This window comes from Chenopodium album, chromosome 16 (genome assembly GCF_948465745.1).
Source record: "Chenopodium album chromosome 16, dcCheAlbu1.1, whole genome shotgun sequence".
Taxonomy (NCBI): domain Eukaryota; kingdom Viridiplantae; phylum Streptophyta; class Magnoliopsida; order Caryophyllales; family Amaranthaceae; genus Chenopodium; species Chenopodium album.
Window position 1 is genome coordinate 29,697,123 of NC_137849.1, and position 72,089 is coordinate 29,769,211.

The 72,089-nt window shown below is 37.5% G+C and overlaps 1 protein-coding gene and 1 long non-coding RNA gene across 6 annotated transcripts; both read right to left on the reverse strand.

Moving 5' to 3' along the window:
* Positions 1-25,150: 25,150 nt before the first annotated feature.
* LOC145585089 (UMP-CMP kinase 3-like) lies at positions 25,151-32,714 on the reverse strand. Of its 4 annotated transcripts, none has more exons than XM_081641832.1 (10): positions 32,583-32,714; positions 31,737-31,773; positions 31,563-31,599; positions 27,338-27,455; positions 26,311-26,467; positions 26,135-26,215; positions 25,946-26,053; positions 25,769-25,840; positions 25,603-25,663; positions 25,151-25,450 (listed from the first exon to the last, which is right to left on the reverse strand). In XM_081641832.1, exons 2-9 carry the CDS (start codon positions 31,764-31,766, stop codon positions 25,616-25,618), a joined length of 651 nt encoding a protein of 216 aa, XP_081497958.1. In that variant the 5' UTR covers positions 31,767-31,773; positions 32,583-32,714; the 3' UTR covers positions 25,151-25,450; positions 25,603-25,615. The 4 variants fall into 4 exon arrangements, with proteins under 4 accessions (XP_081497958.1, XP_081497956.1, XP_081497957.1 ...); XM_081641830.1 differs by having other exon boundaries at positions 25,603-25,666; positions 32,583-32,712; XM_081641831.1 differs by lacking the exon at positions 25,151-25,450 and having other exon boundaries at positions 25,473-25,663.
* A 22,778-nt stretch (positions 32,715-55,492) lies between these two features.
* On the reverse strand, positions 55,493-57,087 carry LOC145585091 (uncharacterized). 2 transcript variants are annotated; one of them, XR_014100554.1, is made up of 4 exons: positions 56,949-57,087; positions 56,641-56,767; positions 56,462-56,524; positions 55,493-55,738 (listed from the first exon to the last, which is right to left on the reverse strand). It is a non-coding gene; the product is annotated as an uncharacterized LOC145585091 (long non-coding RNA). The 2 variants fall into 2 exon arrangements; XR_014100553.1 differs by lacking the exon at positions 56,949-57,087 and having other exon boundaries at positions 56,641-56,940.
* Between the last annotated feature and the right edge of the window lie 15,002 nt (positions 57,088-72,089).

The following is a 72,089-nucleotide window of genomic DNA, read 5'->3' on the forward strand; positions in this document are numbered from 1 at the left end:
TGACTAGTCCCTATGCTGGAGTGATAAGCTTTGAGGGGTCAAAGCTCTCACTTTGTAGTGCCATCTGAATGAGTGCGGAGTTATCTTTAACATATTTCGGCTTATTTTTCTCGTGCCCAAAAAGAAGTCCCATGACATTAAAGTCAAAGCATGGAGGTTCTTTCTCCTTATAGATAGGAGTTGGGATGTCATCTAAGAAGTGGCAATCTAGGAAGATCTCGAACCCAGGTTGTCTTATTCCATCTTTGACAAAGGGCTCGGGAAATTCATAGCATGGATAGTCTTCACCCTCTCTTACAAATTGTCCATTTAATGTGAGGGGATATTAATCCATTGGGATTTCTTTCTTGTGGGTACGAGCATTCCTCCGCGCATTAGCCTTTTCCCGGGCTTGCTTATAATCTTTCGGAGTTGATTTAAAATCAAGCCCAAAAGTCTCTAATTTGGGAAGGCCAAGCGATTTGGTTTGCATGGCTACTCCTTTTTTATTTCATAGTCATTCCGGAAAAGTGTCCTTGTTTTCGGAGTATGCCATTAACTATCATGTTTAAATTGAGATCATGACAAAGAGGTGTCCCTTCATCTTCCTCGATTAAGGAGACTTCTTCTGCGTTAAAGCCCCATAAGTCTTCATCGTTTTCATCATGCTCTACGTTTATGAGAAGTTTATCAATTGCTTTGGTTCTCAATTGGGAGGCATTGATTGTGATAGGGATTCCTCCAGCTATGGCCTTCACTTGTTGATGAAGTGATGAAGGGACGGCCTTAAGATCATGGAGCCAAGGGCGTCCCAACAATAAGTTGAAAGAGGCTTTGATGCCAACCACTTGGAAAGTTGTAGCATGCTCTATAACTCCCGCAGTGACGTTCATGGTAATGGTCCCAAGAGCTTGGCGACGAGTGTTGTCATAAGCTCTTAATCCTTGTGTTGATGGAGACAAATCTTCGTCCCTTATCCCCAACATCCTCGCAGTTCGTAGTGGACAGACATTAATTTCTGACCCATTATCTACAAGAGTCATTGGTATATTCATTCTCTTACAGACTACTGTGAGGTTCAAGGCTTTATTGTGTTTATCACCTTCTAGAGGTAAGTCTTTGTCAAAAAAGGTGATTAGATTGATGGGACTTGGAAGATCACTCGTGAGAAAATTAGCTAACCCCTCAGGAGTGGTTTCTGAATCTATCCCTACTTTAGCCAAAGCATCCATTACCGTGATTCTATGTTCGCGAGATGTGGCTAATAGCTTCCACACGTTCATTTCGACCTTAGTCTTTTTTAGTTCTTTGACAACGTCATTGTCTTCTATAATCGATGTAGGAACTTGTTGAGTGGTAGGGATAGGTTGTGCAGTGATGGGAGGTTGTACTCTCCTTGATCTTGTGAGGACATTTATGGGTGAATCTTCTTCATCCCAAATGTCACCTACTGGGTATATTATGGAAAGTGGGGTTTCCTCTACATCTTTGAGGTAAACATCCTCATCATCACTCTCCCATACTCCGTTGATGCTAACATCTTTTTCTAGTGGGATTTGGACCAATTTCTTATTGTCGATTAATTTCTAAATTAGACCCTTGAATTTGAAACAGTGCTCTATGGTATGTCCTCCTTATTGATGGTATGGACAATAGAATCTGTCTGTCCTCTAATGATTCAAATGGTCTTGGCTTGAGAGGTTTGATCTTCCCACTCTCGAAGAGCATTTGGAACATGTTAGCATAGGAGGTCCCAATTGGAGTGTAAGACTTGTCACTCCTTTTAGGTGTTTCAACTACTTGTAGAGAAAATGGTTTTCTCTTGACAGCCTTTGTAGGTGTCGCCTTTTGAACGTCGTGTTTATTTTGAGTCGTCTTTATGTAATCAAGGGCTTCGCTACAAACGACCATTACTTCCTTCATCAGTTAATTAAGGGCCCTTACTTCCTCCTTTTTGGCAAGTTGCTGAGTTGAGGAAGGATCACTCATGGCATCGAAAAAGGTTTCCTCCTCTTCTTCAAGGGCATGAGTTTCTTTAATTGGTTGGATGAGGGATGATGGATCAATATCATTTTCCACATCGGAAATAGCCAAGGAATCTGAAAGTGGAGCGTTGTTGATACTTGGCTTCTTGCTTGCAGGAGGCAATGGAATCTTGTTACTATCAATCAGATCTTGAATAGCTTCCTTTAGCTTCCAACAGTTTTCAGTAAGGTGATCCCTACCTTGATGGTACTTACAATGTGCATTTGGATTCCAACTAGCCGTCCTCCTTTCAACCGGTGGATCTCCAAATGGTCCAATAGGAGTTATAAGGCCTTTTGCATGAAGACGATCAAATGCAGTGTCATAACTCATGCCAATAGGAGTATAGTTCTTTCTCAATGCCTTCCTTTGTCCTTGATTATTCATAACAAGGACTTCATTCAGATTAAAGGTGCTAACATTGTTTGAGTGGGTGGTTTTGGAAGAAGAAGGATTGTCGTTCTTCTTTCCTTTCCAGCCACTGTTGGAGTTATTAGCAACTTTTTGTTTTGCAAGGTCATCTTCAATGTTGATTCCTACGTCGTAAACGCCCTTGAAAGTACTCAAATTGCTTTGGTACTTGAGATGCTTAGAATATTTTTCCTGGAGGTTCTTAATGAACATCCTCACAGATTCTTTCTCACTAGGCACCTCAACCATTTTGGCAGAAGTTTCTCTCCACTTATTGAAGAAGGAAGTGAAACCTTCGTTCTCTTTTTGCTTTAACATTTCAAGCTCTCTATGATCAGTCTCAACTTAAATGTTACACTTGTACCTATCAATGAAAGAGTTCACTATCCCATCCCAAGTAGAAATCTTTTCTTTGTCAAGAGAAAAGAACCATTGTTGGCAAACAGTTTCAAGAGATAGAGAGAACAAAGAATGAAAGACTTCCTATCTATCCCCTTAATATTCATTATAGTTTCAAAAGCTCTTAAGTGGAAGTAAGGATTGTCAGTAGGTTTGAACCTAGGGATGTCATTGGCATTGAACTTTTGCGGAAGAAGCTCCTTGTCCACCGAGACCCCTTGTGAGCTAATGCCCTGGAACTTGTAGTCGTTGGAGAGTTGGTTCAAACTTTCCTTCATTTGTTGCATTTATAGTTGTCTCGCAGGGTCATTGACTTGAAGAGCCATAGTCTTCATCATTTCAGTTACATTAGCCAAGTTTTTCCTAAGTTGATTGACTTCTTCTTGAGTCGCCATTATCCTCTTAGCCTTTCTCTTTTGACGAATCAGTTTATCAAAAAGGGAGATTTGAACAAAAGCGTTGTCTTTGATTAGCCGACCTTCTCTTCTTGACCAATTACTGTAAATTAAACCATTTGTTTTAATGACTTGACTAGATTGACTTTGATTTTATTGGTTTTTTAAAGAAAAGCAAAAAAAATAAAAGAGTAAAAAAAAGTACATATTTTTAAGAATTAAGTTTAAGGCTCGACGAGTATGGTTTAATTGGAGGATTAATATCCAACTTACCCCCCTAAAAAAATGATGGAAAACACGTGCACACAAGACTCTCTAGACATGGTCAATGTGACATATAAAGTGCATGCTCTTAATAGTGAGTGAAAGTGGCATGCTTTGACACTTGTGTAAGACCATGGGACTATGAGCTTAGACTCAATTAAGAACAAAATAAATATTCTGAAAATTGATTAATTAGACTCAGCGTGAGGACTCGAGCAAGAAACTGGACTGTCACCACACGCTAAGACCCAGCGCCATGCGACAGAGTTATCGCATAGCGCTGAACACTAGCGTGTTGCGCCACAGTCCAAACTCCTGCGCCATTATTGGAGCAGTCATCTGAGTCTGTTTCCAGTGCTTTACTATAAAAGGACGGCCTATAGTCGTATTAAGTCCGGTTTAATTAATTAATTTATACTCATATTAATTACTTATATTAATTAATTAATTAAGAAAAGTCCTTTAGTCATTAATTAGTTTATTTAAACTCATTCACAAGTCAAACAAACGGTTAGTGTGAGCACACATAGGCTATGCACAAGTAAGAATGAACAAGTAGTCAAGTAATCACAATATGATGCAATGAGTTTGCAACCTAACCCTGGCTCTAGTTCTCTAAAGTTCAGGATATGGGTTAGTCAAAGAGGGTCCATTGTTATGAGTCCGGATGCACCGCGCGAAAGCCTTACCTTTGGAAGGGTTGGCGCGAGTGGATTGGACCTCGCGAGTTAAACTCGCTTCCACGATTTGGTGAATTCAACAAACTCGGATGTACCCTTCGTTGCCATGAGCGTTCGATTAGGTAGATGGAGCGTGAATTCCCAGAGAGTTATGACCATATGTAGAACACATATGGGTTCAGAAAAGTGAGAAAAACTCAATCAGGAAGTAGAACCGAGTGAATAGTTCTAGAATCGGTCGAAACAAAGAAGGTAGATTTCTGGCTCGGTATTGGAAGAACATGGCGCGAGACAACGGAGCCTTGTGTCAAAAGATAGCTCTGTCGCCGAACGACATTGTTGTCGCGTAGTGACAGAGCCATCGCATGGCGCTGGCTCTATTTTCTCGGCGCCGGTTCCTACATGCCTCAGCAGCTTTCTGTTCTTTGAATTTTCTGATTTTTCGATCCTAGTTGTGAAAGACATTTCCCAAATTTCCTACGTGTAAAAATCCTATGTTTTTGACATATTACAAATGGTCTTTCCAATGCGGACCTTTTTTATGCATATGCCAATAATGTCAATCAAAATTACGCACATGAATACTTAGAACGTTTTGAGTCTCATCCACTCATTCTAAATTATTGCCAAAATAAATTTTAGAAATTAAAATAGAAATCCTCCTCAGCAAAGTCGCAAAAAACTGTATGGAATATTTCAAGCATCCCACACTTGAGCCCCACTGTTATCATACACTTAAGCATGGTTGCGTCCAAAGGGAAGGAAGCTAGAGCAAAAGAGTCGCCAACAAGTTTTAGGAACTTGTAAACCATTCACAGGGTGAAGGTTACACCCTTTCACGATCCATGAGATCGCTAACTCCATAGTGGTCTGGAACCATGACTGGATATTCGGGGATGAAGATACAAATCCAACCTAAAAGAGATTGAACCTGCCCTAATAATAGGCCTCTACTTTATTCTTCTCATATTCATGTGGGATTTCTGACTAACATACAATCAATAGATTAACCCTAAACCTGTTTAATCTATGTTGGTTGAATATTAATTCACAAACAAATCTATTATTGGCGATCACTTGAATTATAATCATATTAGCCTAAATAAGATTATTAATTATCTTATTAAGCGTGATTACAAGTACAAATTCCCTTTAAACCTGCAAGAAAGGGCGTGATCAAGCAATAACAATAATAATATATCAAGCAACACAATAATAACAATCATAATCTTCATAATATTCACATTCTCAATAAAGCATAATAATATTAGCAAGATCCTAGGTATGATACTAACAAGATTAATAACAAATCCTAGCATGTCACTAAGCAATAAAGATCAAATCTTTAATCCTAACATGGTACTAACATGATATTAGAAATGGAAGCAACCTAAATATGATACTAGGAACATATATGGTATTAGAAATCTTAGTTAATACCCTAAACATGATACTAGGAATCATAAAGACATCCTAACATGATACTAGGAATTAAAATAATTAAAGCATGATTTCTATATCAAAAGAACAATTAAAGCAATTATTTACTTGGATGCCTCGTATCTCTTTCTAATAACAAAATACACACGTTAGTAACTTCAAGGAAAATATTAAAACAAACAATTAAATCAAATAATTGAAATAGAGATTTGAGACCAAACCCTCAGAAATTATCAACCTTTCACGTCGAGGGTGAAGGCAACTTCGAACTTGGCTAGGTGTGTTTAGAGCTTGTGAATGCGGAATTTTGTAAAAGGGGAAGGTTTAGAAAAAGGGAGAAAGAAATAAGCTTCTATCTTTCAGAGAGAGAAAGAATAGAATTAGATGGTTGTTGATGATTGTGAATGAATAAAAACGGGGAAGTACAACCCCTATTTATAGAGAAAATAGTCTGGAATTGATAGAAACAAATCAGAATTTGAATTGGAATAAAATTGCTCCCTGTCGCGAGCGAAAGAGTTTGTCGCCATGCGACAGGAATCACGCATGGCAACAAGCTCTGTCGTTTGGCGACAAGGTTGTCGTTTTGCGACAATTAAAAGATAAAATGCGCTTTGTACGAAATCCTTTTCTTAATATAATTAAGTAATTAAAACTCCGTTTTAATCAATTTCAAATCAGATCTTATCAAAATAAAACACTTATTTTATTCAAACCAAATTCATCAATTATAAAGATATTAATTATCAATCCTAATGCTATTACAACTCAAAATAACCTTTTAGACTATTCTTAGAAGACTATAATTAATCCTAATAATTTTAGGAATAATAATCACTGGGCCCCCCACTAGATCATTGGGCCGTAAAACCATTTTAGACCCAAATTAGCATTTAGACCATAACTTCCTCATTATTCATTGAAATTGGGCTTATAATATATCGTTGGAAAGATCTTTACGAGCCCGACCCGACTACACTATTATCGGACCCTTATCACAGACCAAACTAAATTGGACTGGCTATTTTAATAAAATAGTGAAGTTTTTTCAAAAACAGAAAGAAAGATTTTTATTAAAAACTAACACATCACAAGGCTTTTCACACTTCACCTTTGCTCGATAATCAAATGACGTGAAAAGTATTCATCACTGGGTTTGGTTTTGGGGAGACACATTTGGGTGTCTACAACAGTATGCATGCTATATTTTTTCAAAAATTTTAGCATATTGTCAGTGATGATGTTTCGAGACGTGTTAGTAATATTTTACAGGGGAATGAACCCTTTGGCCCTGTTATTAATACTAACATTGTTCTTATTCCGAAAGTCAAATCTCCTACTCTGATGACTGAATTTAGGCCTATTGCTCTCTGTAATGTGTTGTACAAAATTGCATCAAAAGCCATTATGATGAGACTAAAATCAATTCTCCCTGGAATTGTTTCGGAAAACCAAAGTGCCTTTGTCCCGGGAAGATTAATAACAGATAATGCTCTCATCGCTTTAGAATTGTTTCATACGATGAAGAAGAGGTGCAATGGTAAGAAAGGTGCAATTTCGATGAAGTTGGACATGAGTAAGCCTACGACAAGGTTGAATGGAATTTCCTAGAAAAATTACTTCTAAAAATGGGGTTTGAAGGTAGATGGGTGAAGACGATAATGGAATATGTGACTTCGGTAAAATACTCTTTCATCGTCAATGGTGATGTATGTGGATCGGTTTCTCCCTCTAGAGGTCTTCGACAAGGGGATCCACTTTCCCGTATCTTTTTATCCTGGTAGCGGATGCTTTTTCAGGTTTATTGTGGAAAGTCGTAACTGATGGTACCATACAATGGGGTCAGAGTTAATCGCAGGGGAGCCGAAATTTCTCATCTCCTCTTTACCGATGATAGTCTCCTTTTTACAAGAGCCAACCGAAGGGAGTGTTTTAAATTGTTGAAATACTCAACATATATGAACAAGCTTCCGGGCAGAAAATTAACTATGACAAATTGGAGGTCTCTTTTAGCAAAGAAGTGGACAGATCTAAGCAGGAGGAATTGTTACAGATTTTAACAATGCGGAGGGTCGACAAGCATAAGAAGTATCTTGGGATCCCAACCATCATAGGAAAATCAAGAAAGATGGTCTTCTCGGCACTTAAGGATAGATTCTAGAAGAAGCTGTTAAGGTGGAAGGAAAAATTGCTATCAAGAGCAGGAAAGGAAATTCTCATCAAATTTGTCATTCAAGCAATTTCGACATACATCATGGGCGTATATAAAATTACGACAGGGTGATTGATGACATTCATTCCATGATTGCTCGTTTTTGGTGGCCTGGGGACATGAGAAGAATCACAAAAAGGTACATTGGAAAAGCTGGAAGGATCTTTGCACCCCTAAATGCCTTGGGGGCATGGGTTTCCGTGATTTAAAGGTCTTTAATGACACACTTCTTGGTCGTCAAGCTTGGCGTTTAATGAGCAACCCGAACTCTCTTTTTAATAAGGTTTTAAGTGCCAAGTACTATTCAGGGAAGAGTTTTCGTGAAGCTAATTTGGGGGTTGGTGGCAGCTTCTCTTGGCGTAGCATTTGGTCTTCGAAAGCTCTCTTCAAAGAAGGAATTATCTAGAGAATCGGGAATGGTACATCGGTCAATGTGTGGAGTGACCCTTGGGTTGACAATGGAAAGAACAGATTTATCACCACTCCTAAAAACGATGATGTGTCACTTGTAGGTGATTTGATTGATCAAGAGGCATGGGAGTGGGATGTGCAGAGAATTGAAAGCATATTCAACGAGGTTGATTTTCGTAGCATCCTTGCTATTGCCTTAAGTACTAAAATCGAGCCTGACTCTCTAGCGTGGGCTTTTTCAATGGATGGTTGCTATTCCGTCAAGACAGCATATATGCTTGGGAAGTCATGTAACCTCGACCTCTTTCATAAAGCACGGGTTGAAATCTGGAATTTAGAGGTTACGCCGAAGGATCGCCATTTCTTGTGGTGCATTTGTACAAGGACCTTACCTGTACCTCAAGTTCAGACACATGACTGACTGCTTAGATTGTCCTTGGTGCGTTAGAAGCCCGGAAACGCTGCAACATGCACTCTTTGACTTCCCTTTTGTCCGTGATTTATGGGTGGAATGCGACTGCACTGAAATGTCTCTTTGGCCTTCTGGTATGTCATTCTTGGACTTAATTGAATCTTGGTGTAAATTAGATAAAAATAAGCTCTGTAGGGGCGCTATTCTTTTGTGGAACTTGTGGAATAGGAGGAATGATATGGTATTGTAGGGAATATTTCAAGCCATCCCAAATTTGAACCCCACTGTGATCATACACTTAAGCTTGGTGGCGTCAAAAGGGAAGGAAGCTAGAGCAAAAGAGTAGCCAACAAGTTTTAGGAACTTGTAAACCGTTCAAGGGGTGAAGGTTACACCCCCTAACGATCCATGAGATCGTCAACACCAATAGGTCTGGAACCATGACTGGTGTTCGGGGATGAAGGTACAAAACCAACCTAAAAGAGATTGAACCTGCCTTAAAAATAGGCCTCTACTTTATTCTTCTCGTATTCATGTGCGCCTTCTGACTAACATGTAATCAACAGATTAACCCTAAACCTGTTTAATCTATGTTGGTTGAATTTAATGCACAAATAAAACTATTATTGGCGATCACTTGAATTATAACCATATTAGCCCTAAACAAGATTATTAATTATCTTATTAAGCGTGATTATAAGTACAAATTCCCTTTAAGCATACATAAAAGGTGTGATTAAGCAACAACAATAAATATAATATAAGATCAAGCAACATAATAACAATCATCATAATTATAAAAACAATAATTATAACAATAATAATCATGTTAAAGCATAATATTAGAAAGATCCTAGGCATGATACTAACAAACCCTAGCATTTCACTAAGCAATCAATAACAAAGCTTTATCCCTAACATGATACTAACATGATATTAGGAAAGAAAATAGAAAGCATCCTAGAAATCATAATTGATATAAGCAAATCACCCTAAATATCATACTAAGGAAAGCATCCTAACATGATACTAGGAACCAAAATAACAATCTTAACATGATTTCTATATCATAAGATCAATTAAACAATTAAAGTACTTACTTGGATGCCTCGTATCTCTTTCTAATAACAAAATACAAACGTCAGTAACTTCAAGGAAAATAATAAATCAAACAATTAAATTAAATAATTGAAATAGGGATTTGGGACCAAACCCTCAGAAATATCAAACCTTTCACGTCTAGGAAGGAAACTTCAAACTTGGCTAGGTGTGTCTAGAACTAATGTATGAGGAATTTTGTTTGAGGGAAGGTTTAGAAAAAAGAATAGAGAGAGAAAGAAAAGCTTCTAGCTTTGAGAGAGAAAGAGAGAGATGATGATTGTTGATTGTAGATTGTAGATCCTTGAAAACGGAGGTCCAAGGACCCTATTTATAATGAAAACAGTCCGGATATGATAAAAAGGAATCGGAGTTCGTAAAGGAATAAAACACGACGCTGTCGCCGCAATAGCCTCTGTCGCCGCACGACAGAGTGCAGCGCCGCGCGACAGAGTACAGCGCCGAACGACAAGCCTGTCGTCCGGCGCTGCAAGACAGTTTTTGCAGATTTTGTTTTTTATCATATCTTTTTCGTTATAGCTCGGAATTAATATTATAATATATCATTGGAAAGATAATTTCAAGATCTATCCAACCATATAAGATTTGGATAAAGATTATGAGGCACAAAAATAATATCTGACCGTCTTTGAACATCTTTAAATTCAAATAGAATTAGGACTTAAAAAAGGAAAGTTTTATTCAATTTCAAACTCTTTGATTTTATCTTTTCAAAAAGGATAATTAAGATCTTTTAGAAACTCATAAACGCTTCTAATTAAATCCTAATTAGTTTAGGAATGGGATTAAACCTTTGGACCCTCCACATGATTATTGGGTCGTAGGTAAAATCCGGTTTGGGCCCGGTTTAGTATTTTGGCCATAACTTCCTCATTATTCATCGGAATTGGGCTTATAATATATCCTTGGAAAGGTCTTTTTAAGCCCCATCCAACTATACTATTATTGGACCCATATCATGCACAAAAATAAACTGGAATGCACGTTTTCATAAAATAGGGTGAGAAAACAAATATTTTCAAAAACAGAAAGAAGAGATATTTTAATAAAAACATCCTCATCACTAGACTTTTCACACTTTCACCTCGTTCGATAATCAAATGACGTGAAAAGTATTCATCACTGGGTTTGGTTTTGGGGAGACACATTTGGGTGTCTATAGAAGCCCCCACTTTGACTGAGTTTGGAGAAACTTATGTTTCGAAAACAAAAGTCCAGCGATAGGGACGGAGAATGATTCAAAACTTTCTGCGATCCTAAATCACTCTTGTAATGCCGATACCTGCAAACTATTGTTAGTTAAACAGATAAAAGAGTTAAGAAACGCGTATCTTGCACCGTCGAGCACACGTCTCTGAAGGTAACCGATTTGTTGTGACAATCTTCCTCAAGCTAGGGGATACCGCCTGAAGACTGCTACGCTTGTAACTGCCTCCAATTTCTGCTGTGTTAGTATTCTGCAAGCTAGAGAACACTATCGAAGATTGCTTCGCTTGAAACGATCTTCTACCTCCTTGTGACTATCTTCCGCAAGCTAGGGAACATGATCGAAGATAACTTCGCTTGAAATCACCTCCAGTTGTTTGTGACAACCCTCCGCAAGTTAGGGAACGTCATCGACCAATGCTGCTACATCTCGAGCCTTTTCCTTGAATCATAGTGACGACCTTCCCAATCATAGCAAAATTCATCGAAGACCGCCTCATCACGAACCGCTCTTCTCAAATCTTGGTGACAACCTCCACAATTTTAGCGAATGTTGTCGAAGACCGCCCATCTCGTGCTATCTTCTCAAATCTTGGTGACAACTTCCACAATCTTAGCGAATGCTGTCGAAGACCGCCCATCTCGTGCTATCTTCTCAAATGTTAATGACAACCTCCACAATCTTAGCGAATGCTATCGAAGATAACTTCGCTTGAAGTCATCCTCAGTTGTCTGACAACCTTCCATATCCTAGGGAACGCTGTCGAAGATAACTTCGCTTGAAGTCATCCTCAGTTGTTACGATAATGTTCCAAAGAAAATTACCGAAGACCAACGCTTGTCGATCTTAAAGCTCGCTTGAACTTTGCTGTTGCAAATTTTTTTTGCTGTAATTTCCTCTATGCCAATACGTCGCGCATTTTTGCTGTTTGTGAACCATTATGTCGGTGCCTTTGCGATGAGCCAATGTTTAGGCGCTTTAAGCTAAGTGAGACGATCTTTCATCAGGTCGATCACTTATTGTGATTGTAATCGAGCCGATTACTTAATCATGTCAAATTGCTTATAGGGGCTAACTGGCGTACCAAGGAACCCGAAATTGTTGCATAAGGTCCACATAGTCACTTATGAGGGCCATGTATCCTGTCGCCACACCGGCGCACACTGGAGATTACTGTCGCTGTAATTCTGTTCTGTCGCCGGTCGATAGATGTTGTCGCCAGGCGACATCCTTGTCGTCTGGCGCTGGAGTCGAGTCTTCCTTATTTTGCTCTTGCTGCTGCTGTTCGTTGCTCGGTTTCGCTCCGAACTTTGAACTTGGTCGTTTCCTTTCAACCAAATCCGCTCAAATCTTTTGTAAATTAAAGCTCTTCATCTCTAATTTACTGATCTATGTAACTCCTCTCATCTTGGAAGAATCTCATGTGTCATATTCGCGGTTTTTTCGAAAAAATCCGGGAATGTTCTTGCTTGGTGGGATGCACCTGCATTTATATTTTGGACTATAGGACTTTGCTTATCTTTCTTTAGGGTTGACCTAAGACTTAGTGTTGCTTGACTTATTGACTTGACATGACTCAAGGTATAAACTTGGCTTAATGATGACTCACTTCGTGTGACTCGTGTGTGCATAGTGTTGACTCATGAAGCTCAATATGTACATGACTCGAAATGCAGAAAATAAAAATTTCCGTCATTTTTGTGGAGGGTACCGACTTTCTCCCGAAAATGAAAGACGCAAAAAGGAAGAAGTTTTTGATGGTGCATGTTGAATGAACTTAGTCAAACATTGTTTGATACTATCTCTCAAGGTGCAAGGATTAACTCATCCTAGGCTATCTCAATTGTTGACTCAATGATGAAAGTATTTGGGTAACTTAGGCATGGAGGCTAAGCACTTCATACTTTGTGATGCAATGATGAGTGATGAGTGATTTTGTTATGACAAAGTATGCTTCAATGTTGTGTTAAGATTTCATGACAAAGGATTCCTAAGGAAGGATTATTTGGTCATGTATCTGTGATGTGTGTGAAAGTGATACTACAGTTAGGCTGCAAAGGCTAAGTGTTTGGAAAAAGTATTTTGAGAAGAGTCAAATGATGGTGACTCTTAGGCTAGGTAAGCTAATAATGTAGGGATCAAGCCCCCAATTCTAGCTCTAAATGATTAGGGATGAGCATTGGAGATCCTTTGATATGATCATGGTGTGAGTGTGTGAATGTGAATATGAATGCATGTTTATTACGGCCGCACCCCTTTGTGAGGTTGCCTACGTATCCGTTAGGAATCAGGATGAACGTAGCTCTAGCCGAACCTCGCACAAGTATGTGTATTCCTCAAAGAGGTCTTTTGAGGGTTGTAACGTGGTTAGGCTAAAGGTTATAGAAGAAAGGGATAAAGGCTCAAGACCCTAGATAAGCCCCCAAGGTGTGCAACCTTGCATTTGGATCCTTGTATTTTTATGCTTGAGGTTTCCATACTTTTGAGCTACTTTCTTTTATATTTTTTGCTCTCTCTTTTTTTTCACTTCGTCATCTTTTTTATTTGGATAAGTGTGGGAAATCCCGATCATGCGGTCTATCACTCACTTGGCATTCATGTTTCTCAGGCACGGTACCGAGCACTCGATAAATGACGCAATTTGAGACGTGTTCATATCAAAGACATGTTCATGTCAATGACATTGGAACACTTGCCCTTTTGTACACTTTTATCATTTTTGCTTATTTTAATTTTTTGAAATTACTCCAGCTTTTATTCTTTGAAAAATTGCATAAGTTGCGCACTATCCTATCCCAAGGTTAGGTAGATGTGGGTTGAAGAAAGAAAGGCCTATCGTTAGACGAGGTTCAAAGTGGTTTGTCAAGAAAGGATTGTATATTTGAAGGGTGAAAGGTGATATGATGTGGCTACAAGGGGTGCCTTAAATCATTGGTATACCTTGTGCTCAGTTCGACGATTTTTTTTTTAATGCGATGTAATGCAATGATTATATGCAAGAAAATAAATGCTCATTTTATTAAAGGGAAAAAGAAAAAATCTACAAAATAAGATCTAAGGAAAATAAAAGGTGCCTATGCTAGACTTATTGGAGAAGGGAAGAATGAAAAAGAAATAGAAAAAGAGGTCATGAAATCTTGTGTTGAAGCTCGCCTTATATCTTTTGCTTTATCATCACCCAATCTTCTTGCTAGCTAGAGGCAATGGGATCTTGTTTGCTTCTATGAGATCTTGAATGAGATTCTGAAACCTATAGCATTCATCGGTGGTGTGACCATTTCCTTGATGGTACTTGCAATAAGAATTGGGATCCCATCTCGAAGATCGCTTTTTTGGTGTTGGATCCTCGGTAGGGCCAATAGGTTTAATTAATCCTCGATCATAGAGACGATCGAAAGCAACATCATAGGTCATTCCAATAGGTGTGAGTTCTCTTTTGGGTTTCTTTTTAGATCCTTGATTACCCATGGCTAAGACACCGTTATGGTCAAAGGTACTAACATTGTTACCAAAGTGGGCATTTTTGGAAGAAGAAGGATTGTCGTTCTTCTTTCCTTTCCAGCCACTGTTGTCATCATTACTAATCTTGGCCTTCTTGTTGCTTGGAGGAACATGGAGGAGACTTGAATCAATGAGGTCTTGAACGCGATCTTTGAGGATGAAACGTCCTTCGGTAGTGTGATCATGGCCTCTATGGTGTTGATACTGAGAACGATGTTCGATAACCATTATCCAATCTCTTAGTCCTTCTATTGCACCCATAAGCGTGACAACGCTATTTCTTAATTCCTGAACATCCTCTTCCAGGCTTGACGAGCTTTCACTAATATTACTTATGAAAATTTCTTTTTCGCGACCATTACTACAACCCTTTTGGTTTATAAAAAAGTGATGCTTTATCAAAAGTGTTGTCTTGGTTAAATGATCTTCTCTCCTTGACCAAGTGCTGAGGAAAAGGAAGTTAGGAGTAAGTTTTCTCTTTTTTTTTATTATTTATTTTAAGCTCTATTCAACATGGAAGATAATGTGGAAGAGAATGGGAATAGATTGCCCCCCCCCCCCACTCGAATGACGGAAAATGACTCATGCATGATCCTAAAACACGGTCATAGTGACATACAAAGTGTGTGCTAAGACTAGTGAGTGTAGGTGACATGTTTTGACTCTTGTGTATGACCATGAGACTAAGTGCTTAGACTCAATTAAGGACTTAGTATGACTACTGCCATTAACAAAATGACCAAACTGATCAATAAACTGTTTAATTAGACTCGTCGTGATGACTCGAGCAAAAAACTGAACTGTCGCCAAAGCAACAGGACTGTCGCCGCACTCTACAGTGCAGCGCCAGACGACAAGATTGTCGCACGGCGTTGTAAAGCAGCGTTTGGCGCTGCAGCCCAGATTTTTGCGCCTTACTGGAGCATTAATCTGGGGCTGCTTTCAGTATTTTTACTCTACGGGACAGGCCTATAGTCGTACTAAGTCAATTCTGATTAATTTATTCAACTTTGATTACCCAAATTAATTGATTAATTAATTAGGAAAAGTCCTTTTAGTCATTAATTAATTTATTTAAGGTTTAAACACAAGTCAAACAAACAATTAGGAAAAACATGTAGAGTATGCACAACAAATAATGCACAAATAGTCAAGTAGGCACAATATGATGCAATGAGTTTGCAACCTAACCATGGCTCTAGTTCTCTAAAGTTTAGGATATGGGTTAGTCAAAGAGGGTCCCTGGTTATGAGTCCGAATGCACCGCGCGGAAGCCTTACCTTTGGAAGGGTTGGCGCGTGTGGATGGGACCCCGCGAGTTAAACTCGCTTCCATGGTTTGGTGAATTCAACATTCTCGGATGTACCCTTTGTTGCTCATTGCGTTCAATCGGGTAGATGGAGCATGAATTCCCAGAGGGTTATGTCCATATGTAGAACACATATGGGTTTCAGAAAAGTGAGAAAAACTCAATTAGGAAGTAGAATCGAGCCAACAGTGCTAAAACTGGTCGAAATTAGAACTCATATTTCTGGGTCGGTATTGGAAGAACGCAGCGCCAGCCAACAGAGACTATCGCCGCTATATAGCCTTGTTGCCTGGCGACAGAACCATATATTCGGCGACAGCCTCTGTTTTCTAGACGCTAGTTCCTACATGCCTCAGCAGCTTAATGTGTTTGTAAAATTTTCCAGTTTTCGCAGTATAGTTGTGGAAGATATTTCTCAAATTTTCTACGTGTAAAAATCCTATGTTTTTGACTCATTACGGATGGTCTTTCCAATGAGAACCTTTTTTATGCATATGAAAATAATGTTAATCAAAATTACGCACATGAAATACTTAGAACTTTTCGAGTCTCATCCACTCATTCTAAATCATTGCCGAAATAAATTTCAGGAATTAAAATAGAAATCCTCCCTAGTGGAGTCGCCAAAAACTGTAGGGAATATTTCAAGCCATCCCAAACTTGAACCCCACTGTGATCATACACTTAAGCATGGTGGCGTCCAAAGGGAAGGAAAAGAGTCGCCAACAAGTTTTAGGAACTTGTAAACCGTTCACAGGGTGAAGGTTACACCCCCTAACGATCCATGAGATCGTCAACACCAATAGGTCTGGAACCATGACTGGTGTTCGGGGATGAAGGTACAAAACCAACCTAAAAGAGATTGAACCTGCCTTAAAAATAGGCCTCTACTTTATTCTTCTCGTATTCATGTGCGCCTTCTGACTAACATGTAATCAACAGATTAACCCTAAACCTGTTTAATCTATGTTGGTTGAATTTAATGCACAAATAAAACTATTATTGGCGATCACTTGAATTATAACCATATTAGCCCTAAACAAGATTATTAATTATCTTATTAAGCGTGATTATAAGTACAAATTCCCTTTAAACATACATAAAAGGTGTGATTAAGCAACAACAATAAATATAATATAAGATCAAGCAACATAATAACAATCATCATAATTATAAAAACAATAATTATAACAATAATAATCATGTTAAAGCATAATATTAGCAAGATCCTAGGCATGATACTAACAAACCCTAGAATTTCACTAAGCAATAAAAAACAAAGCTTTATCCCTAACATGATACTAACATGATATTAGGAAATAAAATAGGAAGCATCCTAGAAATCATAATTGATATAAGCAAATCACCCTAAATATCATACTAAGGAAAGCATCCTAACATGATACTAGGAACCAAAATAACAATCTTAACATGATTTCTATATCATAAGATCAATTAAACAATTAAAGTACTTACTTGGATGCCTCGTATCTCTTTCTAATAACAAAATACACACGTCAGTAACTTCAAGGAAAATAATAAATCAAACAATTAAATTAAATAATTGAAATAGGGATTTGGGACCAAACCCTCATAAATATCAAACCTTTCACGTCTAGGGCGAAGGAAACTTCGAACTTGGCTAGGTGTGTCTAGAACTAATGTATTCATCACTAGACTTTTCACACTTTCACCTCGTTCGATAATCAAATGACGTGAAAAGTATTCATCACTGGGTTTGGTTTTGGGGAGACACATTTGGGTGTCTACAGGTATTTAATGGGAGAGACACATACCACCCTGTGATCATTGAAAGAGTGTTTCGATTAGCTACTGATTGTGGCCTTTATGCTAGCAACATTTATGGAGGATTCAGGCCAGCTACCTGCCGCAGCCCGAAGAAATGGGTAGCTTCACCTGAGGGGACAGTTAAGCTTAACTGCGGTGCCTCGTTAAGAGATGATGGGTGGGCTGGGCTTGGCGTAGTTGCAAGGGACTGGCAGGGCGAGGTGTTGTTCTCTGCCACCAAGCGCACCATAGCACATTGGCCTCCGATTGTGGCAGAGAGCAAAGTTGCTGCCTTGACCATCATATTAGCCAAGCATTTTGGTCTGAGGGACATTATTTAAGAAGCTGACTGTCACGTTCTCATTACCAGATTATCAAAGGCCTCGACTTACTTCACTAATCTTGATGCTATTTTAGATGATATTTTATCTTCTTGTGTTGATTTTAATTCTGTTTTTTGGTGCCATGTAAAGCGAGAGGAGAATTTCGTTGCCCATAATCTTGCTCGTATTATGCCTTATGGTGTTGAACAAATATGGGAGAACCGTTGCCCTTGTGAGGTTTCTCCATATGTTTTGATGGATAAGTTATTAATATAAGACACCTATATCAAGGTTTAAAAATAATACAATGGAAATATGAATGCTATTACTCTCGGGAAAAGTGACATAAAACTAAGTTGGGGAAACTCAAATAAAAGTCTGACATAACAATATGTAAGTGTTTAATAATCATCCAAAAAGACTTATAATACTTATTGATTAACATTATATCATATGATATCAAAATTAGGGACGTACCAACATATGCATGATCTTATATTACAAAAATCTAAAAATATAAATATGTAATTATGAATCAGTGTGTGTACGTGATTGTCCATAACAAGACCCGACCCCCTTATGTGGCATATGCAGTATGATTCATCAAGATTTGTAAGAATCTATGTAAAATTGTCTATAAAAAAACTTATAGATGATTATGATCCTTTGTTATATTATTTGACTATGGTTTCCTCTGACTTTTGATAGGTAAAGTAATGGTGCTGATACAGTGTTATAAAATAAGGGAAAAGAGAGAATATTAGACAGAGATGTAGATAGGTAATTGTTTTGTCTCTATTCATCCATTTCATGGGCCATCTATATATATACATGATGTGAACAATGTAACCTATATGGACAACGAAAAATCCATTCATAAAGAGTTACATGTGAACTAATGGCATATGGAGGTTACAAAGGAAGTTACAAAGACACTTAAGATAGTCATATTAAAGAGAGAGTTACAAGCTATAATGGGCATACATTATTATTTGTAAAAATACTATATATTAAAAAACATTTCTAATCAAGTATACACGCCACGTGTCACCCTCCATTCCACTAACAGGATGCCACGTCATCCAATTAGAAACCAACAAGATGCCACATCACCCAATTAGAAATATAAACGGTACATGTCAATTAAAGAAATGTTTATGTCAAGAATTAAACTTGGGTGTATTGGCGTTCGTGTAGCAGATATGGAAGACGAATGGTCTAAATTAAAAATAACTGCGGAGGAAGACGATGCTGCGGATTTAGGGGGGTCGTCTGTCTAACCTCAAGAATCCAAATTAGCACTTTCTCTGGTAGGTAAATTAGTGACAATTAGGTCTTTTAATTTTGAAGCTTTCCAAAAAAACCATGAAACAAATTTGGAGTCTGAGTCAAGGGGTGGTGTTTCGAAAAATTGAGAACAATTTATTTATGATCCAATTCTTTCATTGGCGTGACATGGAGAAGGTTCTTGATGGGTCACCTTGGAACTTTGACAATCAATTTCTTCTGCTAAAGGAGATCAATGGCAATGAGCAACCGGAATCAATCGAAATTAAACATTGCACATTCTGGATTAGAATCTATAATTTACCCTTAGATAGCAGGTCTGATGAGGATGTGCGCACTATAACGGGGAAATTAAAATAGGGTATGTCTTGGATGTTGAACATGATGAGATTGGGTGGGATAAATCTCGAAGGGTTCGTGTGGTTCTTGATGTCACGAAACCTTTGCGGCGAATCCAGAAGATTAGAAACAAGAAAGGAGTATTAACCACAATCCAGTTCAAATACGAACGACTTTCCACATTCTGTTTTATATGTGGAATTCTTGGCCATACTGAGAAAGATTGTACAAATGTTGATGGTGATGAGGAGATTGAAGAGAAACCTTGGGGCCTAAGAGCTTCTCCTAGGAAGGGGAGGGGGAAGATTCTGGAGGAGATGGTGCGGTTAAAGTCGAAGTCGCGAGCTCTGAAGTTTACCCATCAACTTGAGGAGAAGGGAGAGGTGAGGTTGAAGTCTGCTGCTTGTCATAATGTGAAGGATGTAATTGAAGAACCTACTATTAACTTGTCATTACTTGTAGGGGGAGTGTAGAAGGGGATTGAGGGAAGTATTACTGAGAGTGTTATGATGGCAGGGGTAGGAAAGGGGAATAGAGAGGAGCAGGGGAGGGGGGAGAATGTGTTGGTGGCAGATGTTGAAGGGGAGGGTAATAGAGAAGGTATAGGAAAGGAGGAAAATTCATATAATGTAATTCAGAGATGGGAAGTGAGGTGGGGAGTACAGACTCAGGGAGTGGAAAAAATGAGAGAGGAGTTGATCAAGGAAATAATATGTTCATTTTTAATTCACTGAAGGGGGGACGAGAAGGAGGAGGGAGTAAGGGACAAAGAAAATTTGTGAGAAAGATAGACAACTTTGACACTGTTATGGGGGGAGGATGTAATGACATTGGGTAAGAGAGGGCTAGAGAACGTTGTGGAGAAAGGAGGAGTGAAAATGACAAGAAGAAGATAATGGTGATTGATGATGTTTTTGGATTGCGGGTGGCGGCGGCTATTGTTGAACAGCCCTGCCGAGCTCAATGAGTATATTAAGCTTAAACTGCAGAGGGCTGGGCAACACCTCTACAGTTAATAACCTCCGAAACATAGTGAGGAGGGAGGCCCCGTCTCTTATCTTTCTGGCAGAGATGAAATTGAGTAGTGGGAGATGATGAAGATTAGAGCTAAGCTTTCAGGTTATGAGGAGATTGCAGTGGACAGTTGTGGGAGGTTAGGGGGTGTAGCTTTGTTTTGGTTGAAGAATATTAATGTTGAGCTTAGATCTATGTCTGTGCATCATGTGGATGTTCGAGTTTCGATAGAGGGGGGTGAGTTTTTTTGGAGGTTAACGGGTTTCTATGGGTGGCCTGAGGTGCATAATAGACACCTTTCTTGGAAACTTCTCTCGGAGTTGGCGGGCGATGGTGATGTTGCTCGGGTGTGCATTGGGGATTTTAATGAGATTCTTTCCGATTCGAAGAAGAAAGGTGGTCGAGATAGAGCTCTTTGGAAAATGGATAACTTCCGTGAGGTGGTCAACGCGTGGGGGTTAATTGATGTGTCGTTTACTGGATATGAATTTACGTTTGATAACGGTCAGATTGGTGAGGATAATGTACAATGTAGGCTGGATAGGGCCCTTATGACGCTTGATTGGCAGAATAGATTCCCAAACGTAAAGCTGGAGCACTTAAAGCGGGAGTGGTCTGACCATGCTCCGATAAAGCTTATTCTTGAAAAGGAGGGAAGCTCGAAGAAAAAGAAGGAAAAAATATTTAGGTTCTAGAAATTATGGGTGGAGTATGACGGGTGTGCGGGTATTGTTGAGAATGCGTGGCTGGTTAGGGGTTTCTCGGTGGAGGGCAGACTTGCTCAGTGTGCTACTGACTTACATGTATGGAGTGATAAAGAGTTCGGGAAGATTTTTAGAGAGATTCGCAAGAAAAGAAAAAGGCTCAGTGTACTTAATAGAGGGGGTCACTCAGTGCAGCGGGTTCATGAGAGGAAGAAAGTGGTGCGAGAAATTGCAGACCTTCTTCATCATGAAGAAATTTATTGGAGGCAGCGATCCCGGGCTTTGTGGCTTCAATCTAGTGATCGAAATTCGAGCTTTTTCCACCACAAAGCATCTCAACGCAGAGCAAATAATACTATTTCCTCCCTTGTGATCGAGGACGGGGTTACACATGACGATCAAGAAGCAGTGTTAACAGTGGCAGTGAACTATTTTAAAACTTTGTTTACTTCCTCTTCCCCGTCGAGCTTTGATGCGGCTTTATCAGGACTTGAGAGGCGAGTGACAGATCGTATGAATGCTAATCTTTGCGCAAATTTTTCGAAGGATGAGGTGTTCACGGCTCTTAAACAAATGCATCCCTTGAAAGCTGCGGGGCCGGATGGTATGTGTCCTTTATTTTTTTCAGACTTATTGGCATATTGTGGGTCCTTTTGTCACTTCTCTAGTGCTTGATGTTTTGCATGGTGCTGTTATCCCTGGAGATATTAATAAGACTTTTATAGTGTTAATTTCGAAGAAAAAGGCCCCGGATAAAATGACTGAGTTCAGACCAATTAGTTTGTGTAATGTGGTGTATAAGCTTGTTACGAAGGTCCTTGCTAACCGTCTAAAGTGTTGTTTGTCGGACATCACCTCTATAAATCAGAGTGCATTCACTCCTGGTAGATTGATTACAGACAATATTCTTGTAGCCTTCGAAGTTTTTCACCACGTGAAAAATTCTTGTAGTGAGAGAGGCTCTTTAGCTCTGAAACTTAATATGGCAAAGGCTTATGATAGAGTGGAGTGGGAATTTTTAAGGGCTGTAATGATCAAGCTGGGGTTTGCAGGGGCATGGGTGGACTGTGTGATGCGGTGCATTTCATCTGCTTCATTCTCAGTTCTTATAAATGGGGCACCATCGGGGGAGTTTACTCCGACTAGGGGTTTGTGGCAAGGTGATCATTTATCCCCCTATTTGTTTATTCTTTGTGCTGAGGCTTTGTCAAGCTTGTTGAATAGAGCGGTGGAGCGTGGGGCGTTGCATGGTATTCGGGTGGCGACCAATGCCCCCTCTATATCGCACTTACTGTTTGCAGATGATAGCATTATTTTTTCTCATGCTAGTATAGAGGAGGTGGCAACTATTCGAGATACTTTGCGTATTTATGAGAAGGCTTCAGGGCAGCTAGTAAATTTTGAGAAAACTACGGTGTCTTTTAGAAAGGGGGTACCGGAGTCAAGGAGAAAGGAGCTAACGAAGGACCTTGGGGTGGTTATGGTGGATATTCATGATAAATACCTCGGTCTTCCGACTGTTTTGGGTCGGTCTAAGAGGGTTATCACAAAGAGTGTGAGGGAGAACTTATGGAAGCGGCTTCAAGGGTGGAAGGGGGGAATGTTATCTAAGGCGGGTCGGGAGGTCTTGATTAAGGCGGTCGCCCAATCTATCCCAACCTACGCGATGAGTGTGTTCAAATTCCCTTCTTTTTTTTACGACGAATTGCAATCTTTGGTGGCAAACTTTTGGTGGGGTCAAAAGATGGGTGAGAGGAAAATTCACTGGATGTCTTGGAAAAGCTTTGTGCGCCAAAAACAGCTAGGGTTTAGGGTTTTGTGATTTTAAACTCTTTAATGCTGCTTTACTTGGGAAGCAAGCGTGGTGGCTTATACAGTTCCCGAAGAGTTTGGTGGCCCGTGTCTTAAGGGCGCGGTATTTTGAGGGGGGGGAGAGTATCTAAGTATAGAGTTAGGTGCAAACCCGAGCTATACGTGGAGGGGAATTTGGGGTGTGAAGTGGGTGGTGATGCGTGGTGTAAGGTGGAGAGTGGGTGATGGGATGCGTATTCCTGTTTGGGATACTCCCTGGATTCCAGGCTCACAGACTCCAAAGGGTGAGTTAAGCTCAGATTTGAAGGTATATGATTTGATACACCTGCCCATTACTACTTGGGATGTGTCTATGCTAAATAATACCTTTTTTTCCTTTTGAGAGGGAGATAATTCTGAAAATTCCCCTTAGTCCTCGATTGCCAAATAATACTCTATGTTGGGAACTTGAAAAGAATGGTGAGTACTCTGTTCGATCGGCTTATAGAGCCATATTTGGTGAGAGTGATTTGGTGTCTGAAGGCTCGGCATCTAACCAGACGAATTTCTAGGGCAAGATTTGGCAGGCTAACACTCTCCCTAAAATTAAATTATTTTTTTGGAGAGCGTGTCGTGGTGCGCTACCCATTGCAAAAGGGTTGAGTAAACGTCTAGAGACGTGGGATGGTGTGTGCACAATCTGCAATGTGGAGGAAGAAACGGAGTTACATTGCTTACGACATTGTGTGATTGCAAGGCTTATCTGGCATGCTAGTGAATTAAGGGATCGACTTGGTGGCGAGTTCAGCGAATTTGGAGATTGGGCGTGGAGTATGTTTGAGCAGCTACCTCGCAGTGAGCATAGCCTCTTTATGACTCTATGTTGGTCAATTTGGACTGCCAGAAACCGATGGTTATTTGAAGGGGAGGTGTGTAATCCTTCGAGTTCACTGGAATATGTGAATAAACTCTTACTAGAGATAAAGAAGGATGAGGTGGGAGTGACAGGTGGGGGCTGTAATTCGCGTCAGAAGTGGCAAGCACCAAGAGGAGGTATGTTTAAATTGAATGTGGATGGTGGAGTATGGGAGGGTTTGGGCTCGAGCATTAGGGCAGTTCTGAGGGGGTCTAATGGGGTTGTGAGAATGGCTGGGGCTTAGATGATGGAAGATAGGTAGGATCCTCAAATTGTGGAAGCTAAGGTTGTCTTGCTGGGCGTCTGTACTGCTGCTGAACTTGGCTACAGGAAGCTGATCGTGGAGAGTGATTGTTTGGGTCTCATTAACCCAATTCGGGAGCAGGAGAGGGGAAGAAGCAGCTTGCACTTAATACTTGATGATATCTATCGTGTTTGTAGCAACTTTGTTAGTATTTCTTTGATTTTTGTTCATAAGGAGGGTAATAAGGTAGCTCACAAGTTAGCTCATGTCTTTCCTTGGGATCCGGGGGGTAAAGTTTGGATTTCAGACTTTCCTGATTGTATTAGTTCGCTTATCGTTTCTGATTCCCCTATGAATGAAAATTAATAGCCTTTGGGGCTTTTCTTCAAAAAAAAAATAAATAAACAAATAAAACTTGGGTCCATTGGAAAATGAATAAGTCATCTTTGCTATCTAATAATTTTGTTTATTTAATAATCTTAAATATAGTTAATGTAGACCATGAGAGTCTATTTAAAAAAAAAGCCACACTTAAGATTATTATGTATACCAATAAATAAAATTTTAAGTCAAATTCATTTACATAAAATATAACACATGAAAATTATAATACAATAATATTTAAAGTATCGATTTGGGACATCACCTGGGTTAAACACTAGTTAAAAGATTAATTAGTGTTGGTGAAAATAAAACAAAGATTTTAGACCCATTAGCCCCACAGGCAAGCTCGACACGTTTAAAGGGTGGGTATGTATAAATTGCCAAGCCCGTATAAAAGAGCTTGGATTTGGTACATTTAGCCCGCTGGACAAAAAAAAGTATAGGCTCAACCCGCTTCATGTTCAAGCCCGCAAACAATCACCTCTAAGCTTGTCCTAGATAGACTCGGCAGCTTAGTTCATATACATTTGCCAATGCTTATAAAACTTGAGGCATTAAGCTCATCAAAAGAATCATCATATATTAGAAAGCTGCACAGGACCAACATGCAAAGCAGTTCATTCTATGAGCAAAGGCTTGTATTACATTGCCAAATTTCCACAAGTCAACTAAAGGAAAAAGAGTGAATACATGAAGTAGAGTATTTGCAACAAAATTGATCACATCCTTCAAAGAATAGAAAAAAAGTACCGGGGAAAAAAAATTTCAAACCATAAAAAAAAAAAAAAATAAATAAACTGTAGTTTGTATTACTGTTATACCAAAGGCCTATAAAACAGCACCCCAAGCAATTGTGATGGGCAGGTGTGCAGTCATCTTATAGCAATCATTTCCAGCTGACATTAGTCCAAGCCCGGATAAATTTTTAATTGGAAAAGAATCATTTCAAAGATGCATCAACAAGAATTATGAGCACTTCAATTCTGAAGAACAACACAAACATGTTAAAATCAATAGAGAAGATTCGCGAAATTTGAAAACAAATCACCTCAGTACTCTAGTTATGGCATCTTCGTATTTGATAATGTTAGGCAATCCTCAGAAGCAACCTGCTGCAAAACATATAACAAAATTAGAGGCGCTGAATTGGCAAAGATTAGGGATACAAAGAACATTAAGGAAGATAGAAATCTCTTCGCCAAAAGAAAAACTACCTTCTCTGTCTTTGAATTAAATATAGCTTTGACATCCTCAAATACAGCCTCAGCTTGTTTAGCAGCATCAATCTTAATACACATGTAGAAAAGCTTCCCAGTCAGTTTGAAACAATAGACATACAAAAGGATCTGACCAAAACTCTCTGGGTTAGAAAAGCATGAACAGTGTCTGACCTTTCTAACTTTGTCCTTCAAACTGTAGTACGCAACAACTGGAAGACTAGACTCCATATAAACCTTGAAACGCTTCTTGATAGTCTCTAGGTTATCATCTTCCCTACCCTTCATAAATGTAAAAGGTTGGTGTAGTGAAAACCAAATAGGCCAGAAGAAAATGGAGATAGACAAGTAAAGAATTTGAACCTGATTTCTACTCAAAAGACGCTTCTCCATCTCCTCTTCTGGACAATCAAAGAAAAGAACAAACTCTGGTTCTATACCAGTCTGCACCACATAAGAAATTTGATAAAACAAAATGCACAGTTTTGAACCGAATTTTGATGATCTACGTATGAAACACATGGAAATTTAAGACTCACAACAGATTCAAAAGTTTCACGGTTCTCTTCATTGCGAGGGAAACCATCAATAAGAAATTTGTCATTTCCACTTTCCTGCATAGCTTGCTGGAGAAGCTTAACTGTAACCTCTGAAGGCACAATCTTTCCTTCTTTGATCATGCTCTGGATCATGGTTCTATATTTAACCACAGCCAAAAAGCCAATGTTATTATCAGAAGATTACTTCAAAGATAACTACCGATAAATCCTACTAATAATATATCTAGTATAGCAAGACAGGCAGACTTATACTCATCATTTATGGAGTTCAATATCCAACATAAGCAACCAGCCATCAAGCAACTCTTGCCTGAGCCCCACCAATACACTAATCAATACCAAACTATATTAATTCTTTCCAAATGCAGCAAACCACAAGACAACAATCATCAAAATGGTTCCAACCCATAAGAGTGTCAATAGATGAGATTCCAGCAGCAGAATTACAATTAAGAAAAAAAAAAAACCTTAAGCGAGAGAGAGAGCAAACAAAAAACTTTCCGCCATGGTGACCTATCCACACGCACAATAGAAGGATGCAGTGGACACAAGATCAAGTATAGCTAAGAATTTAGAATGTGGCACCAAGTGACATTTACTTGATGGTCTCCTGTCATATTCTTCATTAAATTAGTGGTTTTAGACCTCTCGACTGCAATTCAATAATCTTACCACCGAGAATGCAATATCAGCTTATCAACGGATACAATAATTGCACAAGAGAACCATTAAGAAAGATTGTCAGGATATCAGAAACTTTGGGGCCAGCTTTTATTATGCATTTCATGGAACCAAAAGAAGCAGTATAACAAAAATTTAACACTAAATTCATTACTCTAATTACGGATTGATCACCCTACAGCCAACAGATACAAAATATAAACAGGACAGCGCTATTAAGAACAAGATGTCAAATATAAGCCAGGAGTGATGATAAAAGCAACCTTAAATTATACAGGCCTGCCACAAGCAATTATACAGTAATTTGTAAGAAAATAGACAATACCCATTCTCAGAACCAGATTTAATTTCTGCTCGCAGAAGATCACCAGCACTTAGGTGAGCGAATCCAAAGTTCTGAACAATATTGGTGCACTGTGTACCCTTCCCACTGCCAGGACCACCTGATACACGAAAAGCAGTAGCACCAAAGATTTAGACCTTGTATGGTTATAAGTAGCATTAACAATGATTCAAAGATGCTAAGGCTAGAAAAGGTTGTGACCTACATGGATAGATAATACACCAGCACAAACTACATGTAGGTTCATCATAGAGGCATTTATATAATATTGCAACAGGTGGAAATGATTACCACGCATGTCCAAGCAAATTGCAATCAATGTCCATTTGGATTAGGCTAGGCTAAGGCAAGACTGCAGATGATTACCTCCTAGGCCTTCTACTTTGTATTTAAAATCTTAGCATTTAGGGGATCGTTTGAGTGGATCTTTTGGAATGGGTTAATTGGGATTAGAATCCTTCCATCTATGATATTGTTTAGTTAAGCTTTTTAACTATGGAACCTTATACCAAAGGGATTCTCTAATTCTACCCCATCCACCTAGAATCTCATACCCACCCACTCCCTAAGAATCACAATTCATTCCATTAATGAAGTTTCGAAAATCATTCCAACAATAAAACCAAAAAACTTTCAGCTAGTATGGAATTTTAAATTCATACCTCCCTAGTATGAGATTCTAGACCAACCTATTCCTATTTAATGAACCAAACACCCCCCTAAAAGCATGCTATTACCAAGCTAGGTGTTTAAATGCTCTCCCAAAACTGACCTAATTTACAAACACAAAGGCCAAAAAGTTTATTTCCAACTTTTATAGCTGCCTTCATCTATATAAAATCTGCAGTAAAAAGATAGACCACAAACACAGATAAAGAAGGGCTCTAGGTTGACCTCTCTGCTTTTACTATACTTTCTTACTGTTTTCATTTGGTCAAAGAAATTGGTCACTCTATCTTATTTTCCCGTATATATATTAAAATAATATTGATTTTGGATTTAACCAAAAAAAAAATATTGATTTTGGAGGACGATATAGAGGGGCTACCCTAGAGGCTTGGCAAAATTAGTCTATTAGGACTTTCTGAGTTTCTGTCCATGCCCATATCTTCGATCAATTTTCCCAACCTCACTGTCTCTTGATTTTATCATAGGTAAGATGCTTTAAATTGTTAATTTATCCAATTAACTGTTTATTCCAACAAATAGCGGTTTCATTAACACAAATTTTCCGTTGGATAATAAATTCTATGGAAACAATTACCATCTTTGTTTCATCAAGAGAACAACTATGGAAATGTGAGCCGAAAGACCTCCATGATTGGGTAAGTTAGATACACATGTTAAAAAGTTCGAGCATACAATAATGTATTTATGAGGCAGAACTTAATTTTGCCAATAGTTGTGCTTTGGTTGGACAAGAATGATAAAGTTTTGTCACCGAAATGTTCATTGGTTACTTCAATGAAAGAGAGTGGTGTATTTGTTATCTCTTTGGGTCCAAGGTCATGGGCCATGGGTAGACATGTCAATCGGATCAGGGTCAATCTGATTTTATGGTTCAAAACTTTATATTGCTTATTAGAATTGCCTTTAACTTATTTTCCAAGTTCTTGACTAAACTTTTGCAGGTTTTTTCTATTAGGGTTGAGTATCTGCTTAAAGTTTATCTGTTCAACCAAAAACTACTCCCTTAACTTTATTCTCATCATGGCAAATAATAGATAAAAAATTTCCTTTTACTCATGTTAGGCCCACTTTTCTCTTTCCAATACTCTCTTTACCATCAAATATAGTAAATGACTAAATTCATACCCTAGTTTTCAACATTCTCAGATTTCCTCTTTTCTTGCAAAATTTTTGTGTCGGAAGTAAATTTGTAATCGTTTGTAATATGGAGAGTAACTATTTTGAGGCTACTTTTAGCAATAAATTCAATCAACCTAAGATATGAGTTTAAATAACAATTAGAAAATAAGTTTACATGGTAATTGGTTTAGTCTTAAGCGGGTAGGTTATTGGGTCAAACTCAGGTCACAATAACAATAACAAAATATCAAGTAATTGATTTAGTCTTAACTTTATATACTTGTATATATAAAGGCAGCACTACCACCTCCAACAACAATAACAATAAGACAAACACAAAGCCACCTAAAATTTAATTTCAATTGAAAAGGGCACATTTGATTTCAAAAATTGAAGCCAGCTAATTTGAAAAATCATTTATCAAATAATAATATGAATAAATCATTAACCTATTCATCCCTAAAGGAATTTTTTCTGATATTAATCATCAAACCACAGACAAATAATTGGTTCGTTTAAAGGAAATGAGATCACAAGCTATGTTACCGGCTCTTCATTTCACATTAAGTACTCGTGTCGGACTCTTGACTTTGACATGGGTGTAACACTTGGACACTTTACTTTTAGCTCAAAAATATGGAATCTTTTCACAAATATCTAAGTCGAACGTTGAACACATACCAGACATGAGTACCAGAGTCCAAGTAACATACATCATAAGTGCTATAAATAAGGGAACATAGGGAAGAGATAAGAACCCTAAATATTGAGTTGTTCTCTTAGATTTGTTTAGCCTTTGGGAGTGAAATAAGCCACTCGAAAGCTTGTATTTATCAGTCTAGTTCAAATGACTAGTCATAATTAGCATCTTTTTCTAAATTTAGCCATGTTTATTCCCCATTGTGCTACTTCATAATAGCCCCCTTCATAATCTATTTCAAGTTTCACCACTATTTTATAAAAAAAAAATGTACAATTCACAATGGTTCATAATATGAGATATATGAATAATATGTACGTTTATAATAAAATGTTTTTAACTTTTATTAATATATATACTTCCTCTAGTTCTAAATGCTTGTAACACTTATAATTTCGCGCTAGCTGATGCATGATTTTGATCATGCATAATTCTCCATTAGTATAGACTATCAAAAGTTGAAAATGATTTTCCTCACGTATAAATCATCATATATATTCATAGTAGAATATATATAAATAGTGTAAATGTCAAGTACTATGAAATAAAAAGAGTATATGGCCCTACTAATTGTGGAAAGTTTGTGTAACACACATGGTCAATAGTTTTTTTTAATGTGAAATTGATCCACTTGCCCCACTTTTATACTTGTATTATAAAACTACTTTTCATGACCCCTAGCTCTTGCATAATTATTTAGTAACCAAATGAAAATATGGCCTATTAATCAAAGTACAACACATGGGTGCTTTCCTCTATTCTCCTTGCTCTTTATTTGAATACATATTTCCTACATATTATGGTAGAAGATCAAATAAAGAACAAAGAAAGTAAACAACTTCCAAAGTTTGATAGGGAGTTGACACAAAGCTCAAATTCCATGGATGTTGGTCAATCTTAGAATCTTACTTCCACTTTCATAAAGCTTTAAATTCCTAGGACTAAATAAACCCAAAGTAATAAGGTCAAAAAGTCCCTAGAGGTAGTACTTACATTAGTCATGATCATTATTATTGAAAATCTAAGTGCTTGTTTGGTTAAACATAGGATATTATTTCCCACATGAAATCATGTACCATGGGAAGTTTTTTCCCTTGCTAATTGCATAAAAATTGAGGAAAAGTGTTTGGTTGACATCATGGGAAGTTTTATTTCCTAGGAAATAACTTCCTATGTATTGTAGGAATTCACTCACCTAGGGAGGCCTTGGTGAGTTATTTCCCATGCTATGTGGGAATTTACATTTCCCCTGGAAATTTCATTTCCTAGGAAATTTTTAACCAAACACAACATATTTTAGCTATTGCCAAGGAATTTTCATTTCCAAGGGAAATACCTTCCAACCAAACAAGCACTAAGAGATCAAATAGAGACAAAGAGCTCCATTCCACATCTAATATTTAAATTTCACGTTTCAAATCCACCATCTTATTAGTGACAAATTGACAATATACAAATTTAAAATCATCAAACCTAATAAAGTCTAAATCGGTCTATCATATGAGAAATTTATTTAGTATTAATGTATATCTTCAGCCTGATACACAAACAAGAAAATAAACTTGAGAGAAAAGCTGACAGCAAGTTATTCAAGAAGCATAAAAGAACCAAATATGCTCATTGCTGGCAAAGAACAATGTAATTGACCCATTAAGAATCAAAGGAAAAAATAATCATACTAGGAATCAGCAAGTTCACCTAAAACAAAGATAACAGTCACCTTCCTGCCATTTTCCTGCAGTTAGAAACACCAATAAATAAAACAAACCAAACCAATTAACACAAAAAATACACACAAACAAACTAGCATTTTACAGTTATTAAAATCAAGCAGCAGCATCACATTAATAAAAAGTAAGGTTAGGTATTTACCATGTTCTGAGGGTCAACAGCAGTTCCCATATATTTCCTGCATCCACACAAACATTGGGGTGTTGTATTAGCAACGGAAATAACACAAATCAGACCTAATTGTAATAAACAATTGAACATAACCATGACAAAATCAAAAAAAATGGAAATCATTTTGGATTAGGAGTGTAAGTTAAACCAGTATTCTCACTGGGATTAAGGGTGTAAGTCTAACCATGCATTCTCACTAGGATTAAGGGTGTAAGTGTAACCAAGTTGATCGAACCCGGCTCAGACATTATCATTAATTTAGCAATTAAAATATGATATCGAAATTTTCACATATAATGCTTTAAACCAAAGGCTACAATCAACCAAATATGACATGTCACATTTGTATCGAGACAAAAGACGAAACATCAAATTAATATTTGAAACCTTAACTAAAAATACTCAATATAAGGCACATCCTAAGCCTGGGCAAGAGGGGCAGCCGCACAGCCGCCGCCCTGATGACAAAACATCCATTTTTATAGCTTTGTCCTAACATTTAAAGGTAATAAACAAAACCCTGCAACACATTTGCAACCAATCTTATTTCAATCATCAACGTATGCTTGGAACATCACATAAATTCTTCTTGCTTAAGAATACCAACATAAATTGCACATAGAAAAATTCAAGCAACAAAATCGCTCGTTACAATATTTCATAACTTGAGTAATTATATTCTATAGTTCGATAAATCACCATAGAAGAACCCTAAAGTAATTATACTGAAAATTAAATCAACAACAGAGTGAAATTAAACCCTAGATTATGAAATCGATGTCCGATAATGTTATAAGAAAATAAGAAATTTCTGACCTGAGAAGCTGCTTTAATGGAGGAGAGAAAGCTCAGAAGGCGCTTCAATGGAGAAATCAGAGTACGGTTCAATGGAGGAGAGCGAGAGTGGTGCAGCGTAAAAGTAATGGATGCTCCAAAGGGGAACAAATAATAATGCAAAAACCGAAAGAAGAATGACACGCCATTTTAAAAAATCCAATTGATTGATTTTTAATCGTTTTGAATAATTTTCAAAAAAAAAAAAAAAAAAAAAAAAAAAAAAAAAAAAAAAAACATTTTAAATTGTTTTAATTTTAATAATAATATTAATTCACAAATTCTTATATGAATTGGCTAGTCATGTTATAATTATTGGGATTATTCGATCAATGTTATATGAATTATGTGGTCATTGCTAAAAGAGTTACTCGACTAATGTTATTGGGGTTATTCAGTCGGCAATATAGGAGTTATTTGGTCAGTGTTATAGGGGATATTTTGTTCTTTTACAAATGGTAGAAATTGTGTAATGTACGTGGGTGTACCGTACACCCAGGTCATTTGCGTCTTTTTAATTAGCCAACATCACACACTATTGTTCTTCTACAATTTTAAGTTAGCAATTTTGATTAAACACGCTTCTCTATAAGCTTCTTGAAGAATTATACTATTTGATTTCTACTATGTACTACCTTTCTCTCTCTTTCTGTACTTTTTCTCTCTCCACCTTTTTTTGCACTTTTTCTTTCTCAAGTATCAACCCCTCTCTTTCCTTCCTCCTGCCTCTTTCTTTCTTCTTTTTTTTCCAAATAAACGACGAAGCTTATATTACATAAGGATGATTAAAGTAGCATTTCTGAAAACCCAAGTCTAGTACCAAAAAGGGAAGCCATGAAGCTATGATGGAAAATTAGCAAACATGACATCCAATGTGCACCAAACAAAACCGAGAATAGAAAGAAAGTATGAGAAAGCAACTGAAATAAAAGCTTAAAAACAAATTGAAAGAAAAAGCCTAGATAAGAAGTAGCAAAGTTAACATAAATCAACAGAGTGGGGCAAAGAAGAAGCCCATGAGCAGCAATTGCTATAGACATATCAAGGAGCATTAGTGAGGCCTAAGGTGTAGTCCAATTCTTCCATGTAAATTTTGGTGAGTGCAGTAGGAAAGAAGAAGTGATTGGCAACATCATCATCAGGTTGTAATCTACTGATTTCAACGAGCCCGTGAGCAAGGCGATTAGATTGGCCTGACATTTGACATGAAGGATAGTAACGCTCCACTCCTTTTGAAGAAGTTTAACAATGTCATTAAGGTTGGACAACTCATGATCAATATAGTATAGAGGATTCTCAAGCATGTATTTTAGAGCTTGTGCATCCGTTTTGAGCTCAAGGAATCTGATTCCTCTTGCCCAGCAGGTGATCAGTCCTTCTTTGATATATATAGCAAATACCTCAGCAGAAACTGGTCCCAAAGAGATTATCCTCACAGAGAAACCGATTTGTCATTTCCATTTTCACATCAAATGAGGGCACCTACACTAGCCACACCTGAACTTATCCAAGAAGCATATGTGTTTAGCTTATGGTAACCTCTTTGAGGGGGAGACCAAACTCTAGGAGAGCACTTGGAGGTAGAGGCAAACGCAGCATTAACAACCTCAGAAAGGGACAAGGTGATACCACAATATGACTGAAACTTATTAAATGCAATTCATTTTTTGTTCAAAAAGCATTTTATTTCTTTTTGACCAGAGGTGCCAAAGAGCAATGCAAAATGAAATTTTCCAAGATTTATCAAGCGAAAGGTTGAAAGAAATCCAGTTTTCAAAGGAGGAGCTGTAAAATTCAGAGTAGTTAAAATCAGTAGTAGCATATTTATCAAAAATAATGGCCCAAATAGCTAAGGAGTTAGGACAATCATTAGTTCATTTTTATAGTTTTTTTATCCAAAACAAAGCTAACTTTTGTGAAGGTGATAACAATGGAGGCATCATCTAGGTAGTTTGGCTTTGATTTTTTCTTTTATGGTTTTATATTCATTAGTAAATTTGAATTAGAATTGCAAATTTGCTTTAACTTTATTTGGATAGAAAGAAATGGAAGGAAAAGAAGAGAAGAGAAAGGGAGGGGGACAAATTCTCTTGTATGGGTGAAGGATTAAGGGAAGGAAGGGGAAGGAGAGGGAGGGATCCATTTTCCCTCTCTTTTTAATAAGCATAATCTCTCCAAAATTGGAGAGATTTGGAGGGAAAATGAAGCTCATTTCCCCTCCCTTTCTTTTCCCTTCTCTTTCTCCTTTTCCCCTCCCCTTCCTTTTCTTCGCTCTTTGCTATCCAAACAAAGGGTTAAAGAACTATTTTTAAGCCGTTCAATCAACAAATAAGCAAAAGAAAAAAAAATTGCTCATTTATTGAATGAGCAAATAGTTATTGCTCATTTTATTTGTTGATTAAATGAACAAAACATTAATTGAATCATTGTCGTCGTCGTCATCAATGGCATTGCGAATAGCTCTACGAAACTTCAAGAAACCATCATCGTCTTCCTTTTCTTTGTAATTTGATTCAACATCATAATCATCAAATTTGTTGCAATCCCATCTGTTAAAATTCAATTAAATAAAGATTTAAGAAATTTAAATGAAAATTTACGATCTTGGGCTGATTTAATTTCTAAAAAAAAATTAATAATGTATAAGTTGCTAAGAACACTTGCATTGAGGGGTGAGTTGAATAAGTTCTACTCATCTGGAAATTTTTTTATTTGGGTTGAAGGTGGTGTTAAATTTGAAGAATTGTTTGCATAATTAGCGTTTTAATGGAGGAAAAGTTGGAATGTAAGTGAATATTGAAGGTTTTTGAGAGGTGAAACTATGTGTGTTTGTATGCAAATTTTACGAGGTAGACAAGGGAGATGAGGAGAAGGTAAGAGTATTTGATTTTGGGCTTGAATTTCAATAATTGAAGGATAAAGGGTGGTGAGGGGAGGAGGAAGGTGGAGCCAAAGTCAAAGGGTAGTGGTGAGGGGAGGAGGAAGACGAGAAATTACGAAAATATTCCCGGGTGCACTTTCCTTAAGGTACTCCCTGGAGTATATAATAGGAGCTCTACAAGCGGTCATATAGTGTAGCCAGTAACAACACACAAAACGCGTTACATCTTAAAAGGGAAAAAAATCTGAACTTTTTTCTCAATTAATCCAAAAGTAAAATAAATTAGTTGAGATATCGGTCATGACTTAATATTAGAAGATTATTTAAACTAATAAGGTTTTGAAAATTGACGTAGCAGTCGCCGATTTAATTTATTTTTAAAAAAAAACCCGAGCAAAAACTCAATATTCGGCGACCCACCCCACCCCATGCATCCCGATACTGACAAACCTTGCCCCGATGCCAATTTAATTTAATATTAGGTCTTGGGATAAACAATATTTAATTTTTATTTTCTAATTAATTTTTATTTTAGTTGATTAGGTTTAATTAGATTTTAATTAGAGTTTCCTCAAAATTTAAAAAAAAAAAAAGATTTTAATTAGAGTTATACCAATTAACCACACCTACAATACATAAAAGGAAAAATTGTAAATAATAATCCCAACTTTGGTGTATTTTCTTTAAATAATCCCAACTTTGGATTATTCTAGAATAATCCGAACTTTGGGGGTTGTTTACTTTCTTCAATCCCAATTATCGGTGACCGGTTGAATGGGTTAATTTTTTTGTTTTTTTTTAAATGACACATGTCGCTAGTTAATTGGTTAAAAAAATTAAAAAAATAAATTAAAAAAAAACAAAATTAAAACAAACCCATTCACGGTTTTCACACCAACCAAACCTCACTTCCAAAAGATCCGACCACCCTGAAGCCCGACGTCGACCACCCGACATCGGACGCCAACAACCTGCCGTCCGCCGCCGCTACCCTTCTCTGCCACCCGTCGATAAAACACAACCCCCTTCCAATCCTCTTAATCTGCAGGTGTGGCGATCTATTGTTGCGAATTAGCTAGGCGGTGGCGAGTTGTCGTTGTTGCGAGTTGGCTAGGGTGGCTGTTTGGGGTTTTGGGGAATGGGGCAGGCGTTTCTTGGTGGTTTCGTCGGGGATGGGAGGGGTTTCGAGGAGGGGGGAAACCGACAACTCTAGGGGTAGGGCAGAGGCGGCGGTCGGCGAGGGAGGGGCGGCGGAATGGGCAGTGGTGGTTAAGGTTACGGTGGGCCGATAGGGGTAGGGAGGCTTACTGGTTTTTCTGAATTTTTGTTTTTTATTTTTATTTTTTTGTTTTTGTTTTTAAATTTTGACCAATTAGGACTTGACACGTATCAAGTGACCTGATATAATAGGTCATTGGCTTTTGTTGACTGGTTTGAGATTGAAGAAAGTAAACAACCCCCAAAGTTCGGATTATTTCAGAATAATCCAAAGTTGGGATTATTAAAAGAAAATACAATAAAGTTGGGATTATTATTTACAATTTTTCCTACATAAAAAAAATATTAATTGATTTCCTTTCATAGTCAGAGGCTCAAGCTTTATGGCTTTACAATACACTTTGCTTTACCCATATGGTGAGGATATCCGACAACACCAACCACAACTTAGAAGTGAAGTTTACAAAACCCTCGGGGATGCAATGGTAAACAAAGATACAATTAAGGTTAGAGACGGGAAATAATAATCTTGTCACCATCATTCACCGGAGGCCCAAGATACATGTACCAAACTACCAAAAAAAAAAAAAACACAAAAAACGATATATACTTTACGTACTACATAATTGGGGTTGAAGAGGGGAATAGAGTAATCTTGCCAACGTCATTCACATGATACCCAAAATACATGTACAAGAGTTATAGAAAAAGAATAGACTGCTTTACATAAAGGTGTAGATGAGATAATTCTATATGAACCTGACAATTTTTTTTTTTAATATCTTATTAATAAAATCATATAAGTTTTTAATTAATTGCAATAATTTATCAATGATAATAATAATAATAAATGTCTTCGTGTTTATGACTTTATCCGTTTATTATTATTATTATTATTATTATTATTATTATTATTATAATATAATACACGAGAAGGAGATAAATAATAATAATAATAATAATGATAATCATTACAAAAATAAAGTCATTCATCGCAAAAACAATTAAACATAATATTTTTAACATTCTACAAAATACAATATTTTCTTATTAAAATGTTAATGTTTATGTTTAGATTTTTTTTTTAATTGGAATTCTAGAAAATACAAATTACAAAATACAAACTATATGTATTTTTTAGTGTGCCGTGTAGGAATATAAATTTTAGTTATAGCTAATTAAATAAGACATTTGTAAATTCTTTTAGAATTAAATAATTTAAATGTCACATAAGTAAAATTAGTAATTAATTAAATATATCATACGATTATTATCTTTTGAGATTAGGAATTTTATTTAAATATATAACAAATTAGAGAAAATTCATAATTTATTTTAAAATAATAATATAAAATGATATATTATGCACGACGAAAATAATGAATTTTATCACATAAATATAAAAAGTAATCGTTTTAAAAAAAAACAAACCGTGTATTGCGCATGCTTCATCTAGATTGCTATTTATATAAAATAGAAGGTATATAAATACGTTGAATACTCAATTCTTCATCAATTTTTAAAAAATAATATAATGTTCAAATATTAACTTCCTATTCTAAGTTTCATAATATTTTTCAAGCATATTTTTATGAAACATGTAGCAAGTGATTAGACAATTCAAATAATGTCTCTCCCTTGATTAAACAATGTTGCTCCTAATTCAAATAATATTACAATATTCATTATGATCAAATATCTCATATTAGTCATTTTGATTAATCATGCACCATCAACATTATAATTGGATATTTGACCATTAACACAGTTAAGAAATTTTACATCATGAAATGTGAGTCAATAAAAATATCTCTATCTAACGCTTGTTGCTCTCGAATAATAAAACTATTTCTTGTCTAGCATCCTTAGGTTAACTATGAGAAACAAGATAGTTGTTGAATTGTAATGATAAAATTAGAAATATATAGTATTAAATTCAAATAAAAAGTTAACTTTTAATTAAATGTAAATAAATTTAGTATCATGTTAACTATTCAAAGACATATTAGATTTAAGCTAATTACATGAACAAATTACGTTAAAAATATAGGGGAAAAAATAACAAATTACATGAAACTTCATGAGTTTATGTACGTTTATTATATTACACATGTTTTTCTTTTAATATTCGTTATATATTTAGATTATATTCCTAATCTCAAAAGATAATATTTTATATTTAATTAATATCAACTTTAAAACTCATTTGCCAATTTTTACTTATGTGTAATTTGAATTATTTAATTCTAAAAGAAAATGCAAATATCTTATTTAATTGTTTATAACTAAAATTTATAATCATGCTTGTGCATTAAAAAATTTTAATCCTACACGAGTCTCTAAAAACTCGGGAAATATATACTCCATATTCTATCTTTGGGCACACCGGGATTATAAATTACCAGTAGAACATTTTGAATTTGAATATTATCAGTGTTGACTTTATTTAAAAATCCATATATAACATTTGTCTTTCCAAACCCTACGCGATGTGAGATTTTGGCACCAACTCATCTATTTTTACTGCTCTCAGTTCACTTATCATGACACACACAAAAAAAAAAAAAAAAAAAAAAATCATGAACTAGTCCAACACAATCACATAAGTATGCTAGACATGCCACATGTTGAACTTAATCCACCATAACTTGGCCTTAAGTCATGAAAAAAGGATTATTCATTCTTGAATGGCGTTCAATAGTGTTTTAACATCACTAAAATTTGCTCCAACTTTATCACAAATAGACGACCCAATACTGTCAATTCTCAATTATGCAATAACTGACGCATTTGACAGTAATTTCCTAATCTCCACTGAAGATTGAGAATTGATGAATGATTCCATCAACATTATAAGATCTACCCATCACTATTTTTGGAGGATTTATTAGATCTTCCAGAGTAGTGTCTTCGGAGAAGAATTTGGAGATTATGATAATATGAAGTGATTCGGAATTCTCATACTTGGCCAAGAGATTTTCAATGTCAGATTTATAATCCACTAGAAAAATGGATTTAATTGCTAAATATTTGGGTACATCATCGGCAAGTAACCCTAAAATGACTTTGACAAATTATTCCCAATTTCGAATGTCAAAGTTTCCCTTAATTGCCTTGGGTACACCTATTATTGGAATTGATAGGAATGGTGTCCTTAGAACAATTGTATAATTCCGATAAAGGGTTCGGAATTATTAGAAAGCTAATTATCCAGTGAGGTCAAGTGATTAGAATGCCTAGCTGGAGGCCGCTTCCGATCAGTAATATTAATGTATAATTAATATTACAGCTTAATCTTGACTGAACCTTACGGGTCACACCCAAATCAAGAAACCGATCTGTGACGACGAATAAATTCGAAAGGAATTAATGAGTCACTAGAGTATTATGAGCATAGACGTCGGATATCAAGCTAGGAGTGTCGAAACTGAGCGTCTCAAGTTGAGTCGGATTTATGAAACGACGCGACGGTGAAATCAAGCAATAACCAAGTCATAAATACCCCTAGCATCGGAATGCCTCGAGCAAACTGAGTGCTAGGGGCATGGCAGCCGAGCATGGCAGCTACACCATGCCAAGCAATGCTAGCATCGCTGGCTGGTGCGGGCAACCATGCTAGCCATGTGCACGCATTGCGCATGCTAGCGTGCTAGCAAGCTAGCAGCAGTAGCAAGCCAGCAACATGCTAGGGCCTTGCTAGCTGCTGCTAGCATAGCACAACACGCACCTCCCCGCGCCTGAAACCCGCAACAAGCAAGTGTGGCTTGCTAGACTTGTGTGCATGGCAGCAAGCAGCAACGTCTAGCAGCCCGCATTAATGCGCGACTTGTTGGCGTGGGCTGCTAGCCTATGCGACCAGCTGGCAGGCCCAGCCAAAGGGCTAGGCAGCCAGCTGGGCAGCCTTGGCGCCCAAGGTTGGTAGCGCCACTAGCGCGCGGCTGTTGGCCGAGGCTATGTGTGTGGCGGTTTTGTAAGGAGACTTGGGAAGGAAGGAAATGGTCCCCTCCCTTTGTTGGTCCTCACATACTCCTTCATTCTTGTTATGCCACTTGTTGATTCTTAATTACTTTGCCTTTTTCTTTTGATTTTTAATTTAAATTAAAATAGAAAAAGGGATCTTACCAACTCTCCCACATTGAAGGGAGAGAGAAATGTTCATTGGATTTTCTCTATAAAGATCAAGATTTGGGATTTGAGAACATCCACTTTGAGTTGTGAGCTTGAAAGGATCACCAAAAGCGTGAAGACTTTCGCTCGTAATACTCTAAGTTCTTTTTGGTCTAACCCCGGCTAAGCTCTGGGGTAGGGGCCGTACGGGTTGAGCTTGAGGGTGTTAGCCATAGGAGGCTCTTGCATTTGTGAAGCTACGCTAGCTTTCATGTAAGAACTCATTCGAAGCGAAGCACGCGTCAAGGGTAATTTCGTCTTTCCCTTCTCTTGTTTATTAATTATGTTACTAATTATGTCGTTAATTAATATGCTTGTTTAGTTGCATTTATTTATGTGCGGGTCTTGGGGTCGGGTTTTGATTCCACGTGGTGTTGGACATCACGAAACCTAACAGCGGTATCGCAGTCTCGCTCATTCAAATTTTTGTAGCTATTCTTCAAGGTGATTTTAAAATGGCTTAAAAATTCTAGTTATGCTTGCTAATTAGATTAGAATCTCAATTTTAAATCGAAGTTTGGCTCCAGAACCCTGATTTCGACCTAAGACTAGTGAATTTTGGGTGGAAACATAATTTTGGAATAGTTTTGACCCTTTTAGGATTGTCCAGAAGCCAAATTTTGCTCGAAAACACTATGTTCGAAGCTTTTTTCGTTTTGTCAAAAAATTTTAAATCTTTAAACCTTTTTTGTTTAATGGGATATTAATTGTTCATTATATGTATTGTTATTATAATTAACCTACTAGATGCATATATAAGCCTATTTTGAGCATGATTATTAAATTATAATTAGTGCTTAAGTAGTTGGCTAATTTTTCACAAATAGCAAATTAATTGCTTTAAGTGTGAAAAAGTTTGTGTTTGAAGCTTTCAAGTATTAAAGTTCTAATCTTTAATTATTTTAAGTGACGGGAAATTTATATATTACTAGATTCCATGATTGTTTATTGAAATTTCTTGATTTAATCATTTATCCAAGTTGATTAAAGTCATAAAGTTTCAAACTTGTGAATGAAATGTAATTAGTCTTCATATTGGAAGATGAAATTTTTTCAGGAATGCACAAGTTGATGTTGGAATTTTTGTTGAATGTTTGTGTTTATATTTCCAACTTCTTTTAAGGAAAATTTGTTAATTACTACCTCAAAAAAGGGGTCTTTGTGAATTACTACCCCTAAAAAAGAGTTGTTAATTACTACCCCTAAAAATGATTAATTCTAGTGATTGCTACCCTTTTCCCTAATTAGCCCCTAATTAGGTGATTTAATCTATTAATGATATCATTATCCGGCTAATTTGTAATTAGTTGCTTTTAAATCTTGAATAATTAATTAAACCCTAGAACCACCTCCACTCCACCATTGCACCACCTCCGGCCATCCTCCACCCACTACCGAACCTACCTCCTCTAACTCCCCACCATGACAACACCCCTTTCCTGGTCCCCACCCTAAAACCACCATCTGCCCACCCTAAAACCATCTCCCTTTCACGATACCCCCCTCCCCACAAGCGGCAGCCCTGACCCCCTACCCCTCGCCGAAAAACCTTGCTCGGCCATCCCCAATCTGCTTTTATCCCCTTTCCCCCTAATCACCACCCTAGGGTTTCAATTTTAGGGCTTTAGGGTTTTAATTTTGGAACTTTAGGGTGGTGATTAAGGGGGGAAGGGGGTGAAGGAGGCTTAAGGAGGGCCTAATAGGGTTCTCTGGCAAGGGGGAGGGGGTTAGGGTCGCTGGCGGGTGGGGAGGGGGGATTTTTCGAGGGTGGTGCAATGGGTAGTTTAGAGGTGGGGTGGATGCCGGGGCGGGGGTAGGCTGCCGGAGATGGTGAGGATGGGGTAAGGGGGCTGCCGGAGATGATGGGGATGGGGTAAGGGGGCTGCCGGAGATGGTGGGGATGGGGTAAGGGAGCTGTCGAAGGTGGTTTAGTGGTGGTTTAGAGGTGGTGTTAGGGTTTATTTAATTAATCATGGCTTAAAAGCAACTAATTACAAATTAGTTGGATAATGATATCATTAAGAGATTAAATCACCTAATTAGGGACTGATTAGGGAAAAGGGTAGCAATCACTAGAATTAATTAGTTTTAGGGGTAGTAAGTAATAACTTTTTTTTTTAGGGGTAGTAATTCACAAAGACACCCTTTTTGAGGTAGTAATTAACAAATTTTCCTTCTTTTAATTTTGTCAAAACTCATTGTTAATTTATGTATGGTTAAATTAATTATGAGGTTAGCCCTTATCAATTTGTAGCATCATGTTATACCAAAATTATTTAAAGATTGTTTCTTGAAATTTATTTTTGGTTATGCACTTGAAATTGAATTTATTTGAGTTAGACTTATTTTATTTTTCATTTTTGCCCAAAATTAGTTCTAAAATTAATTTAGAATTAATTGTATACGTTACACAAACCGAAGCAAGAGCACGCAAACCGAAGCACTCAACACACGCAAACCCCTCGGCCAGCTGGGCTTCTTGCAGCTCGCATGTAGCTGCCAAGGGTTGCAAGGTGGTGCCTCGATTGGGCGCTGCTTGAGCCATGTGTGTGGGTGCATGTGCACGCTTGGTGCTGCTATATTGCGGCTGGTGTGACGGTGTACGGCAGGTTGTTCCGAGGCAACATAGGCCCGCACAACAGCAAGCCCGTAGTGGCCTTCATGAGCTAAGTCTTCGCGAGCACGCCCCGTTGGCAGCATCACGCATTATGCGGTGCTGTAGGCTACGGGGTGACGCTTGTCGCGGCCGTGGCTATGCGGGTGAGCCCACGCAAGAACACCCGCGGCCTTGGTACCTAGCACACCGAGTCGAAAGGCTTGATGCTAAGCACTTGGGCGTTTTAGGGCTATGTAATTTTGCGTTATTTTTGCCGATTTAATTATTTTAATTGTGTTTAAATTATTTTAATTAAAAATAGAGGCTAGGCCTCGGGTTATGAGCGGCATTTGCAAGATTTATTTAGCAAAATTATGGGTTCACAAACTTAATTAATCGGATTGATTAAGTTGGATGTGGAATTTAGTGGGAGCTTCATTGTTTATTGCATTTAATCATATAATTGATTAACAACTTTGACTAGTTCTAATTAGGCGCGTTAATCAGATTAACCACCTAAATTAGTTACTAGTTTGCGCAAAATGTTGCATTGTTACTTGTTTTTCGTTGTAAATTGCATGGGCCATACACAAATAGTGAATGGATGAATGAAATGTATATTCTCTCACAGGTTTTATAAAATGGCAACTAGTGGGGCTCGACTAGGATAGAAAATAGGGACTGGGATCTGTTATGTATTTTTATAAATCTAAATACGGTATGCGAACCATTGCGTATTTTTGTACCTTAATATTTAGATCAATCCTAGTCGTAGTTACTAGTAGTTGCATAAATGGTGGTGATGTCTTGAAGACAGCGTTTCTTTGAAGACAAAGCCTTAAAGTTGCAATGAAGACCCTTGAAGACTCAAGGGGTCATACTAATTGCCAAATGCATCTTTTACTTATGTTTTCGATATATATTTAATATTTATGTTTAAATTCTATATGAATGATATGTTAGATTCATGTTTAGGATTTTGAATGTTGCGATGATTAATTAAGTTTATTTAAATCAACCAACATAGAAACCTTAGGTCCCTACAATATTGACTCAAATTTGTCATTCCAAAATAACACTTACCGAACTAATGAGAATTGTGATGGGCTACGCCAAAGCGAGGCATCACTATTTTCCTAAGGACGTAAGGTATACTGGGTATACATGTTGAGTTTGGTTAAACTCAACGATATCAGTAAGGAGTCCTTACATGTCGTGGCAATGGAGATAAACGTCATAGAGCATTAGATGCGACGTATTATCGAAACAAGAATAGCTTAGAGCTATTAGCAAAGTGTTGCTTACCTTAGAATAATAATGTTAAGACAAGACAAAGCATGCTTAATCACTCATTGATTCTTTGGATCTTGGAATCGTTTTATTCTCACCAAAGAGGGACAAATTTAATGTGTGGATAAAACTCTTAATAAGCTTGAAAAGTGCATGAATGCTTTAAAATTCAAACTTACTGTTTCATGAATGTTCATTTCAAATTCTTTCAATTGTATAACCATGTCTTTAACTAATACTGACAACAACTACATGTGCCCGGAACTCCCGGAATAATTGGCATTTTGTCTCAATTTAACAGATTTTAAGGAATGAGAAGAAGAACTTCGGAAAACTCTTCAAATTATTCCATGGAGTATATTCTTGACACTCCAATTTCAAGCTTCTTCTCCAAGGGGATCATGAGTGATGAGACCCATGAGATAATAGTCTTATGGAGCTTGTCACTATGTCTTCCGAGACAGGGGACTTGAATGTTCATAACTTGACCAAGTCATTTATGAACATGAAGATCAAGATCCCAGAGGAAGGTTGCCTAGTTAAGGAAAGGCTCGAATTGTGGACCAAGGTCTACAATGCTAGACTTAGACCCGGAATGCCTCTTCAACTTCATGTGCTTTGAATGACAAGGCTTTTCAAGCACTTGAAGCTCATTGGGAAGCCATTGGAGGATGAATAAGCGGCTCATATGCTACTAAGCTGATCACTTCACTCAGGCTATGTTGCTTTGAAAATGCATTTGACGGCCAATCGAGATAAGCTCTTGTTGATGGAGGTTGTTCAAGAGCTTCGTAGAGCCGATTCTTGCAAGGGTACTAGGTTTTCTCTAAGTCCTAAGAAGAGGGAGTTCAAAGACAAGGCAAAGATGCGGTGCTTCTATTGTAGTAGGCAAGGCCATTACAAAAGGGAATGCAGCGAGTACCTAAAAGATGAGGCAAAGGGAAAATTAGCTTTCACCTCAAGTATCGTCTTTATAAACCATCACTTAAATATAAGAAATTCATAAGGTATTAGATACCATAAATGAATCACTATATACTCCTATTTCAGGAACTAAGTGAGAAGAGCTTCACAAGTGGATGTGCATTTACAAGAGGAAGAAGAAGACAATCTTTCCATCAAGCTTGTAATCACACATTTTGTCTTGAAATAGAACTTATTCTAGTTTTATTGTTGAACATATTTTGATCTTTTGGCGTTGGACGTTGTAGACACCCAATTGTGTCTCCCAAAAACCAAACCCAGTGATGAATATCTTTCACGTCATTTGATTGTCGAACGAGGTGAAAGTGTGAAAAGTCTAGTGATGAGGATGTTTTTATTAAAATATCTCTTCTTTCTGTTTTTGAAAACATTTCTTTTCTTACTCTATTTATGAAAATAACCAGTCCAATTTAGTTTGGTCCATGATAAGGGTCCAATAATGGTGTAGTTGGATGGGATATAAGCCCAATTCCGATGAATAATGAGGAAGTTATGGCCAAAATACTAAACCGGGCCCAAACCGGATTTTACCTATGACCCAATGATCATGTGGAGGGTCTAAAGGTTTAATCCTATTCCTAAACTAATTAGGATTTATTAGAAGCTTCTATAAGTTTCTAAAAGATCTTAATTATCCTTTTTGAAAAGATAAGATTAAAGAGTTTGAAATTGAATAAAACTTTCCTTTAAAACTTTCCTTTTTTAAGTCCTAATTCTATTCGAATTTAAAGATGTTCAAAGACAGTTAGATATTATTTTCGTGCCTCATAATCTTTATCCAAATATTATATGGTTGGATAGATCTTGAAATTATCTTTCCAATGATATATTATAATATTAATTCCGAGCTATAACGAAAAAGATATGAATGGAATACAAAACTCTATCCAAAACTAACACCCTTCCACTATTTCGGCCATATCTTTTTATCTAAAAAATTTCTTTAATCTGATTCTAATTGGGTTGGAAATTAGACTTCAAGAGCTTTCCAAAGACATATTATATGACTTATTTGGACTTTTGGATAAAAAGATATGATAAAAACAAAATCCACAAAAACTGTCTTGCAGCGCCGGACGACAGGCTTGTCGCGCGGCGCTGCACTCTGTCGCGAGGCGATAGAGGCTATTGTGGCGATAGCGTCGTGTTTTATTCCTTTTCGAACTCCGATTCCTTTTTTATCATATTCCGGACTGTTTTCATTATAAATAGGGTCCTTGGACCACCGTTTTCGATCAATTACCATCTACAATCATCAACTCTCATCAAGAATTTCTTGATACTCTCTCTATCTTTCTAAACCAACTTTTCACAAACAAGATTCCGCATTCGCAAGATCTAGACACACCTAGCCAATTTCGAAGTTGCCTTCGCCCTAGACGTGAAAGGTTATAATTTCTGAGGGTTTGGTCCCAAATCTCTATTTCGATTATTTAATTTAATTGTTTGATTTTATACTTTTCCTTGAAGTTACTAACACGTGTATTTTGTTATTAGAAAGAGGTACGAGGCATCAAAGTATGTAGTCTTATTGCTCTATTCTTGTAGAAAGCATGTTTGTTATTTATTAATTCCTAGCATCATGTTAGGATGTTATTATTGCTTTCTAGTATCATGTTTAGGATGCTTCCTATTTTCTTTCCTAATATCATGTTAGTATCATGTTAGGGCTAAAGCTTTGATTTTTATTGCTTAGTGACATGCTAGGGTTTGTTATTAATCTTGTTAGTATCATGCCTAGGATCTTGCTATTACTATGCTTTAGCGTTGATATGATTATGGTTATTTTGATTATTATTATGATTATGATTATTATTATGTTTCTTGATATATTATTTATTGTTATTGCTTGATCACGCCTTTTATGCATGTTTAAAGGGAATTTGTACTTGTAATCACGCTTAATAAGATAATTAATAATCTTGTTTAGGGCTAATATGATTATAATTCAAGTGATCACCAATAATAGTTTTGTCTGTGCATTATTCAACCAACATAGATAAACAGGTTTAGGCTTAACCTATTGCTTGCATGTTAGTCAGAAAGCGCACATGAATACGAGAAGAATGAAGTAGAGGCCTATTTAGGGCAGGTTCAATCTCTTTTAGGTTGGATTTGTACCTTCATCCCCGAACTTCCAGTCATGGTTCCAGACCTATTGGAGTTGACGATCATGGATCATTAAGGGGTGTAACCTTCACCTCGTGAACGGTTTACAAGTTCCTAAAACTTGTTGGCGACTCTTCTGCTCTAGCTTCCTTCCCTTTGGACGCCACCATGCTTAAGTGTATGATCACAGTGGGGCTCAAGTTTGGGGAAATGCTTGAAATATTCCCTATAGACGTCGAGTTGTTTGATCATAAGACTATAACAAGTGATTGTTTTCAGAGTCTTGCTTATAGGTTTTATGGCATGACACGTTTATCCAAATGTGCTTTCTTTAGACAAACATGTTTATAATGTCAATAATACCACCAAAAGACCTAAGACCATTGAGTCAAATCAGACATACTTGTGGCATTGTCGTCTTGGCCACATTAATATCAAGCGTATCAAGAAACTTCTTCGCGAAGGTATCCTTGACTGATTTGATTTACAATCATTTGAGAATTGCGAAGGATGCTTATTAGGCAAGATGATAAAGTGGCAATTCTCCAAATTGGGAGAAAGGGAAGGTGACTTATTGGGCCTAATACACACCGATGTATGCGGACCAATGAGCACATCTGTAAGGAATGGTTATCGATATTTCATCACCTTCACGGACGACTATAGTAGACATGGATATGTCTACCTTATGTCGAACAAATCTGAATTATTTGAGAAATTCAAAGAATTTCAGAGTGAATTTGAAAACCAGCTTAGCAAGAGAAATCAAAGCCCTTCGATCGGATTGAGGTGGTGAATATTTGAGCCATGAATTCGATGACCACTTGAAAGAACATGGTATTCTTTCAGAATTGACACCTCTAGGAACTTCACAATGGAACGGAGTATCCGAAAGGAGAAATCGAACCTTGTTAGACATGGTACGATCAACAATGGGTCTTAGTGATCTTCCTACCTCTTTCTGGGGATACGCACTTCTAACCGTGGCACTAGCATTGAACCGTGCTCCATGAAAAGCTATCGAAAAGACTCCATATGAATTATGGATGTTAAAACCTCCAAGGTTGTCTTTTCTCAAGATTTAGGGATGCGAAGCATATGTCAAAAGATTAATTTCTGACAAACTTCACCCTAAATCTGACAAGTGTTTCTTTGTGGGATATCCAAAAGAAACCAAGGGGTATTACTTCTACAACAAATCCGAGAACAAGGTGTTTATTGCTCGCAATGGTGCCTTTTTGGAGAAGGAACATCTTTCCAAAATGACAAGTGGGAGGAAAATCGAACTCGATGAAGTTCGAGAGGACGAGCAACAAAGTCAAATTGACAGTCATAGTGCTCAAACATCATCTATTGACATTGGTTAAATTGTGCAAAGTCAAACCGACAATGCAAATACTCAGTCCATTACCCTACGTAGGTCACAAGGGCTAAGGTCTCAACCAGATAGATATCTCGGCGTTGTATTAACCAAGGATCAAGACATCCTAGTTATAGATGGAGATGAGCCTACGACCTACAAGCAAGCTATGATGAGCCCAGACTCTACTAAATGGCAAGCCATGAAATCTGAGATGGACTCCATGTTTGAAAATCAAGTATGAGACTTGGTTGATTTGCCCGAAGGTTACACACCTATCGGTTGCAAATGGATTTTCAAGATGAAAACCGACAAAGATGGAAATGTATTTATCTACAAAGCTAAACTGATAGCAAAAGGTGACAGGTAAATTCACGGCGTTGATTATGATGAAACCTTTTCTCCAGTTGCAATGCTTAAGTCCATCTAGATTATCCTTTTGCCTATTACGATTACGAAATATGGAAGATGGATGTCAAAACCGCCTTCCTAAGTGGAATTTTGGAAGAAACTGTGTATATGACACAACCTGAAGGTTTTGTTGATCCAAGCAATGTTGGGAAGGTATACAAGCTTAAGAAATCCATTTATGGGTTGAAGCAAGCAAGCAGAAGTTGGAATTTGCGATTTCATGAAGCCATAAGCAAGTTTGGTTTTATCAAGAATCTAGACGAGTCTTGTGTTTACAAGAAGGTCAATGGGAGTGACATCGCTTTCCTCGTCTTATATGTCGATGACATATTGCTCATTGGAAATAGCATTCCAATGTTAGAGTCTGTAAAGGCCTAGCTTGGAAAATGTTTTTCAATGAAAGACTTGGGAGAGGCATAGTACATATTGGTCATCAAGATCTATAGGGATAGATCAAAGAGGATGATTGGATTAAGCCAAAGTTCTTACATCGATAAGGTACTGGCACGATTCAATATGCAGGAGGCCAAGAGAAGTCACCTACCCATGTCACATGGCATAACCCTAAGCAAGAAGCAGTGTCCAAAGACACCTGATGAGCAAGAAAGGATGAATCAGATTCCATATGCTTCGCTTATTGGATCGATCATGTATGCCATGATATGTACTAGGCCGGATGTATCATATGCTTTAAGCTCTACGAGCCGATACCAATCAGACCCAGGAGAGGCGCATTGGACTGCGGTCAAGAATATCCTAAAGTACCGGAAAAGGAACAAGGATAACTTCTTAGTCTATGGTGGAAGTAATGATTTGGTTGTTGAAGGTTACATCGATGCAAGCTTCTAGACAGAGGGAGACGACTTCAAGTCGCAATCAGGATACATATTCTGTCTAAATGGAGGAGCATTTAGTTGGAAGAGTGTTAAGAAAAGAACGACTGCAGATTCTACAACTGAAGCCGAATACTTGGCAGCTTCTGAAGCAGCTAAGGAGGCAGTCTAGATTCTTAAGTTCGTTAGTGAACTTGATGTTGTACCCTCCACCAAGGGTCTAATAGACCTCTATTGTGATAACAATGAAGCTATTGCTTAGGCCAGAAAGCCAAGGGAACATCAGAAGGTCAAACATGTCAAAAGGCGATTTCACATGATAAGGGAATGGAAGTCGGAGGGCGAAATCAGAATTTGTAAGATTGGAACGGACGACAATGTAGCCGATCCACTCACTAAACCTTTGCCTCAAGTGAAACACAACAAGCACGTTGAGGCAATGGGAATCAGGCACGTTGGAGATTGGCTTTGATTTCCCTAGTTGAGTGTTTTAATTAATTTTGGATATTTTAATGTAAAACACTATGTTAAACCATTCAGTTTTTTGGAGTAATTTAAATTTTGTGCAATTTTTATCACTCCATTTCTATTTAATTGTGGTTTATAATTAAATAATGAGTCCATTCGATTTTGAGAATATTCAAAATAGGGTATCAAGACAATGTCTTGGATAAAGAAAAACCTATTAAGTGAACATTGAATATTATAATCGAAAATTATCCCTAATCAAGGTCATTTAAATGTTGGACGATTAATGACCACTTGAGATTAGTGTGTAGTATGATTTATAGCACCGTTTCTTGTGCTACAAGGACAAGATTATCATTAATCATTTGCACAGGTGTTGGTTTAGAACCATACTTGATCGACCTATGAGAATACTTTAAGAGGTTAAAAATCGTCATAAGTATATTTCTCATTATGGCCATCGGAACCTCTTTCCTCGACCATGAGTATTTCAAGTTCTCTTGTTTGAGTAATAGTCCGTTTTGATGTTTGTCAAACGTCTGTCGTACATGGGGATTATAACGGCAACACTCGGGCGGCTATATCCTCATAGTAAGAGAAGCTTACATTACAAGACTGGGAATGTCCCCCTATTAAATAAATAGGGAACATGTCTTTGTTGTTTACAAGGCTTGGCCTCTCGATGAATGAGACTGTGAAAATGCATGGTCGTGCTCAGATGAATTTTAGAAATCATCTTCTTATTGACAATCAAACTTAGATATCGAGAAACACTTCTGGACGTAATAAGGATGACGAATAATCTTACCTTCTAGTTCATGAACAGATATTAAGTGACATAGGAAATAGGCTATACACTGAAACCGCACTTGTCCGGAAGGACAAGTGGGAGATAGATAGTAATGGTGCCCTTCAAACAAGTGTATTATTCCGATAAAGGGTTCAAAATTATTAGAAAGCTAATTATTCAGTGAGGTCAAGTGCTCAGAATGCCTAGCTGGAGGCCGCTTCCGATCAGTAATATTAATGTATAATTAATATTACAACTTAATCTTGACTGAACCCTATGGGTCACACCCAATCAAGTAATAGATCCGTGACGACGAATTAATCCAAAAGGAATTAATGAGTCATTAGAGTATTATGAGCATAAACGTCGGATATCGAGCTAGGAGCGTCGAAACCGATCGTCTTAAGTCGAGTCAGATTTATGAAACGACGCGACGGTATAATCAAGTAATAACCAAGTCATAAATACCCCTAGCATCGGAGTGCCCCGAGAAAACCGAGCGCTAGGGGCATGGAAGTCGGGCATGGTAGCTGAGCATGGCAGCCGCACCATGCCAAGCAATGTTAGCATCGCTGGCTAGTGCGGGCAGCCATGCTAGCCATCTGGACGCATTGCGCATGCTAGCAAGTTAGCAGCTCTAGCACGCTAGCTTCATGCTAGGGCCTTGCTAGCTACTGCTAGCATAGCACAACACGCACCTCCCCGCGTCAGCAACCCACAACATGCAAGTGTGGTTTACTGGCTTGTGCGCATGGCAATAAGCAGCAACGCCCAGCAGCCCGCATTGATGCGCGGCTTGCTAGCACGGGTTGCTAGCCCATGCGACCAGCTGGCAGGCCTAGCCAAGGGGCCAGACAGCCAGCTGGGCCGCCTTGGCGCCCAAGGCTGGTAGCACCAGCGGGCTCGCGGCTGTTTGTCGAGGCTATGTGTGTAGCGGTTTTGTGAGGGGCCTTGTGGAGGAAGTAAATGGTCCCCTCCCCTTGGTGGTCCTCACCTACTCCTTCATTCTTGTTATGTCACTTGTTAATTCTTGATTACTTTGCCTTTTTCTTTGATTTTTGATTGAAATGAAAATAGAAAAAAGGATTTTACGAACTCTCCTACATTGATGGGAGAGAGGAATGTTCATGGAATTTTCTCTATAAATATCAAGATTTGGGATTTGATCAAATCCACTTTAAGTTGTGAGCTTGAAAGGATTACCAAAAGCATGAATACTTTCGCTCGTAATACTCTAAGTTCTTTTTGGTCTAACCCCGGCTAAGCTCCGGGGTAGGGGTTGTACGGGTCGAGCTTGAGGGTGTTAGCTGTAAGAGGCTCTCTCATTTGCGAAGCTACGCTATCTTTCAAGAAAGAGCTCATTCGGAGCGAAGCACGTGTCAAAGGTAATTTCATCTTTCCCTTTTCTTGTTTATTAATCATGTTATTAATTATGTCGTTAATTAATATGCTTGTTTAAATGCATTTATTTATGTGTGGGTCTTGGGGTCGAGTTTTGATTCCGCGTGGTGTTGGACATCACGAAACCCAACATAAAGATAATTTAACAATCAATAAGATGATCATGAATGTGAACACTAAAAAATAGATTTTGACATTCATTAATCATAACTTCTATCCCTGAATTTGGAGAATGGAATGACCCTTACTATCAAGCTTATTAATTTTCTCCACATCTATATCTAAGACATAAATTTGTCGATCAGCAAGAACCGGCTTTGAGCTTCCATTGTAGGTTGATAGATATAACATATTATATTATATACTGTATGGGAGAGTACCGACACCGTTAAGGTTTGATTAATAAAGGGCATTATGATGTTAGTTATCCATTATTAACATATCGGTTTAATCTCCATAATGGCCTTTGTCTTGGCCACGTGGAGAGCTGCTTTTGACCACATAGGCACCTACTTCCTACAAAGTCAACTTGCCACCTGTGTCGATAGGTGGCACCAACTTGGTTGTCTTTCTATAAATATCCAAGCACATTTCATTATTAAGGTACGATCTTTCTCTATATAACTCTCTCTCTCTCTCTCTCTTAAACACACCTTACTCTTCTCTTCTCATTCTTCTCAGCAAATTGCTAACTTTAGCATCGGAGCGATTATCCCCGAATAATCCCCCGGGTTCGCTAATTTGTGCCGATTGTGCAGGTGCTTAATTGGACGATAAACCTTTATGGACCCTAATACTCACATCACCGGAGCTCACCCGGAACAATTGGCGCTAGAAGGAGGGGCATAGTAATAACTTCTATGGTCCAAAGAACCTTAGACAACCATGGAGGGGAACAATGAAATCATAACACAAATTCCAGAAACTGATAACTATAATTATGATATCGGTACTCTCAATGGTGGTACGAGCAAGACTGTAAACAATGTACCAGAGATTGTGGTGGAGGACGAAACCCACCTCATCCGATCCCTAATAACCCGGTAAACATGCCAATAACACCTGAATAACCCCGGGCCACTACTCTAGATCCCCTGGATGAGTTTACTTTTGAGGAGCTGGAGCTAACGGCCAAAGTCATGCGAGCCATGTCTAGAAAAAGGAAGGAAATTGCCGAAACAGTTGTCGGCAGGGCGAGAGAAAATGGTGCACAATCTATGTCGTGTTTGTCAACATGGAAAGCTAGTTCAATTAGGCTGCACCACCACCTCGTTGACAGCAGCAGGAGGGATCAGTGCTGATAAGATCACAACCGTTGGAAAGAGAGCGTCATGCTCTCCGCAGCGCACGAGTAAGATTCGAAATCTCACCAGCAAGAGGCTAGCTGTGGGCCGTCTAGATGCACGACTAGGGCTGTGGTTTGGCCGAGAGTCTCTCCGTTTACCCAAGAGATCCTAGATCAACAAATGGAAAAGATAAAAATGCCGTCATGCAAGTATGATGGCAAGGGTGACCACAAAAGATATGTGACGGCATTTGAGAGCCATATGCTGTTGCATATCGACATAGACGATGTGTGGTGCAAAGTCTTTCGACAACTCTGACGGGAGAAGCCTCATATTGGTTCTCAAACTTGGAGCCTGGTTCAATTGACTGCTTCGAAACGTTAGTAGAGGTGTTCACAGGCCAATATATAAGTAATAGTGCAAGATAGAGAATATCAGGGGAGTTAATGGCCATTAAGCTGAAAAGGGATGAGTCTCTAAGGGATTTCATTAGGAGCTTTAATAACGAAGCCAATACAATTCCAAAGCTGCAGCAAGAAATAGCTGTGATGACCCTCATGAATAGGTTGAGTGACTGCGACTTCATAAAGTATATGGCCCAAAAATTCTTCTCGAACCTAGGCGCAGCATTCAGTAAAGCGCATGAATATATTAAGAGTGAAGAACTCTTAAAAACCAACAACCAGGTAGTGTCGGCAGAATCGACACTACTACAATATTGGCCAAAGACACCATATCAAAATGGCCAAAGAGACTACCTTAGGGGTAGTCTCTAGCTCACAGGTCTCTTTAGCCTAAGAGACTATTTCATCAAAAGTGGTCTATTGTTTTAAAAAGAGAGACCACTTATTTCACATTAATGGTCTTAGTTTTTGAACCACCTATTTCAAATAAATGGTCTTAGTTTTTCAAAAACTAAGACCACCTATATAAGATAAATGGTCTCAGTTTTTCAAAAACTAAGACCTTCTATTTCAAATAGATGGTCTCTCTCTCTCTTTTTTTTCTTGAAAAAAGAATATTATTCGTTTTTAATATATATAATTTCAATTAAACAAATACTATATACAATTCCTATATCATTTACAGTGAAATACATACATGTAATTCATATTTGCAAAATTTTATACATTACTCAATATTCATACATCGTACTCATTAATAATACTATAATCAATATTCTTGCAAAAAATTATACAAACCCCATACTAAAAAAATACACATTAATGCTATAATCCAAATTCGTTAAAAAAGAAAAGCCTTCTTAGTACTTAGTAGATCATGTGCAACCATCTCGCCAGCCGAACTATTTAACAAGCAATCTTCTTCAATTACACTTTTACCCTGAAATTTTTTCCAAAACATCCAAAATTAACAACTAATTATAATAATAAACAAACAAACATTTGAATTAGCAATAACATTTAAAATTGCAAAAATAAAAAAGTGAAAATTAAAAACTTAATTTGAAATCAAATAAAAAAACTAAAAAAGACGAATGTAATTTTTAAAAATAAATTCAAAAGAAATTAAAATTTATCAAAAAAAAATTACATCAAAGAAAATAAACCAGAAATTTTAGATCTGAAAAAAAAAATTGAAAGAAAAAAAAAAAAAAAAAAAAAAAAAAAAAAAAAAAAAGAAGACGAACCTGACAATTATCACACACTTAAGAAAACTTTGAATTAAAAATTATATTATCCGGCCAATGATTTTCATTATCTCTCTCTCCTCGTCAAGTTTCCATCTTTATTGTTTTGCTTTAACTTCCAACCATAATCACTAATTTCTAAACACTTTAACATCTTGGGGTTTGAAAATATATTAGCAAAATTATTGCTTGTTGCTTGTTTCACCTAACCCATTGCCCTTAAAATCGAATGAAAAAAGTAAATCAAACCAATGTAGTTTTGAACCTAACAAATATTCCAATTTATCATTACATGATTCAAATATTACCAAAATCCGAAATTTCATTACTTTGAACATAACAATGATCTGTTCCTATATAACAAACTTATCATAAGAAATTATTTATGAGCAGAAATTTAGATTGAGCACACTTACAACAGTAGGATATATGGCCAGAAGTTGTTCATAAATGGGAATTGCTTCAGTAATTGGCAGATGCTAATCACAAAAAAAAAAAAAAAAAAAAAAAAAAAAAAATATCAAACTTACACGAAAATTTGTAAGAAATTGAATAACAAGAAATTAGAGTGAGAAAATCAAGTAGTAAAAATTACCAAAGCTTCGTTTGCCAAAATCTCAGCAGCTTCAACATTGTATTTATCATTGTTATTGTCGAGATTATAGGCCATTAGTGGGTTAAATTAAGGGGGTTTAATGGGCCGTTTAACTAAACCCCCAAATCTGAAAATTTTATTCAATTTTTATTGGAAAGAGTTAAACAATGAAAGAGTAAACGGAAACGAAAATTTCTGGTTTATTTTTAATTCAAAGTTTTCTTAAGTAATTACTAAAATTGAAGAGACAAAACACATAAAAACACAAAAAAATTAAGTAAAGAGAATGAAATTAACAAGTTAATGACCTTAATAATGTTGAGATGAAGATTCACGAGCTTTTATGAGCAATTTTAATGAAAAAAATTGAAAACAAGAGAGAGAAGAAAGAGGAGAGAGAGGAGAGAGGAGAGAGAAAGAGGATGAGTGAAAGTGAAAGAGGAAATGAAAGCGGTGTGAGTGAGGTAAGAAAGACTATTAGGGTTTTTCATTTTGTCATTAGATAGTTTGGGCTTAGCCCATTTTTAAAAAAATGTGGTTTAAAAATAGGTCTGGTATAGGCGTCGTTCGAAGTGCGCCTACGTTAAGCATGTTGTGAATATGCTTGGCACTCATAGGAAGTGGGAATTGACATAATACGATTAGGGATAAGGAAAGTAGGGAGCCCCCAACAAGTTTTTAAGGAACTTGTAAACCGTTCACGGATCAGAAATGGCAACCACGAATAAAGGGACAACGATAGGCAACCATGATTGACCCGTGAAGGTTACACCCCGTTCATAATCCATGAGATTACTAACTCAATATGGCTCGGAACCACGAAAGGAGGATCGGGGATGATGGTACGAAGTGAGTCATAGAGTCACATTCGCCCGTATTGGCCTCTACTCGATTCTTATAGTGAAAAGTGATTTTTGCGATCTCAAAGGCATGCACACAATGATTCAATTTGCTCCAAACTTTATTATGCTAAATTGGTTGAATATTAATGCAACATATAATTCTAAAATATTTGTGATCACTTAATTAAATAATAAGCTTAAAAAGGAACCTAAACCGGTTGTCCAAATTATCTTATTAGGCGTGATTTTCAATTACATATCCCTTTTAAACATGCAATATGGTGATCAATGATATAACAGAATAAACATTAATATTGGAAGCAATTTAACCATAATAACGTTAGTCAAATCAAATAGTAATAAACCTAATCATGATACTAGCAATATAATAAAATAAGTAATTAAATTAATTAATTATTCACATTTCGTGCGCTCCTTTAAATTGCTTTCACGCCTTGGTTTAAGTATAGAACTTCGGGTATTGTATGAACTCCTTGGAGTTCTTAAGGAAGGAATGATATACTTAGGAATATGGGTTTAAGGCTTAGAATATGAGAGAGAGAGAAGAGAATGATTTTTGGTGGGTGCCCCGAAACTTCAGAAATCAAGTCTATATTTATAGAGGAAATGAGCAGAGGGAACACACAGAACCCTAAAAAGATAAAACCCTAATTTGGGGCACCGCGACACGGCAAAAAGTGTCGTGACACTGTATAGATTACGGTGCAATAGCTGCCCTAAAATGATAAAACGGGTGCAGATTTTACGCGGGTAAAACACAGAAAACTCCCGTGACGCAACATGGGTACCGTGACATGGCAGAAGCTGTCGTGGCGCGTCAACTTCCACCGTGGCGCGGCACATGGTGCCGTGTCATGGTGCACTGCTTTTCCCGAAATGCGTCCAAATTCATAAACGTTCATAAACGTGTGAATAAAACGTGGAAAATACGCGAAAAATGCACCGTGACATGTTGTAGAGTACCGTGTCACGGAAATATGCACCGTGCCACGTCATGTTTTGTCGCAACGCGGCATTTTAGCTGCTGCGCGGTAATTCTAGTGTTTTTACACGTTTTTAATACTACGATCACTTTTGATCCGTAACTTGGAATAAGGAAGATAGTGTATCATTGGAAAGATTATCAAGTCTACTTTCCAACCCAATTGGAATAAGGTCAAAATCATTTGTAGATTTTACGATATGGCCGTTTTAGTGAAAGGGTGTCTATTTTGGGCCGAGTTTAGTACTTTGCTCATATCTTCTTCGTTTTAAATCGGAATTGGGATTATGATATATTGTTGGAAAGCTTATTTCAAAGCCTATCCAACCAATAATAATTGGATCAAAATTATAAGGCCACAAAATCAATTTCTCTCGGTTTTGTAATTTGGACACGAAAAGTGGAAACTAAGTTATGGTTTAGGGAAATGAGCTAGGAATGGATTGGTTTATGAAATGTATTGGGAATGAATATGGATTTAAGCACTCTAAAGGTTAAATACTCAACCTGACCAGTAATGGTGGTGAAAGGTTGTTCATCATCGGATTTGGTTTTTGGGAGACATTTTTAGGTGTCTACAGAAGCCCCCACTTTGACTGACTTTGTAGAAACGTCAGTTTCGAAAACGATAGTCAAAGTAATTGATAGGGACGGAGAATGATTTAAGACTTTCTGCGATCCTAAATCACTCTGTATACGCCAATACCTGCAGAAAAACGTTAGTTCCACAGATAAAAGAGTAAAGGGATAGAATGCTTATCTGACACCAGTGTATCATTGGCAAACGAGTTTGGTAGTTTTCTATGCTTGAAGAAATCCACCGGATGATGTTTGTTGAGATACTTTCCATGCTTGAGGAAAGTCGACAGATGATATAATCGCTGACTTCTTTGCCTTGAGAGGTGGCAACGATTGACAATTTTCCATGCTTGAGGAAAAACTTGTCTGATGATGAGATTGCAAGTCTCTGTGTATCGAGAACCTTACGCCGTGAATCGTCTTCGCTTAGGAGATGATCACTAAAATGATGATGGTTTGATTGTCCCCGAACGTGGGCTATAGTTGGTTTGGTTGTCCCCGAACGTAGGCTGTAGGTAGTTCGTTTTTCCCCGAACGTGGGTTGTAAATGGTTTGCTTGTCCCCGAACGTGGGCTTTAGATGGTTCGCTTGTCCTCGAACGTGGGTTGTAGATGGTTCGCTTGTCCCCGAACGTGGGGGGCTGTAGATGGTTCGCTTGTCCCCGAACGTGGGCTGTAGATCGTTCGCTTGTCCCCAAACATGGGCTATAGATGAGACCTGCAAAATAAAATTTGCCAAAGGACCCGTATTGACTGCGATTGACTTGACCAACTGACTTGACCAAACTTGACTTGACATGACATGACATATGTATGACTTGTGAGTGTGTGTGTATGTGTATGATTTGAGTGTGTATGCAGATACAAGCAAACGAAGATGCAAAAGAAAAAAATTTCCGTCATTTATGTCAAGTGGAGGCTACTGACTTTCTCCGGAAAAAGAAAGATGTGAAAAAAAAGTTTTGTTTTTGACTTTCCCTCGATGAAAATTTTTTGAAAAAGTATTTGAACTTCCTCAAAAGAAAAAGATGAAAAAGGGAAGAAGTTTTGAACTTCCTCGTTGACCAAGACGAAATGAATTATATGGATTGAATTGCTTGTCTTGAAAATAATGTATGCATGATGCATGTTCTTAGGCTAGGAGGCTAAGAACAATTACATCATGTGACACGATAGATGAATAATGAACTTAGGTCATGGACCTAAGCATCATATATGGTGTAAAGAAACGATCTTGAACGTCACTTAGGTCTGGAAGCTAAGAACGTATATAGATGAGGTGATTATTGCATAATGAACGTTGCTTAGGTCAAGGAGCTAAGCACGATATGCTTTGTATGATTACAAATCATTGATATATAAATGTTGCTCAGTACATTATGCGATGCGTAAAACAATGAATATTGCTTAGGAAGCTAAGCAAGTATATAATGTTTCTTCTAATGAATGTTGTCTTGAAATATGATGAAGCATGCGCGGTAGGGAAACAAGATTTCATGATAAAAGGTTCCTAAGGGGAAAATGATATGGATATGTATGTGTGAAAGAAGTGTGTGAAAGTGATACTAAGGTGAGGCTGCAAAGGCTATGGTGACGAAAAGAGATGTGAGAAGAGTCGAAATGGTGACCCTTTAGGCTAGGTAGGCTAAATGATGTGGGTTCAAGCCCTCAAGTCTAGCTCTAGATGGATAGGGTCATAGGGATAAGCGTTGGATATTCTTCGACTCGATCATGCATATGGATGTGGCCACACCTCAATGTCAGGTTGCCTACGTATCCGTTAGGCATCAGGCCGAACGTCGCTCTAACCGAACTTTCCACAAGTGTATGTACACCTCAAAGAGGTCTTTTAAGGGTTGTAATGTGGTTAAGCTGAAGGTTTAAGGAAGAAAGGGGTAAAAGGCTCAAGACTCGAGCGAAGCCCTCAATATATACAATTGTGTATTTGAAAATTTGGACTTTGCAAGTTTTATTTTTCATATATTTTTCTTATTTGAATTCCTTTTCTTTATTTTTTTTTCATTCTTTTGAATCAATGTAGACAATCTCGGATCATGCGGTCCATCACTCACTTAGCATTCATGTTTCTCAGGCACGGTACCAAGCACTCAATGAGAGACGCAATTTGAGACGTGTTCATATCGAAGAGATTGGAACACTTGCCTTTAGACATTGTTTTTTTAATTTAATTATTCTTTTTCTTTTCTTTTCTTTTCTTTTTTTTTTTTAATTTGAACTTGCTTTCTGACTGTTACACAAATCGCACACCGTCCCATCCCAGGTTTATGTGAATGTAGGTTGAATAAATAAGGTAGACGAGGCTCAAAGTGGTTGACGAAGAAATGGATATGTGATTGAATGGTTAATAGGGAATGACAGGGTTGCAAAGGTGCCTCAAGTCATTGGTGTACCTTGTGTTTAGTTCAATAATTGATTTTTTTTTTTTTTTTTTTTTTTTTTTTTTTTTGTGAAAATGATCGAGATGTAAAGAATACTCAATTTATTGATGAAAATGGTGAATAAGCTAACAAAATTATCAAATTATAGAAAGGAAAATCTATGATAGACTTGAATTGGGGGAAGGGAAACTAATAAAAAGAAGAAATCATGAAATCTCGTGCGAAGGGCTCGCTGTGCGCCTTGTCTTCATTACTGCTTGTCACTTCTTACCACCTGGAGGGACGGGAAGTTTGTTGGCATCTACTAAGTCTTGAATGGCGTCCTTCAAATTCCAGCATTGTTCGATAGAGTGACCCCTTCCTTGATGGTACTTGCAATGGGCATTGGGATTCCATTTGGCTCCTTTCTTCAGTTTTTGGCTCTGAAAATGGCCCAATAGGTGTGATCAAGCTTTGACCGTAGAGGCGATCAAAGGCCGCATCATAAGTCATTCCTAAAGGAGTGTAAGTTCTCCTTTTCTTGGGCAATGGAGCATCAAGAGCTAACACTTCATTGAGATCAACTTGGCTTATGTTGTTGGTAGTATTTTCGTGCTTAGAAGACGAAGAAGAAGGAAGGTCATTCTTCTAGTTTTCCAAGTGTTATTATTGTTACTACCAACAGTCTTTATTAGCTCATCCTTGATATTGATGCCAATGTTGTATACAGCTTCAAAAGTGTTCAGTGGAAGAAATTTGAGATGTTCCCTATACTTGTGAGTCAAGTTTTGGATGAAGAGGCGAACCATCTCTCTTTCTTTGGGAGGATCTATCAAAAGTGAAGCCGTTTCCCTACACCTGTTCAGATAAGCGCTGAAGCCTTCATTCTCTTTCTATTTGAGAATGGAGAGTTCACGTTCAGAAGTTTTGGTTTGAATGTTACACTTGTAACGATTCATGAAACTATCAGTGACATCTTTCCAAGTTTCAATACGCTTAGCATCTAGGGAATAAAACCATTGTTGGCAAGCATGCTCTAAGGAGAAAGGGAACACCGTAGGAAGAGTGTTACGTCCAATCCCTTGAGAGCCATGGTTACAGAGAACGCCTTCAAATGGAATATTGGATTGTCAGTAGGCTTGAACTTTGGAATATCAGTAGTGGAGAACTTTTCAGGGAGTCTGTCTTTCACATCCAAAGGAGTGGGAGGCTGTTCCACATAAGTGAAATCCTTAGAATTCTTACTCATCTGTTCCTTCAATTTGTCAAGGGTAGAAACAGTGACCTTGTTTTGTTCCATGGTAGTGACCCTAGTGGTTAGGGTTTTCATCATGGCAGACAGTGTCTTGATGGATTTGTTGATGTTCTGAATATCTTCCTTAGTGGCCATTGGAACAAACTGAAAGTAGTTTGAAGGTGAACGCCTCTTAGATCTAAGAGATTGTTGTGGTGATGACTCGAACAGTATTAATCTACCCCTGCTCCTTGACCAAGTAGAAAATTACAATTCCCCACCGGTTCAAAACCCCCCTATGCCACCGGTTTTGAACCGCTGAGCATTTAGGGGTTGGCAATACTCCCTTGAAAAGCCACCAGTTCAAAACCGGTGGCAATAAACCTTACCGCTTTATTTTTTTTGGGTATTAAATATAAATGCCACCAGTTAACCGGTGGCAATGTACATGTAATATTTTTTTTTTGTTTTTTTCACTTGAAATATAATCGAACAATTAAATAAAAAAAAAATTACAACATCAAAATATAAATCGAACAATATCAATCAATATAATCGAAAAATTACAACATATAATAAAAAAAATTACAATATAAATCAATATAATCGAACAATTACAACATATAAATAAAAAAAAAATTACAATATAAATCAAAAAAAAAAAAAAAAAATTACAACATCAAAATCAAAAAAACCCCATACAACATCTAAATTAATATTCCTGCATCTTGATTCTTCGATTTAACATCTAAATCAATATACCTGCATAAATCAAAACACCAAATTAAAATTAATAAAACTCACATTATAAGATGTGAAAAAAAGCCCAGAACACTATGCATTTACCCAGAAAAAAACCCACACAAAAATAAAAACAAAAACCCAGAAATTAGTTAAAAACCCAGAAAAAAAACCCAGAAATTGATTTTCAAAAACTAAGAAAAAAATAAAAAAAAAACCCACAAAAATAAAAACAAAAACCCAGAAATTAGTTAAAAACCCAGAAAAAAAACCTAGAAATTGATTTGGAAGAACTCAGACAAAAAAAAACCTAGAATTAAATTCGAATTAAACCCAGAAGGAGATCGAATTAAAATCGATTAAAATCAAATGAAAATCGAATTAAAATCGATTAAAAAACTCAGAAAATTCCAAAATCAATTAAAATCGAATTAAACCTAGAAATCAAACCCTAACCTCGAATAATTAAACCCAGAAATTGCGGTCTTCATGGTGTTAATGTTGCGGTTGTGGTCTTGTTGCGGTGGTGGAAATGAAAGAGAAGGAGACGAGAAGGAGATCAAAGTAGAAGAGAGAGAAGGAGATGAGATCGAAGGAGAAGATGAGAACAGGAGAGTGAAGGAGACGAGAATAGGAGAAAAAAGGAGATGAGATCGAAGTGAGAGATGGAGACGACGAGAGAAGGAGGAGAGGAGATAGAAGGAGAGAGGCCGGGGAGGAGAGAGAATGAGTAAGAGTTAGGGTTTAGGTTTTAATTATAAAGGGGCGTTTTTTTAATAAAGAGGGAACAGGTTCAAACCGATGGGATCAGTATTTTTCCTACCGGTTCGGTTTGAACCGGTGCCAATACCCTCCCCTTAATATCCCGCCCATTTTTTCCCATATTTCCCCACCGGTTTTTAAAAATCGGTGGCCTTAGCTCGGTGCCAATCTTCTTTTTTCACCTTGTGAATATTGGATTGTTAGTAGGCTTGAACTTTGGAATATCAGCAGTGGAGAACTTTTTAGGGACCCTGTATTTCACATTTAAAGGAGTGGGAGGTTGTTCTACATAAGTGAAATCCTCAGAAATCTTACTCATCTATTCCTTCAATTTGTCAAGGGTAGAAACAATGACCTTGTTTTGTTCCATGGTAGTGACCCTAGTGGTAAGGGTTTTCATCATGGTAGATAGTGTCTTGATGGATTTGATGATGTTCTCAATATTTTCCTTAGTGGCCATTGAAACAAACTGAAAGTATTTTGAAGGTGAACGCCTCTTAGATCTAAGAGATTGTTACGGTGATGACTCGAACAGTATTAATGTACCCCTGCTCCTTGACCAAGTGTTGAAATAAAATAATTCACTTAATTGTTTGACTCATGGCTCAAGATAGGAAAGGAAGGGGAAAAAAATGGACATTTGAAAGCATGAGAGGAAAAAAAAAAAAAAAACTCCACTCATTTTTTTTTATTATGACGAAAAAAGGGTGCATGAACCTAGTATACGATCATAAACGACATGGTGCACGAATCGAGTCGGAAAATAAAGAAAGTGTGATATACTTGACTCGTGAGTGATTAAGTGATGTTATAAGACTTGTGGTATGATCGTATGGCTAGACATATGACTAACGCGAGGACCAAATTAGCACGGAAGACTAAAAAAAAGTTGACTGGACTTATTCCCTAGGCACCGTGACACGGCAAACTGTACCATGTCGCGGTACAACCTGCCGTGACACGGCACTAATTGCCATGACGCGACACTGATTGCCGTGACGCGGTGATGAGTTTCAAGTGTTTTTGTGTTTTTTTTTTCAATTTTGGTGTTTGCGCTAATTACTAAGTGAGTACGGTCCATTGGCATTAGTTAGTCATAAAATAAACCACCGTAGATAAAGAAAACTCGTTAAGGTTAAGATCAAAACGATCACACAAAGGGCACGTAGGCACAATGAAGCAAAGAAGAGTTCGCAACCTAAGGTCAAGTTTTATGTTCCACTATGGTCAAGTTTATTTGGTGTCAAAAGGGTACCATGGTTAAGAGTTTGGACGCGTTAGCAAGGCAGCCTCCCTTGAGGGTGTATGCCAACGGGCGGCTCCGCAAGTTCGTGATTAAATCGAACTTGACTCCATGGTTTAGTTGAGTTTAATAACTCGGATGAACCCTTATTTCCATGAGCGTTTTTGGGTTGATAGAGCTTAAATCCCCCGGGGCTAAGACATATGTAGAACATACACGTTTTTCCAAAAAAATCGAAGGAAGCTGACTGTGAGAAGAGAAATAAAGCCACTGGAAAGATTTCATGATTGCCGCGACACGGCAGGAAGCACCGTGTCATGGTACAGAACGCCGTCTCACGGAAGACTGCACTGTGACACGACAGTCAGGAAATCTGATTGGTGCCTCTGTTTTCTTCGTTCGCAATCAGGTTATTCGATTTTTATTACGGGTAAACCTAAAATACGAAGTTAAAATGTTTATGCATATGCAAAAATACCAATTTAATCACTGGAATAATTTTCAGGAATCTTTCAAGTTTCATCCACTCATCTTAATTAAATACCGATCACTCAAATCGATAAATAACCAAGAATCCTCCCTAGTGGAGTCGCCAAATTGTAGGCGTCGTTCGAAGTGCACCTACGTTAAGCATGTTGTGAATATGCTTGGCATTCATAGGAAGTGGGAATTGACATAATACGTTTAGGGATAAGGAAAGTAGGGAGCCGCCAACAAGTTTTTAAGGAACTTGCAAACCGTTCACGGATAAGAAATGGCAACCACGAATAAAGGGACAACAATAGGCAACAATGATTGACCCGTGAAGGTTACACCACATTCATAATCCATGAGATTACTAACAGCAGTAGGATATATGGCCAGAAGTTGTTCATAAATGGGAACTGCTTCAATAATTGGCCGATGCTAATCACAAAAAAATAAAAAAAAAACAAAATTAATATCAAACTTATACGAAAATTTGTAAGAAATTGAATAACAAGAGATTAGAGTGAGAAAATTAGTAGTAAAAATTACTAAAGCTTCGTTTGCCAAAATGTCAGCAGCTTCAACATTGTATTTATCATTGTTATTATCGAGATTATAGGCCATTAGTGGGTTAAATTAAGGGGGTTTAATGGGCCGTTCAACTAAACCCCCAAATTTGAAAATTTTATTCAATTTTTATTGGAAAAATTTAAACAATGAAAGAGTAAACGAAAACGAATATTTTCTGGTTTATTTTTAATTCAAAGTTTTCTTAAGTAATTACTAAAATTGAAGAAACAAAACACATAAAAACACAACAAAATTAAGTAAAGAGAATGAAATTAACAAGTTAATTACCTTAATAATGTTGAGATGACAATTCACGAGCTTCTATGAGCAATTTTAATGAAAAAAATTGAAAACAAGAGAGAGAAGAAAGAGGAGAGAGGAGAGAAGAGAGAGAAAGAGACTGAGTGAAAGTGAAAGAGGAAATGAAAGCAGTGTGAGTGAGGTAAGAAAGACTAATAGGATTTTTCATTTTGTCATTAGATAGTTTGGGCTTAGCCCAGTTTTAAAAAAATATGGTTTAAAAATGGGACTGGTATAGGCGTCGTTCGAAGTGCGCCTACGTTAAGCATGTTGTGAATATGCTTGGCACTCATAGGAAGTGGGAATTGACATAATAAGATTAGGGATAAGGAAAGTAGGGAGCCCCCAACAAGTTTTTAAGGAACTTGTAAACCGTTCACGGATCAGAAATGGCAACCACGAATAAAGGGACAACGATAGGCAACAATGATTGACCCGTGAAGGTTACACCCCGTTCATAATCCATGAGATTACTAACTCAATATGGTTCGGAACCACGAAAGGAGGATCGGGGATGATGGCACGAAGTGAGTCATGGAGTCACATTCGCCCGTATTGGCCTCTACTCGATTCTTATAGTGAAAAGTGATTTTTGCGATCTCAAAGGCATGCACACAATGATTCAATTTGCTCCAAACTTTATTATGCTAAATTGGTTGAATATTAATGCAACATATAATTCTAAAATATTTGTGATCACTTAATTAAATAATAAGCTTAAAAAGGAACCTAAACCGGTTGTCCAAATTATCTTATTAGGCGTGATTTTCAATTACATATTCCTTTTAAACATGCAATATGGTGATCAATAATATAACAGAATAAACATTAATATTGGAAGCAATTTAACCATAATAACGTTAGTCAAATCAAATACTAATATACTAATCATGATACTAGCAATATAATAAAATAAGTAATTAAATTAATTAATTACTCACATTTCGCGCGCTCCTTTAAATTGCTTTCACGTCTTGGTTTAATTATAGAACTTTGGGTATTGTATAAACTCCTTGGAGTGTTTAAGGAAGGATTGATGTAGTTAGGAATATGGGTTTAAGGCTTAGAATATGAGAGAGAGAGAAGAGAATGATTTTTGGTGTAGAAGAGAGGAAGAGAGAATGATTTGGTGCCCTGAAACTGCAGAATTCAAGTCTATATTTATAGAGGAAATGAGCAGAGGGAACACACGAAACCCTAAAAAGATAAAACCCTAATTTAGGGCACCGTGACACGGCATGTGTCTGCCGCGACACGACAAAAAGTGCTGTGACACGGTATAGATTATGGTGCAATAGCTGCCCTAAAATGATAAAACGCCTGCAGGTTTTACGCGGGTAAAACACAGAAAACTCCCATGACGCGGCATGGGCACTGTCACACGGAAAAAGCTGCCGTGGCGCGACAACTTTCACCGTGGCGCGGCACGTGGCGTCGTGTCACGGTGCACTGATTTTCCCGAAATGCGTCCAAATTCGTAAACGTTCATAAACGTGTGAGGAAAATGGAGAAAATACATGAAAAAGCACTGTGACACGTTGTAGAGTACCGTGTCACGGCAATATACACCGTGCCACGTTATGTTTTGCCGCGACGGGGCATTTTAGCTGCTGCGCGGTGATTCCAGTTTTTTACGCGTTTTTAAACTACGATAACTTTTGATTCGTAACTCAAAATAAGGGATATAATATATCATTGGAAAGATTATCAAGTCTAATTTATAACCCAAATAGAATCAGGTTAAAATAATTTTTAGATTTTAAGATATGGCCGTTTTAGTGAAAGAGTGTCGGTTTTGGGCCGAGTTTAGTACTTTGCTCATATCTTCTTCGTTTTAAATCGGAATTGGGCTTATGATATATTTTTTGAAAGATTATTTCAAGACCTATCCAACCAAATAATAATTGGATCAAAATTATAAGTCCACAAAATCAGTTTCTCTTGGTTTTGTGATTTGGACACGAAAAGTGGAAAGTAAGTTATGGTTTAGGGAAATGAGCTAGGAATGGATTGGTTTATGAAATGTATTGCAAATGAACATGGATTTAAGCACTCCAAAGGTTAAATACTCAACTCGACCAATAATGGCAGTGAAAGGTTGTTCATCATCGGGTTTGGTTTTGGAGAGACATTTTTAGGTGTCTACAATTGGTAAATAGGTTTAGGTGACTTGGGTTCGGGTTGACCAACCTGAAACCAACCCAATTAATTAAATGGTTTTAGGTGGGTTTGTTTTGGGTTGGGATTTCCAACCTGAACCCAGCCTATTTAACTTCAGGTCGGGTTCGGGTTGACCCAATTACATAAATGGGTTAAAATTCTCCCTTAAAACCCGTTTATTTCAGGTTGGGTTTGGGTCGGGTTGTCGAGTCGGGTCAACTTTTGACACATGGAAATTCGTGTAATATTAGTAGATCAGATAAAAAATGTTTTTTTATTTAATCAATTAATTTAAAAGATGGAGAGACCATTTCTTTTAAATAAATGATCTCTTATTTTTTTTTAATTTATTTAATTAAAAAAAGAAGAGACCACTCTTTGTGAATAGATGGTCTCTCTCTTTTATTTATTTATTTAATTAAATAAAGGAGAGACCACTTCTCTTAAATAAATGGTCTCTCTTTTTTAATTTATTTAATTAAAAAGGAGAGACCACTTATTTAAAATAGATGGTCTTTGGTTACATTTTCATCTCTCTAAGATTATACATAAGAGACCATTTATTTAAAATATTTGGTCTCATGAATCCAAGAGACCACATATTTATTTAAATGGTCTCTTACTTAAGGTCTCTTTGAGCATTTTTGTAGTATTGCAGGTCAGCGAGCGGTTGACAATGTATCACATGACGTCCATCCCGGCACATCAAGTAGACCCCAAGAACAAAGTCAACAAAGGTTAAGCAGGCCGGGAAAAGGTCTCGGTCGATATAGTAATTATACACAGCTGAATACGCCCAAAGCGGCAATCTATTCGATTAATTAGTAAAGGGAGGATTGGACCAGGCCGGCACCAATGAAAACTAAAGGTCGGGATACGAAGAAATATTTGTATGTTTCACAAGATGTAGGCCATTACACTAAAGATTTTATTCAGTTGAAGGAAAATATTGAGGACCTTATCAGAAAAGGGGAATTTATCTCAATATCGAGCGCAATAAGAGTCGAGTTGACAGAGCAATCCCTGCTAAGGCAACTAGAGTACCGACAACAAGGCGACGTGCCCAGGCAGGGGCAGGTGCCGTCAGGTCATAAAAAAACTATAAACATTATCACCGGCGGTCCCGTGCATGGAGGTTCTGTCAGTGGAGCGAAGAAAATCTTGTCGGAGCATAAGCATATTGTGAATGCTTTAGGGATGGACGACCGTCCTCGACCCTCTAAGGTCCTTTCTGTGTCCTTCTTGGAAGCTGATATCAAGGGTATCATTTTTCCTCATGATGACCCCCTAGTGTTGATATTGACAATCAATGGAAGTTGTGTGAAGCGAGTGCTTGTGGATGGAGGAAATTCTGCCAACATACTATTTGTAAAGGATGATTGGAAGAAAGTACTTGACGCAGGTCTTATATCAAGTTATCAGTTTCAATGGCTCTATAGTCAGGCTTGAAGGTAACATCATCTTGCAAGTCCGAGTTGGCAAGGGTACTGCAGCAAAAGATGTGATAACATAATTCTTAGTAGTCGATGTACCATCAGTATACAACGCCATTATCGGTCGGCCAATGATCCATGATATGCAAGCTGTGGTTTCAACATACCACTTAACGATGATATACGTATCGAATGTAGGTAAACCCGAACAGGTAAGAGAATGCCATGTGATCGCGCTAAAACCACCAAAAGCAGGGTACACTAGCTCCTGCCACGTGTCCCTGTTTTAGTGTGTATGTGTGTTTTTTTTTTTTTTTTTATAGATATTTGAAAATATATTTTCTCTGTTAAAATATAGTATAATTATTTTCGTATTTATGTATATCACTTAGTTTTGTTAAGTAAATATTTTTGTGCATAATTTTAGCTAATAAATTTCCTTAAGTTTAGGCTAATTATGCTCTTGTAATTTGTATATAATCCATACGTTCCTAATGAGAAGGTAAGGATTCAAACTCTTTCATGGTGTTTTGGGTGAAACAATGGGACCTTCAACAAGGTCCCTTTGAAGTGGGTTGAAGACTGGACTCGGTCCAAATGATGGTGGGCCGAGGATTTCCTGCATAGCAAACACACGTAAACTGGCCTCGGGGGTTATGCCGAGGAAGGCCCCTCCGATGTCGAAGTCAGTACAGTGTAGAGAGAAAAAGTGCTATGCGGGAGAATTAATTGCTTGAGGCTATTTTTGAAAGGATGCAATGTAGGAGAAGTGAAGACTTTTATACCTTAGCACAATGAGGAGAAATGGGCTTGGAGCCAAGTGGGCTTGCCACGTTGACTGGACCTTTGACTTGACTTGGCATGGATTGGAGGGTTGAACCTTTGGCCTTGGGCTTTTAATTGAATCATTTATGGACTGGCCGAAAAAAAATGCAAAATGCTAAGTCAAAGTTAGAAGAGCTCACCGAAGTCTTCGGCAAAGGCTCATTTTCAGCAACACTCGCTCGCACTTCTGCAGCCCTAGAAGTTCCTTCACCACCTTCAAAAGCCCTGACTACCCTAGCTACTTCAGTAGTAGTCTTGGCAGCTTCTTCTTCTTCGGGGGTTAAGTGAATGAAGGGATCTCGCTTTTCCTACCAAGGTTTCTGGTTCAGGTAATCTGAAGCAGGGCAGATTTGAAGCTTGTTTGAGTGGAGGTGCAGAGGACGATCCTTGGAATTAGTGATCTACAGAGCGTTGTTCGTCACCACTCTTTCAGTAGTGATTCCTAAACGCCCGTAATCGATCTGGACTTCAGTCCATAAATGATTCAATTAAAAGCCCAAGGCCAAAGGTTCAACCCTCCAATCCATGCCAAGTCAAGTCAAGGGTCCAGTCAACGTGGCAAGCCCACTTGGCTCCAAGCCCATTTCTCCTCATTGTGCTAAGGTATAAAATCCTTCACTTCTCCTACATTGCATTCATTCAAAAATAGCCTCAAGCAATTAATTCTCCTGCATAGAACTTTTTCTCTCTACACTGTACTAACTTCGACATCGGAGGGGCCTTCCTCGGCATAACCCCCGAGGCCAATTTACGTGTGTTTGCTGTGTAGGAAATCCTCGGCCCACCATCATTTGGACCGAGTCCAGTCTTCAACCCACTTTAAAGGGACCTTGTCGAAGGTCCTATTGTTTCACCCGAAACACATGGTATTATTTTATTTTAAATCTTAAAATGCATAACAATATGCTTGTC

Coding starts and splice junctions, on each gene's coding strand:
- LOC145585089 (XM_081641830.1), bottom strand. CDS start 31,766: ATGGGAACTGCTGTTGACCCTCAGAACATG. Junction 26,468..27,337: donor AAATCTGGTTCTGAGAATGG/GTATTGTCTATT, acceptor GGTTAAATATAG/AACCATGATCCAGAGCATGA. Junction 26,054..26,134: donor GTCTTTTGAGTAGAAATCAG/GTTCAAATTCTT, acceptor ACATTTATGAAG/GGTAGGGAAGATGATAACCT.